Genomic DNA, 72,089 nt, shown 5'->3' with positions numbered 1-72,089 from the left:
ACCCATACCAGCTCACTGTCTGTCAACTGATTTAACTTGTAATATATGCTGGCTCCTTGCCTGTTTACATTTTTTTTACGGGGAACGTATACATTTCCCAAATTCTCCTGTAACGTACAGTATATATATGGAACCCATGTAAGTCCTTTACTATTGCCCTTCCAGCTCATTATCAGCTGTTGTCAAACATTTGTGGGTATGAAAAGACGATTCTCTTCCTCAATAGCATGCTACTGCTAATCTACTAGATGTAAAGCCAAAAAGATTGACATCCTGGCATTTAAAGTATAAGCCTACTCAATTTTAAACATTTCCCATACTAGAAAACTTTATATTTTTGCATACCCAAAATTACTACTATTAAGAATGCAAGTAAGGGTATTCAGACACAGCCACTGTGCTATTGCTCCCCTCACCCATAGCACCTTTATCGTTATGTTTAAAAATATATCCTGTTCCAAAAGCCTCCAGACTGCTCAGAGGGCTGCTCTGCTATGGAGATAAATCTGAATCTGTCAACAGATCAGAGGGAGGCCTTGTCCCATGACTAGTACCTAAAAAATATATTGTACAGTACTTTAGATGAAACAGATAAATCACTGCATCCACTTCTTCTATTAACTTCTGTATTTGATCCCAGGTAGAGACCCAGCGGCATGTGTCTGCCATGGTAACCGCCTGATTTATACCACAGTAGTCTGACATACACCACAGTAGTCTAAATCAGGCTGTTACCATGCCAGACACACACTGCTGGGTCCCAGTCCACTCTCAGCTCTCAGGTGTGAGCGAGAGATTTGCTGTCACTGCTGGGAAATGAGGCAGCGCCTCAATTTTACATTTGCTAGGCCGATTCTTTCAGGAACAGAGGACACTGAGCGTGCCTGGCCCTAGGAATTCTTTAATTGCATCATCAAAATCTTTTCAACCTCCTGATGTGCCCTCTTCACAACTGTGTGGGTGTGGACCATGTGTGGACAATTCCTTAGGTATGTGGACACAGAGGAACTTGACCCGCTCCCCATTCACCGTGGAACGGGGGCGTGCTCGCCCCTCCATGTCCTGTAGTCCCTGATCAGCTTCTTTGTGTTGCATACGTTGATGGAGAGGTTATTGTCCTGGCAACACACTGCCAGATCTCTGACCTTCCCCTTATAAGCTGCTTCATTGTCGTCAGTGATAGGTCCTACCACTGTCATGTCATCAGCAAACTTCATGATGGTGTTGGAGTTGTGCACGGCCATGCAGTCATGGTGAACAGGAAGAACAGAAGGGGACTAAGCACACACCCTGTGGCGTGGGGTGGTCCACTGGGGGTGGTCCGTCAGTAAGTCCAGGATCCAGTTTTAGTGGGAGGTGTTCAGTCCCAGGGTCCTGAGGTTGGTTATGAGCTTGGAGGGAACTATGGTGTTGAATGCTGAGCAGTAGTCAATGAACAGCATTCTTACACACTGTAGGTATTAATTTTGTCCAGGTGGTTGCTGGCAGTGAGGAGTACAATAGATATTGCGTCATCTGTGGATCTGTTGGGGCTGTATGCGAATTGGAGTGGTTCCAGGGTGTCTGGGATGATGGTGTTGATGTGAACCATGAGCATCCTTTCAAAGCATTTCATGGCTATAGAGTCCGTTCTACGGGGCGAAAGTCATTTAGGCAGGTTCCATTGACATTCTTGGGCACGGGGACTATGTTGGTCTGCTTGAAACAAGTTGGGATTACTGACCGGGTCAGGGAAAGGTTGAAAATATCAGTGAAGACACTTGCCAGCTCGTCGGGAAATGCTGTGAGTATGTGTCTTGGAACTTTATCTGGCCCCATGGCCTTGCGAATGTTGACCTGTTTAAAGGTCTTACTCACATCGGCTACGGAGAGCAAGATCATACAGTTGCCCAGAACAGCTGGTGCTTTCATGCATGGTTTAGTGTTGCTTGCCTCAAAGCGAGCATAGAAGGCATTTAGCTCATCTGGTAGGCTCAAGTCGCTGGGCAGCTCACGGCTGGGTCTCCCTTTGTAATCCATGATAGTTTGCAAGCCCTGCGATATCCATCGAGTGTCAGAGCCGCTATAGTAGGATTCAATCTTAGTCCTGTATTGACGCTTTGCCTGTTTGATGGCTCGTCGGAGGTCATATCAGGGTTTCTTAGTGTCCCACTCCTTGAAAGCGGCAGCTCTAGCCTTTAGCTAAGTGCGGATGTTGCCCGTAATCCATGGCTTCTGCTTGGGGTATGTACATACGGTCACTTTGGGGATGACGTCGTTGATGCACTTATTAATGAAGCTGGTGACTGATGTAGTAACCTCCTCAATGTTATCGGATGAATCCCAGAACATATTCCAGTCTGTGCTAGGGAAACAGTCCTGTAGCTTAGCAGCCTATTCATCGGACCACAACCGTATTTGGCATGTCACTGGTACTCCCTATTTGAGTTTTTGCTTGTACGCAGAAAGCAGCAGGATAGAGTTATGTTCTGATTGAGGGAGGGCTTTATGCATTTCTGTGTGTGGAGCAAAAGTGATCTAGAGTTTGTTGCCTCTAGTTCCACAGGTGACATGCTGGTAAATATGAGGTTCAACGGATTTCAGTTTCCCTACATGAAAATCGCCGTCCGTGATAAACATTGCCTCTGGATGTGCATTTTCTTGTTTACTTCTAGTCCTATACAGCCCTATATTGAGTGTTGTCTTAGTGCCAGCATCGGTTAGTGGTGGTAAATAGGCGAGCAAGACTTGAGACTCCCTTAACATTAGAGATTGCGCACCAGATGTTGTTAACAAAGAGACACACCTCTACTCCCTTTGTCTTACCAGAGTCTGCTGTCCGGTCTTGACGATGCATAGAAAAACTAGCAAGATGTACATCCATGTCCACAATCAGCCACGACTCTGAGAAACATAGGATATTACAGCTTTTCAGGTCCTATTGATAGGATAGTCTCGAACTAAGCTCATCCAGTTTGTTCTCCAGTGACTGCACGTTTGCCAATAGAACAGAGGGCAAATTTGCTCGCTGACAGAATTGGTCAGGAACCGTAAGACGGATGCTATCCAATACCTTATCGTTTTTTATAGAGATATTGAGATAAAGAGAAAGACCCCAGACAGGCACCTACATAGAGAGGGAAACAAAGCTTTTCATAGAGGGCAGAGAAGAGAGGAAGATAATGTCCCACAAAAGCCTCCTCAACAGTATGAAGCCTGGGTCCTGGGTACCTGACTGTCATCATGGCAGCTCTGCTCTGGGTGTACCATGGATGTTGATCCAGAAAGGCCAGGCAGCGAGCCCATACAGCCCAGTATGGATCCCTCTGAGTGAGCCTGGAGCAGCTGCTCTGTGCCCAGGGACTGGTCTGGGTCAGCTAGCTGAGTGGCGCTAATGCGTCTTGACTATTATCACAACCCCCACGGCCCCACAGCCAATGAGCCCAGAGATTGCTGTGCCTCTTTCACTCTAACAGTGTAGCATCTCAGGCTTCAGAATGGGAGCAAAGACAAATCTGCAACATAGCTGTTTCTTCAAGCCTGCTATCCCCTGATCTGTATTCAACACCAGCATACCAACACAAAGGATCCCGTCTCCAACTGCTGGAATATTCTATTCTTTCTGCCATCATCCCCTAGGTAAATCTGAAACAGATGTAAAAACCTATGAATTCAGTTTTCTGCATGGGCCATGTGTATTTAAATTTGTCACAGGTACACTCCCCTACGTATTTTACATTTGTCTCAACACTCCAGTATTTTGGATTTCAGATCAAATGTTTCATATGAGGCGACAGTATAGAATGTCAACTTTTATTTGAGGGGCACTTTACATATCCAGTCCTCCAATTTGAAGGTGTCATAAGTATTTGGACAAATTCCCTTATATGTGTATAAAAGTAGTCAAAGGTTAGTATTTGGTCCCATATTCCTAGCACGCAATGAATAAGTCAAGCTTGTGACTCAACAAACTTGTTGAATGCATTTGCAGTTTGTTTTGGTTGTGTTTCAGATTATATTCTGCCCAGTAGAAATTAATTGTAAATAATAAATTGTGTCACTTTGTAGTCACTTTTATTGTAATTAAGAATATAATATGTTTCTAAACACTTCTACATTACTAACGGATAATCATGAACGGATGGATCATGATTAAATGATGAGTGAGAAAGTTAGAGGCATTAATATCAGCATTAATATCAAACCCTTTTAAATGATAACCTCCCCTGTTATTGGTAATGGTGAGAGGTTATAATGTCTTGGGGATCTTTGTGCCTCTGCAACTTTCTCACGTATAATTATTCTCGATTCATTCATGATTATCCGTTATTGGGGTAGAAGTGTTCAGAAACATATTCTTATTTACAATAAAAGTGACTCCAAAATGACACAATATACACCGAACAAAACTATAAACGTAAAGTGTTGGTCCCATGTTTCATGAGCTGAAATAAAAAATCCCAGACATTTTCTATATGCACAAAAAGCTTATTTCTCTCAAATTTTGTGCACAAATTTCTTTAAATCCCTATTAGTGAGCATTTCTCCTTTGCCAAAATAATCCATTCACCTGACAGGTGTGGCATATCAAGAAGCTGATTAAACAGCATGATCATTACACAGGTGCACCTTGTGCTGGGGACAATAACACAATGCCACAGATGTCTCAAGTTTTGAGGAAGCATGCAATTGGCATACTGACTGCAGGAATGTCCTCCAGAGCAGATGCCAGATAATTAAATGTTTGTTTCTCTACCATAAACTGACTCCAACGTAATTTTAGAGAATTTGGCAGTACGTCCAACCGGCCTCACAACCATAGACCACGTGTAACCACACCAGCCTAGCAGACACAACCAAAACAAAATGCAAATGCATCCAACAAGTTTGTAGAGTCCCAAGCCTGATACAGTCGTTGCGTGCTAGGACTATGGGACCAAATAAAGTTTTACTACTTTAATACGCATAAGTGAATTTGTCCAAATATTTATGACACCTTCAAATTGGTATCTTTTATTTCAATTTTTTACAAATATTATGTGTCCCTATTTTTAATGTCATTGTCATTGGCGTTACCGCCTTCAAAATCCCTCATTACAAACATATACAAGGACCTTGAGCATTCGCTCCAAACTGTTATTGGGGGAGGTGTCTATTTTTTTTTTTATGAACTAAAATGATCAGACCTTTTTGTATGTCAGAAATGTGAGGATTTATCACTTATCCAGTAGTAGTAGAATGCTCTTTTCCTATGCCTATTCCATGACTAATGTTTTCTCATCATTTCCGTTTAGCAGACCTGAAAGGAAGGTAAAGTAGAGGCATAAGAGATTTTTGTGACTAAATTAACGCTTTACATTACGTTGCCCCTGTTACCATGTAACTACACAGTAATAACTGTAGTAACACAGTAGTTACATAGGCATTACTATGTAAGTACATGGTAATAAGGTTGCAGTTCTATCAGTAAGTACACATCCACTTGCTGAAGGTTATTCTGCAAATGTAATTATTGACATTATTACACATTTTCTTGTTATACTATGTTAGGAGTGTTTTTGTAATTACACGTTTGAAATTAACCTGTGAAATACTATGCTATTACTCTAACCAAAATCGGACTTTCTTACATGTAACTTGGTGCCACTACAATTGATTCCACGTGTAATACCAGGGATAATAAATAGGCCAGGACCTGGTGACAACAATTGTAACAAGGCACACCCTGTCATGAACTACCCGTCATTTTCATTTAGTTTATTTCTATATTATGACCTGACTCGAAGGCTATACCGAAAGAGGAGTAATGTAAGAACAATGTAGTTACTTAGGATGTACTTGTAATGACCATGTGCCTACCGACGAGCAAGCAACTTAATGTAAAGCCAGTAGGTTCAACTTTATAATTACTATATTGTGACAATGTAACAACATTTGCAGACAATAGGCTGACCAGGAGAAATTAGTAGACAGGAGAACATTAGGTATGACCCTTTAAGTTACATTGTTCTTACAATGTAACAGTCTTTAACAAAACATTAAGAGACAGAAATAGCATGTGGCTTCCATTTTGGCTGCAGAGGAGCATGTGAGAGGTGAGAGGTCGGTGTGATCTCATTTAATTCATTTGAATGTGCCAACATACAATTTTAGTCATCTAAAGAGTGAACAAAAACAGGTTAAAGTCCAGGTAGCAGATAATGGACCTTCATGTAGTTGGATAATATATTTTATTTGTAGAATGTATGCTCCTGTTAGCAGTTTATGTTATTCTTTAATAACACAGACCCCAAAGCAAATCAGGGGGAGGAAAATGGGTTTATTCAAATAGGACAAATCATGCTTGGAAGTAGATGGTCATTCTCCCCTGTCCTCAGTGATCCTCTCTCAGTTCTCTCTCCTGTGTTCTCTCCACAGAACAAAAGGACAGCATGTAGTTTTATAACCCAGCCCTAACCTGTGGTTGACCAATTAGAATGCCTTGCAATGAAACTGGGCCAATGGCCAAATACCAAGTATCCAATTTCAGACTCAATATATAGACTAATTCCTCCCATCTCTCTGCATTGATCCCGTAGTACAGAAAAAACACTATTTCCATTGATCTTATTACTCTATTGACCTCTCGTCCTCTGTCTCTGCGTGGTGTATTTATCTTCACAAATATTCTTATACTCCCCCTAGACCATTTTAAAAAGAGATATACTTCAAATGTATTTTTAGAAAACAATAGAAAACATGAAAAAATAGACAGTATAAAAAACATTAGCGGTAAGCATAAAATCATTTACATTAAACACCTTGCATTTCTATAAAACACAAAGCGCATATTGTACTTGCTGTTACAATAAGAAATACATTTCAAACAAAGTTATAGAAAATAAGTATTAACAGGTATAATGATGATGTCCCTTACGATTCCTACCACATCCTGTATTAGGAGGAAACTCACAAAAAAAAGTATTGTCTACAAGACAATAATATTCAATTGTCTGAATGGCAAGGTAATCATTCACCAAGTCCTTTAAAAGTGACCAGCTCCTCCTCACTGGTATCAGTCCCACATAGATAACTATTAGAAATGATGATCTGACATTCTGCCGGTAGTGAGGTTTTCTTCTTTCGTTCCACTGTTTGCACTTTTCTAACAAACACTTCACCGGTGATCTTCACCGGTATCATTTCAGGTACAGTCCTTGGGTCAAGAAATATTGCTTCAGCTTCAGACTGTAGATTCTCATAACCTGTAAGGAAGGAAACAAAAAAGTGAAAGTAACATTGTCGTAGCAGAATCATAATTAGTTAGGTAACATTGATAAATACAATGTTTTATTTACATAATAATGCTTATGTGAGATATTTGTCATTAGAATGTCTTCTTTTGGATAATACTGTTGGCAGTTGCATTTTCCTCTCTCTTCTCCAGGGAAAAGTCACTTGGAGCCCAGAGAGGGGAGAGGTCAGGATTGTCTTCATATGTGAGGGTATCTGTTAAACCATGTGAAGGGCTCCACAATGTATGTGTGCCAGTCACTCCCCTCTGTGAGTTTATCCATGAGGAGGTTATTTGAGATGGGAGTATCTAGAATTGACAATTGATATATGCCATTGGATGACGTAATGTTTTGGTACAATGTTGTACCAAGAACGAGATAAGAATCTTGGTTTAGGAGACCAAACTGAACAATAATTTACAGCTAATGCTATCTGGCTATGGGATACTCCTCTTTCAAGTAAAAGGCACTTTGTGAAGTTCCTAAGACCTGTGGTTCGTCATTGTGAGTTGAGAGGGGTGTGTCTTTGCTATAAAAGATCTCAGTTGCCATTATGTTGACTCTCTCAGAATTCATTTATAGGCACTGAATTGATCTGAGAGTCACAGGGCTATGGTGAAGCTCATTTAATTAAAATATGAAGTTTATGTATAACTCTGACTGGTGTGTCGTTTGTAACTCTCCTTATTTAGTAATACAGGAAATTTCCACGACAACATGTCCTGGTTTCAAGAGAAATGGATATTTCACGTATTTCCCTAAGAAAGCATGTCTACATTTTCAGAAAAAAGTTGGACATTTCACCTACATATCCCTAATATGATGACTGTGGTGTACAACATAGATGCTTATCAGGTTCTGATCATCTCACTATGCTTCTTCACCTGAAATTGGCCCCCAATTGCTAATCAATCAGTTCTTTATTCTGCAGGATCCGCTTTGTCATCAAAATGGACAACCTTGCATTGCTTGAACCGTCTGTGTATAAGATAAACTCAGGGTTTTCCAACGGATGACTCTTTGTGTCTTTGCTATAAAAGATGGCCATCAGAGAGCTGATCCAAAACCAACTCACAGTCGTGTTCAAGAAATGTGGTATCTGGAGGAAGCATCAGAGTAGCTGGATTACATGTTGTATGATGATGTTAGGAGCCTTCACTACTTTAGTAGCAGCCATAGCTTTCTTTGCTAATGGGATATTGTTCTGTGCAAGGTGGGGCTACACCTGTCAAGCACACTGGTTCCATATCCAAAGTTCCACACTAATTATTCTTCATAGTCCAAGTAGGATGGTTCTGAACTGTAGAGCCCTGCAGTTGTCTAATTGTCAGTTGTCACGTCACCTTCCCTTCAGAAATGATCAATCAAGTTCCAAATAACATCAAGGCTTAAAATAGGTTGTTCAAATGAGCCTATTCTCACCCCTGCATCAATCTTCATTGGACCAATATAAATTGATAATGGTTTGGTTTGTTTCATATCTGTCTTCCCCCCACTCCTGTTGCTCTCATCTTCTTGCCCATGTACTGAGGAGATATATGTTTTGCATACTGAGGACATATGTGTACTGAGGACATACTACATGTTTTGTATCTACTAAAAAATTGACTGCAAAGTTATTAACCATCATGTTCACATATTCCATCCGATGTCATTGTACACCAGCTGAGATGGGATGTAAGAAGGGGTCTATTAGTTTTCCTCCGGAGCATCCAGCAAACACTGCTGCTGAGTCGTGGAGAACTTCCAAAATGAATGCATCAGCATTGTATCATTGGGGTTGGCGTCCCGTTTCCATTTTCCTTAGACGGACCCTGCTTCTCCTGACAACTTCTCATAAAAACACATTTTCTTCGCCGACATTCTATTTGCCAGTCACCAGAAATCCCGCAATAAAGACATTGACCAGGTTTCTCTTCTACTGAACAAATAATGTTGTTGGTTTCACTCGGGAACCTGCAAAAACTATGATAACAGACGGTTTATTATGTTGATTGATGTCTCTGTCCAGTCGCGACAACCTGTTGATGATGTCGCTGTAGTTTTGTCTCTCCCATTCATTCGTTGAGGAAACAAAAGTTTTTCGCAAATCATCATGTATGGATTGCATCAACTGATGAGTGATTGAATCCCCCATTTTGGAGGAATTGAGTGTATCTTCATCTTCCATGTCAGGTAACCCTCTCCTGCTCTAAACCTTTCTTCAAATTCAACAAACGGTTCTTTCGGTTTTTGAACACATTTGGTTATCTCTCCCCAGTTGGTGGTTGTATTGGTCAGACCCTTAAGGAAAACGTGTATGGCCCTTCACCACCCACAGCTCTAGAAACCATTTCTTCAACTACACCATGTTCATGGTTGTTCACAACAAAGGCTAGTAACTGTAACCCATCATAAGGATATAGATTGTAGAGTTTCTTATAACGCTTCAAATGGTCCCATGCTTTCATACCCACTTCTCGCAGATGTTTCAACATTTTTGACGATTCATCCAATTGGAGATGCTGATTTATGTGTGATTACTGTCACCGGAGGTTTGTCTTTAATACCTTTTACAGTGTTCTGGTTGGCCTAAGACCTAATTTGTCACCACTGTTAGTATCTGTTGACTCAAAACCAGGCAATGCTAACCAGATGCTTGAAACCCGATCATCCTTGCGAAACTCAGCCTGGGGGTAGATTGAGAAAACAAATGGTCCACATGCTGGAGCCAAGTCTTTTTTTACGACCCTTTGCAATTGTTGAATATCTTCTTTCAAGGTTTGATCTGTTCACCAAGAGCTTTCAAACTTTCTTTATCTCTTTCAATGTCCTGTCATGATTTTCCAGAAATAATTTCTTATCCTGTTTTCTTACTTCAGCTTGAGCAGTTAAAGACTTTCTTGTTTTTGTCAAGGAATTAGACATCCCCTGTCATGCGTAGGTGTAATAGGTGGCAGGGAAGTCAGGCGCAGGAGAGTCAAATGGAGTGTAAAATGGAGTCTTTTAATAAAGTCCACGGAGTATGCTCCATAACACTAAATGTACATAAACATGGGTACGAGGACCCGACGCACACCTATACAACAATCACACTACACTGACAATAAAACAATCTCTGACAAAGACATGAGGGGAAACAGAGGGTTAAATACACAACAGGTAATGAATGGGATTGAAAACAGGTGTATGGGAAGACAAGACAAAACCAATGGAAAATGAAAAAAGGATCAATGATGGCTAGAAGACCGGTGACGTCGAACGCCGAGCACCGCCCGAACAAGGAGAGGCAACGACTTCGGCAGAAGTCGTGACAGTACCCCCCCCTGACGCGCGGCTCCAGCTGCGCGTCGACACCGGCCTCGGGGACGACCCGGAAGGCGAGGTGCAGGGCGATCCGGATGGAGACGGTGGAATTCTGATAACATGGAAGGATCTAACACGTCCTCCACCGGAACCCAGCATCTCTCCTCCGGCCCGTACCCCTCCCAGTCCACGAGGTACTGAAGGCCCCTCGCCCGACGTCTCGAATCCAAAATGGATCGAACAGAGTACGCCGGAACCCCCTCGATGTCTAGAGGAGGCGGAGGAACATTACGCACTTCAGCCTCCTGGAGCGGGCCAGCCACCATCGGCCCGAGGAGAGACACATGGAACGAGGGGTTAATACGGTAATGAGTGGGTAGTTGTAACCTATAACATACCTCGTTCACTCTCCTCAGGACTTTAAACGGCCCCACAAACCGCGGACCCAGCTTCCGGCAGAGAAGGCGAAGGGGCAGGTTTCGGGTCGAGAGCCAGACCCTGTCCCCTGGTGCGAACACTGGGGCCTCACTGCGGCGACGGTCTGCGCCAATTTTCTGGCGCCTTATGGCACGCTGAAGGTGGACGTGGGCTGCCTCCCAGGTCTCCTCAGCGTGCCGAAACCAATTGTCCACCGCAGGGGCCTCGGTCTGGCTCTGATGCCAAGGAGCCAGAACCGGCTGATATTCCTAATACACATTGAAAGGGAGTAAGGTTAGTGGAGGAGTGACGTAGCGAGTTCTGAGCCATCTCTGCCCAGGGCACGAACTTCACCCACTCCCCCGGCCGATCCTGGCAATAAGACCGCAGAAACCTACCCACATCCTGGTTAACTCTCTCCACCTGCCCATTACTCTCGGGGTGAAAACCTGAGGTAAGACTAACCGAGATCCCCAGACGCTCCATGAACGCCTTCCAGACCCTTGATGTGAACTGGGGACCCCGATCAGACACTATATCCTCAGGCACCCCATAGTGCCGGAAAACGTGTGTAAACAGGGCCTCTGCAGTTTGTAAGGCCGTAGGGAGACCGGGCAAAGGGAGGAGACGACAGGACTTAGAAAACCGATCCACAACGACCAGGATCGTGGTGTAACCCTGTGAAGGTGGAAGATCGGTCAAAAAATCCACCGACAGGTGTGACCACGGCCGTTGAGGAACGGGTAGAGGTTGTAGCTTACCTCTGGGCAGGTGTCTAGGAGCCTTGCACTGGGCGCACACCGAGCAGGAAGAAACATAAATCCTCACGTCCTTAGCTAAAGTGGGCCACCAGTATCTCCCGTCAAGACAGCGCATCGTCCGACCTATCCCAGGATGACCAGAGGAGGGTGACGTGTGAGCCCAATATATCAATCGGTCGCGGACAGCAGACGGAACGTACAGACGACCAGCTGGACACTCAGGGGGAGAAGGCTCTGCACGTGACGCCCGCTCAATGTCCGCGTCCAGCTCCCACACTACTGGCGCCACCAAACACGAAGCTGGGAGTATGGGAGTGGGATCCATGGACCGCTCCTCTGTGTCATACAGCCGAGACAATGCGTCTGCCTTAACGTTCTGGGAGCCTGGTCTGTAAGAAAGAGTAAACACAAAACGAGTGAAAAACATGGCCCACCTTGCCTGGCGAGGATTCAATCTCTTTGCCTGCCGGATATACTCCAGATTGCGGTGGTCAGTCCAGATGAGAAAAGGGTGTTTAGCCCCCTCAAGCCAATGCCTCCACACCTTCAAAGCTTCTACGACAGCTAACAGCTCCCGGTTCCCCACATCATAGTTTCGCTCCGCCGGGCTGAGCTTCTTAGAAAAGAAAGCACAGGGGCGAAGCTTCAGTGGCGTACCCGAACGCTGAGAGAGCACTGCTCCTATCCCAGCTTCGGATGCGTCCACCTCCACTATGAATGGCAAAGAGGGATCCGGATGAGCCAGCACAGGCACCGAAGTAAACAGAGTCTTCAGGTGCTCAAAAGCCCTGTTCGCCTCAGCCGACCACTGCAAGCGCACCGGGCCCCCCTTTAGCAGTGAGGTAATGGGAGCTGCCACCTGACCAAAACCCCGGATAAACCTCCGGTAGTAATTGGAAAACCCCAAAAAACGCTGCAACTCCTTTACCGTGGTTGGAGTCGGCCAATTACGCACGGCTGTAATGCGGTCGCTCTCCATCTCCACTCCTAAAGTGGAAATCCGATGCCCTAGGAAGGAGATGGATTGTTGGAAAAACAAGCATTTCTCAGACTTGACATATGCTTGACACATGCTCCAACAGGCGACCAAGCACCCTGCGCACCAGGGACACATGCTCGGCGCGTGTAGCAGAGTATATCAGAATATCATCGATATACACCACTACACCCTGCCCGTGCAGGTCCCTGAAGATCTCATCTACAAATGATTGGAAAACTGATGGAGCATTCATCAACCCATATGGCATGACCAGGTACTCATAATGACCTGAGGTGGTGCTAAATGCCGTCTTCCACTCATCACCCTTCTTAATACGCACCAGATTGTACGCACTCCTGAGATCCAATTTTGTGAAAAAACGTGCCCCGTGCATTAACTCAATAATCGTATTGATCAGAGGTAGCGGGTAACTATATTTCACTGTGATTTTATTAAGACCTCGATAATCAACGCACGCGTAAACCGCCATCCTTTTTTTTCACAAAAAAGAAACTTGAAGAGACGGGTGAAATGGATGGCTGAATGAACCCCTGATGCAGGGATTCAGAGATATATGTCTCCATAGCCTCCGTCTCCGCTTGCAACAGGGGATACACGTGACTCTTGGGATATGCAGCGTCTACCAGGAGATCTATCGCACAATCCCCCAGTCGATGGGGTGGTAATTGAGTCGCCTTCTTTTTACAGAAGGCGAGAGCCAAATCGGCATCTTCGGGGGGAATGCGCACGGTGGAGACCTGGTCTGGACTTTCCACCGTAGTGGCACCAACGGAAACCCCTAAACACCTACCTGAGCATTCTCGCGACCACCCTGTGAGAGCCCTCTGTGGCCAAGAAACAGTGGGGTTATGACAAACTAACCAGGGTAGGCCTAGCACCACAGAATACGCAGGAGAATCAATAAGGAAAAGACTAATCTTCTCCTTGTGACCCTCCTGCGTTATCATACACAAAGGTGCGGTTACCTCCCTGATAAACCCTGACCCTAATGGTCGACTATCTAAGGCATGAATAGGGAAAGGCATATCCACAGGAACAATAGGGATCCCTAAACTATGAGCTAGACTTTTATTAATGAAATTCCCAGCCGCACCCGAATCTACTAGCGCCTTATACTGGGAATGCAGTGAAAAATCAGGAAAAGAGACAGAGACAAACATTAGTGCAGCAGAGGGCTCTGGATGAGAATGGTGCCTACTCACCTGGGGTGACGCCAGAATGCCCTGCCTGCCCTCTCTATTCCCAGAGGAACCAACCCGGCACCGACCAGCAGTGTGCTCTCTGCGACCTTGAATGGTGCTCGAGCGGGAACCCCCTCCGGTCTCCCTGCGCACCATCCCTCCCAATTCCATAGGTTCGGGAGAGAGGGTGGGGAGGATGGAACAACCAGACCCCGATCTAGACGTCCACAAGTAGCCAGCATGTTGTCCAGCTTGATGGACATGTCCACCAGCTGGTCGAAGGTGAGGGTGGTGTCTCTACAGGCCAGCTCCCGACGGACGTCCTCGCGTAGACTACAACGGTAATGGTCGATCAGGGCCCTGTCGCTCCATCCAGCGCCGGCAGCCAAGGTCCTAAACTCCAAAGCAAAATCCTGTGCACTCCTCGTCTCCTGCCTCAGATGATAGAGAAGCTCACCCGCTGCTTTGCCTTCAGGTGGGTGATCGAATACTATCCGGAATTGGCGGGTGACCTCCTCAAAATGGTCCAGCGCCGCATCCTCCCTACTACACACAGCGCTGGCCCATTCCAGGGTGAGGCATGAGACGAGGGCGTAACTCTTCTCACGGTCAGATGGTACTGGGGAGGCCGTGGCTAGATACAAGTTCAGTTTAAGGAGGAAACCCTGGCAGCCGGCAGTATCTCCGTTGTATCCCGTAGGTAGGGATAAATGGATTCTCGATTCCGGAGAGGAAAAATCGTTCACGGGAGATTCCGGTTGTGGTGGTGGTGGCGCTGGAGAAACTCCCTGTCTCTCCCAGCGATCCATTTTCATGACAATGTGATCCATGACGGAGCTGATAACGTCAAGCTCCCTAGCTTGTTCCTGAACGCGTTCCTCCAGCTCCATGGGCATAGTGTCCTCTCCTGCTGACTTCATATATTGGTCAGAGATTCTGTCATGCGTAGGTGTAATAGGTGGCAGGGAAGACAGGCGCAGGAGAGTCAAATGGAGTGTAAAATGGAGTCTTTTAATAAAGTCCACGGAGTATGCTCCATAACACTAAATGTACATAAACATGGATACGAGGACCCGACGCACACCTATACAACAATCACACTACACTGACAATAAAACAATCTCTGACAAAGACATGAGGGGAAACAGAGGGTTAAATACACAACAGGTAATGAATGGGACTGAAAACAGGTGTATGGGAAGACAAGACAAAACCAATGGAAAATGAAAAAAGGATCAATGATGGCTAGAAGACCGGTGACGTCGAACGCCGAGCACCGCCCGAACAAGGAGAGGCAACGACTTCGGCAGAAGTCGTGACATCCCCTGTATTTTTCCCCAATCTTTTTGTATATCAGACAGATTCCATATTCCATCTTTGTCAACAATGATGGAATATATATTTATTATCTCTTGCCTTGTCACGCCCTGACCGTAGATTCCTTTGTATGTTTCTATTTTTTGGTTTGGTCAGGGTGTGATGTGGGTGGGCATTCTATGTTTGTATTTCTATGTTTTGGACGGGTATGGTTCTCAATCAGGGACAGCTGTCTTTCGTTGTCTCTGATTGAGAACCATAGTTAGGTAGCCTGTTTTCCCACTGTTAGTTGGGGGTGGTTATTTTCTGTTTAGTGTTGGTTGCACCTTACAGAACTGTTTCGGCTATTCTTTTGTTGTTTTGTAGTGTTCAGTATATTAAAGATGAACACGTACCCCGCTGCATTTTGGTCTGACGATTCCTCTTCTTCTTCCGATGAATGCCGTGACATGCCTACCCTTCTCTACTTTGAAATGGTTCTTCATATCACTTCGTAGACAGTGAATTTAAAATCTCTTTCATGCTCACATCCGGAGGAGCTGTTCTGCCCTTTTCCAGAGTGGTTTTCTCACTTATCAATGGCTATTCAAAAGTTATATAATATATATCTCCATGTTTATATATTTATTTAACCTCAAAATATAGCCCATTTTAAGGACTCAGCCCTCATCTAGAACACAAATAGTTTCTATAGGGCCTGGCTACCCATAAAACTTATGTTCACTTCAAAAAGCTTATTGAAGACTTGCATTAACCATACATGTAAAAATTGCAACTCACTTCTATGCAATAAGGTTTCAAAAAATAAAGGAATCTAACCTTTTAATAGAAGACTTAAACCCTATAATAGAGGACAAAGACCTCAAACCTTTTCATAGAGAATAAACCTGTGGCAGAGGACTAAAACAAAGGACTTGAACCCTTATACATCACAGATACATATCACTCATTACATGCACAATTTTTCACCTGATTTGGTTATTTTAAAATGATATTGGTCTAGACTCACGGAGCAATTGTGCCATCAATCAGGAGACTGGATCTTCTGGATCAACACAGTTTAGTTGTTCTTGTTCAGACCAATACATCCGGGTCATGGCACCAAGTGTTAGCAGTTGATGTTATTCTTTAATAACACAGACCCCAAAGGAAATCATGGGGAGGAAAATAGGTTAATTCAAAAAGGACAAATGTTGCTTGGAAGTAGATGGTCATTCTCCCCTGTCCTCAGTGATCCTCTCTCAGTTCTCTCTCCTGTGTTCTCTCCACAGAACAAAGGGTCATCATGTAGTTTTCTAACCCATCCCTAGCCTGTGGTTGACCAATTAGAATGCCTTGCAATGAAACTGGGCCATTGGCCCAATAGCAAGTATCCAATTTCAGACTCAATATATAGACTAATTCCTACCTTCTCCCTGCATTAATCCCCGATTACAGAAATACCACTATTTCCATTCATCTTTATTACTCTATTGACTTCTCGTCTTCAGTCTCTTTTAGTACTGTTTTCCTGCCTCATGATGTCATCTATTTTGAGATAGATGATGCTGCCTGGCTTTTTTCTGGCGGTTTTGGAACAGTGTCTTCTTCCTGGCTGAGTGGCCTTTCAGGTTATATCAATATAGGACTTGTTTTCCTGTGGATATAGATACTTTTTTACCTGTTTCCTCCAGCATCTTCATAAGGTCCTTTTTGTTGTTCTGGGATTGATTTGCACATTTCGCAAAGAACATTCATCTCTAGGAGACAGAACACATCTCCTTCCTAAGCGGTATGACTGCTGCGTGGTTCCATGGTGTTTATACTCGCATACTATTGTTTGTACATATGAACGTGGTACCTTTGGACATTTGGAAATTGCTCCCAAGGATAAATCAGACTTGTGGAGGTCAAAAAAAAAACAATTCTGAGGTTTTGGCTGATATCTTTTGATTTTCCCATGATATCCCAGCAAAGAGGCACTGAGTTTGAAGGTAGGCCTTGAAATATATCCACAGGTGCTCCTCCGATTGACTCAAATGATGTCAATTAGCCTATGAGAAGGTTCTAAAGCCATGACATAATTTAATGGAATTTTCCAAGCTGTTTAAAGGCACAGTCAACTTAGTGTATGTAAACCTCTGTCCCACTGGAATTGTGATACAGTGAATTATAAGTGAAATAATCTGTCTGTAAACAATTGTTGGAAAAATTACTTGTGTAGTGCACAAAGTAGATGTCCTGACCAACTAGCTAAAACTATAGTTTGTTGACAAGAAATTTGTGGAGTGGTTGAAAAACAAGTATACATGACTCCAACCTAAGTGTATGCAAACTTCCGATTAAACTGCACATTAAATTATTTGCAAAATGAATAGAAAATATAGTCAAGGCGTTGACAAGGTTATAAATAATGATTTTTAATTGAAATAATAATTGTGTCCTTCAAACTTTGCTTTTGTCAAAGAATCCTCCATTTGCAGCAATCACAACCTTGCAGACCTTTGGCATTCTTGTTGTCATTTTGTTGAGGTAATCTGAAGAGATTTCACCCCATGCTTCCTGATGTACCTCCCACAAATTGTATTGGCTTGATGGGTCAAGCTGCTTCCACAACATCTCAATAGGGTTGAGATCCGGTGATTGTGCTGGCTACTCTATTGTAGACAGAATACCAGCTGACTGCTTCTTCCATAAATAGTTATTGCATAGTTTGGAGCTGTGCTTTGGGTTATTGTCCTGTTGTATGAGGAAATTGGCTCCAATTAAACACTGTCCACAGGGTATGGCATGGCGTTGCAAAATGGAGTGATAGCCTTCCTTCTTCAAGATCCTTTGTACCATGTACAAATCTCCCACTTTACCACCACCAAAGCACCCCCATACCATCACATTGACTCAACCATGCTTGACACATGGCATCAGGCACTTCTCCAGCATCTTTACATCTTTCTGCGTCTAACGAATGTTCTTCTTTGTGAACCTCAAACTTAGATTTGTAAGTCCATAACACTTATTTTCCGACCTTCCTCTGTCCAGTGTCTGTGTTCTTTTGCCCATCTTAATCTTTTCTTTTTATTGTCCAGTCTGAGATATGGCTTTTTCTTTGCAACTGTGCCGAGAAGGCCAGCATCCCGGAGTCGCCTCTTCACTGTTGACGTTGAGATTGGTGTTTTGTGGGTACTATTTAAGATGAGATAAACTGTTTCCAAAACCGGAGAGAATTAACGAGGAGCGCGCTCCTGTTCACGCACACCAAAAGACTTGAGTCTATCAGAGTGACACATGGAGAGAATGGGACTACTTCTTATTAATTTCTCAAAAGAAAAACATTGAACAATTTCTAAAGACTGTTGACATCTAGTGGAAGCCATATGAACTGCAATCTGGGCACTAATAAATCAGGTTACCCATAGAAAAGCATTGGAAAACACAATGACCTAAAAAGAAAATCCCTGGATGGATTGTGCTCGGGGTTTCGCCTGCCAAATCAGTTCTGTTATACTCACAGACATTATTTTAATAGTTTTAGAAACTTTAGAGTGTATTCAATCCAATACTACCATGCATATGCTTGAGTAACAGGCAGTTAACTTTGGGCACGCTTTTCATCCGGACGTGAAAATACTGCCACGGAGCCCAAAGAGGTTTTAATCTAACTGCACTGTCCAATTTACAGTAGCTATTAGAGTGAAAGAATACCATGCTATTGTTTGAGAGTGCACAAATGTGTGCATAAACCAATTAGGCATATTTGGGCAGTCTTGATACAACATTTTGAATAGATATGCAAGATCTCTCTGGATCACTCTAAAGCATTGCACATACAGTCCTGTCGTCTAAATTGTGCCTGGGATAGAATAATTCATTATGCCCTTTCTCTTGCATTTCAAAGATGACGGTACAATTTTTATTTTTAACTGTTGATTTTTTCTTTATTATCTTTTACCAGATCTAATATGTTATATTCTCCTACATTCCTTTCACATTTCCACGCACTTTAAGTGTTTCCCTTCAAATTGTATCAAGAATCTGCATATCCTCATTTCAGAGCCTGAGTTACATTCAGTTAGATTTGGGTATGTCATTTCAGGCGAAAATTTAAAAAATGGCACTTCATGATGACGGAAGTGAGTGCTACGGGGCGGTCGTCATTTATCTCAGTTACTTTAACTTTCTTGGGAAAAGGAACAATGGTGGCCTTCTTGAAGCATGTGGGAACAGCAGACTGGGATAGGGATTAATTGATTATGTCCGTAAACACACCAGGCAGCTGGTCTGTGCATGCTCTGAGGACGCGGCTAGGGATGCCGTCTGGGCCGGCAGCCTTGCTATGGTTAACACGTTTAAATGTTTTCCTCACGTTGGCTGCGGTGAAGGAGAGCCCGCAGGTTTTGGTAACAGGCCGTGTCAGTGGCACTGTATTGTCCTCAAAGCAAGCAAATAAGTTGTTTAGTTTGTTTGGGAGCAAGACGTCGGTGTCCGCAACGGGGCTGGTTTTCTTTTTGTAATCTGTGATTGACTGTAGACCCTGCCACATATGTCTCGTGTCTGAGCTGTTGAATTGCGACTCTACTTTGTCTCTGTACTTTCTACTGACGCTTAGCTTGTTTGATTGCCTTGCGGGGGGAATAGCTACACTGTTTGTTTTCGGTCATGTTTCCAGTCGTCTTGCCCTGATTAAAAGCAGTGGTTCGCGCTTTCAGTTTTGAGCGAATGCTGCCATCAATCCACAGTTTCTGGTTAGGGAAGGTTTTAACAGTCACCGTGGGTACAACATCACCGATGCACTTGCTAATAAACTCACTCACTGAATCAGCTTATACATCAATGTTGTTGTCTGAGGCTATCCGGAACATTTCCCAGTCCACGTGAATGAAGCAATCTTGAAGCGTGGAATCAGATTGGTCGGACCAGCGTTGAACAGACCTGAGCAGGGGCATTTCCTGTTTTAGTTCCTGTCTATAGGCTGGGAGCAACTAAATATAGTCGTGGTAAGATATGCCGAGTGCTTTGTATGCGTCGCGGAAGTTAGAGTAGCAATAATCCAGAATTTTGCCAGCTCGGGTCGCGCATTCGATATGCTGATAAAATTAAGGGAGTTTTGTTTTCAGATTAGCCTTGTTAATATCCCCAGCTACAATAAATGCATCTTCGGGATATATGGTTTTCATTTGCTGTCGAGGTGTCTGCTTGGGGGTGGTGGGATATACACAGCTGTGATTATAATCGAAGAGAATTCTCTTGGTAGATAATGCGGTCGGTATTTCATTGTAAGGAATTCTAGGTCAGGTGAACAAAAGGACTTGAGTTCCTGTATGTTGTTATGATCACACCACGACTCGTTACTCACAATCTCTGATGTCTCTCTGGAAGGCAACCCTTGCTCGAATTTCGTCTACCTTGTTGTCAAGAGACTGGACATTGGCGAATAGTTTTGGGTCGCCTACTGGGATCTGATCCATTGTCCTGGGTGGTGGTCCAAACAGAGGATCCACTTCGGGAAAGTCGTATTCCTGGTCATAATCCTGGTCTTCCCTGCTGTATGTAATAAGACTTAAGATTTCCTGGGGTAACAGTGTAAGAAATAATACATAAGATAACAAAACAACGATGGTTGCTGATAATGGGCCTCTGTACGTCTATGTAGATATTACATGAAAAAATTTGCCGTTTCCAGCTACAATAGCCATTTACAACATTAACCGTGTCACACTGTATTTCTGATAATGTTATGTTATTTTAGAGGATTTTTTTTGGTGCTTTTCTTTCAACAACAAGGACATTTCTAAGCAACACCAAACGTTTGAATTGTAGTGTATCCTCCCTCTGCCATTTGTTTTTGTCGGTCTTTGTAAATGTTACTTGTTTTTCTGTGAGGAATCTCTGCTACTATTTCCTGAGTACTTTATATTTTGCACTTTGGGTTCGCCCTGTGCCTTTTTGTTTATGAAGATGATCTATGGTGCTTAAATAAATTCCGTAGTTCTAAACCTGCGACTGCCTCCTGCCTACTCCTCTCTACACCAGTGACAGGTCTAGATAAAACACAAGTAAAGACGCAAGCTGAAAGCACTGTAACTGGTAGCTTAGCAACATGAATCACATGTTTTCGGTTGCAGAGTTCCAACTGTAATTTTTTACTTTGGGGGTGTGCAACTTTTATTTTCTGTTAAATAAATTAAATAACATTTTCGCAAAGATTAGCCTACGTTTGCATCTTTCCAGAAAACTTGTTGTAATTGGAGCTCAGGATTTGCCTTGCAGCATTTTTAAACAAAAATAGCAGAGATGCAACTTGGATTAAATATGACGATGTTTGCCTTTCCGTGTCTTGTATTGCCTACTACTCAATAGGTGGAAAATGTATGCTCTGATATGTCCCTTCATGTAAAGAAGCACAATGATTTTCGCCACCAGAACAAATCTTTTCCGCTGAACATTTCACGAGTCGGATTTAGCCCAATTTAAATTGGACAGACGAGGGTGAAACATTAACATATCTATGACTCACATATCATGTAAAGATATCTATTGCGCTGGTAATTTGTTTAAAAATACGGATACATAATTGATCAGGTAATGACTACAGATAAGATACACTTCTGAATATAAAGGCTTAGATATGTCAGCATGTTGACACATACTCTTTCCGGAGATAGAATATTCGACAAATATGTAAGCGGGTGCACACGTATCTCATCCCAGATATGTCCATGGAGACAGGGAGATTTTGGAGGTCCGGATTGGTTGCATGTAGAAACTGTTCCATTACGGAGAGTATCTTAGCTCCTTCTATGAAATGAAGCCCGTGCATAACTGGAGCATGTATGGTTTTTATATCTAATAAAAATGTCAGATATCTGGAAAAAAATATATAGATCAAGATATCCCCTGATAATGACCATTTTTGCCTAGTGTAATAAGAAATGTCACTTTGCTTTACATTACAGTCGCTTGCTTCTGGGGAAGTACATTGTAAAAACATGTGTATCCCTTGTAGCAACATTGTAATTACAGAGTTGGTTGTTACATTGGAAGTACAATGTAACTAAAAGGGTTATACCTAGTACTGTTTTCCTGTCTCCTAATTTCTCTTGGTTAGCCAATTGTCTGCAAAGGTTGTTACATTGTAACCACATAGTCAAAATAAAAGTTATACCCTACTGGGTTTCACTTGACATTAAGTTCCTTGCTCGTCACTAGGTACATGGTCATTACAAGTACATCCTAAGTAACTACATTGCTCTAACATTAGATCAGATTTTTGGTGTGAGTTATTAACATTGTAATTCACAGGTGACTTTTCAACATGTATTTAGAAAAGATTACTTACAAAGTGGAACAAGAGAAAATGTATTATAACATCAAGTGGATTTGTAATTACACATTTCTTGTTCCAATTGTGTAATAACTGATAGCGCTACAACCTTATTACCATGTAATTACATAGTAACACCAAAATAACTACTATGTTGTTAATACAGTTACTACTGTGTAGTTACATAGTAACACCTAAATAGCTACTATGTTGTTAATACAGTTACTACTGTGTAGTTACATAGTAATAGACGCAACTTCATGTAAAGTGTTATCGTGACATCAAATGAATATCTACTACATACAGTGATGCCAGGAAGCACATACATCAAAGTGGTCTGGCTCTGGCAGGGTCAAGAGCTTGCAAGTCAATTTCACAACCCGTCATTAGAGACAGAGATTTGGATTGAACACCCTTCACAGGGCCAAACCTTCCTGATCATTCCACCACCCCTAAACCTGACTCTATCCCCTACACCATTTACATTGACATTTTAGTAATTTAGCAGATACCCTTATACAGAACGACTTACCGAAGCAATTAGGGTTAAGTACCTTGTTCAAGGTCACATGTTGGGTCAGTGACCATTCGGTTACTGGCTCAACGAGCTTAGCTGCTAGGCTACCTACTCCCCCTATAGTACATGAGGATTGGTTGCGATCCTTGATTTCTGTATGTTTACTTTGCAAGACTAGCAAACTTGCTTCCAGTGGTTTTATGGTACAGATGTGTGTCATGGCCAATCCTTCATACTTCACATTCCAAAGTACGGACAACTACTATGCCCCCCAAAAATCATAGCTGTAAACAGTAGCTTTACCTAGGGAAAACCCAAGGCATCCCACCGAACAAGAGGAGGCCCTAACTGATCCAGCCAAAATGACACATTCACCATAGAAGTGCAACAAACACACAGAAGTGACTGATCCTTCTACATCACAATGTTAACCAAGCAGCCTTGGAATTGGCGTCTAAAACCAACACACACAGACACAAACACAACACACAGAGCAAATCAGAGTGGATTTTCACTCAAACCCCAGTTTACTGGAGACTGGACATTTTGGATTTTGTAAGCACAATGCATATTTCAAAGGGTCTGCATTGGTGCGGCTGACTTCCGGGTTGGATGTGCGCTGTGTTAAAGAAGCAGCGGCTTGGTTGGTTGTGTATCGGAGGACGCATGACTTTCAACCTTCGTCTCTCCCGAGCCCGTACGGGAGTTGTAGCGATGAGACAAGATAGTAGCTACTACAACAATTGGATACTACGAAATTGGGGAGAAAAAGGGGTAAAAATTCAAAAAAAAAAAAAAAAAAAAAAAAAAAAAGAAGAGAGATGGAGAGAGAGAGAGAAAGAGGGTGTCACACCCTGACCATAGTTTGCTTTGTATGTTTCTATGTTTTGTTTGGTCAGGGTGTGATCTGAGTGGGCATTCTATGTTGGATGTCTTGTTTGTCTGTTTCTGTGTTTGGGCCTGATATGGTTCTCAATCAGAGGCAGGTGTTAGTCATTGTCTCTGATTGGGAACCATATTTAGGTAGCCTGTTTGGTGTTGGGTTTTGTGAGTGATTGTCTCCTGTGTCAGTGTTTGTGCCACACGGGACTGTTTCGGGTTTACACGTTTGTTGTTTTTGTAGTTTATACATGTATAGTTTTCTTGTTAAAAACAAACATGAATTTCAACCACGCTGCATTTTGGTCCTCCTCTCCTTCGACGGAAGAATCCCGTTACAGAGGGAGAGAGATGGAGAAAAAGATGAGAGAGAGGAGGAAAGGGAGAGAGAGGCAGAGATACAGATGTAGGATCTTAATTTGATCACCCTGTCGCAGGATAAATGTAAAAAGGTTTAAAAAGTCTTCTAAAGTTTGTAATTTCCACTTAGAAATGTCAGACTTGATTTCCCTTATGAGAGAGAGAGAGAGAGAGAGAGAGAGAGAGAGAGAGAGAGAGAGAGAGAGAGATGAAGGCATACATAATGTACATAGTACAGAGCAACCAGCTTACATCACACAGGGTTTTACATTTCAATCTGCGATTCGACACCGCCATGGAAACAGAGAGAGGAGGCTTTCCATCATACAGCTCTTTGGTCTTCTTCACTGGCTCCATTCAATGATTCCTCATTTGGTTAACAGCAGGCCACTATTTTACAGAAACTCAGGATGATGTGGTTGGGATAGTAAACAGGATGAACGTAAAGAAAATAGTTAGATGCTTTATATTGCTCTCCTACAATCAGGGGTGAAAGTAAGGAGGTCATGATCTGGTGTTTTAAATAGTTGACTACTTTAGCAATGTCATAGTATTTCCAGGCACTATAAAAATGTGCCTGGGTGACTGGGCTTATCACCACATTAGGGCACCACTATGGCGCAGCCAACAGACTTGAGAACGGCAGCTAGAGAACATTCATAACAATGGCATGACGCGACCGAGTGACGGAGTTGCAACCTATGACTAGGCTATTACACCACTATTACTGCATGTCAGCCGCATGAAAAATTTAAACATTTACTGGAAACCTGGTGCTATACGCTTCAAATTGAGTTGTGGTTCAACGAGAACACGTACACAACAGTGGATTCAATTCAGTCTTTAAGTGTACCGTAGGCCTAATGACAATCGCAGAATGTCATTAGAATTCACGTAGGTGTTTTCTAACAGATGTCTCTTTCCGTGCATCAAATTGCAGGTGCACAGTACACTGTTGGGGTTTGGGTGCTGAAATGATTTGTGGACGTGGGGTGCCTTTGTGAAGTGATTGTTTGACAACCATATGAAAACATCATGACTGGTTGTGTTCATGCCACATTAAAAGGCACAGGTGGCATGTCCATAAGGCTAGAGGAAGCTTTCCCTTTAAGTAAATTGAATTTAATAGCCCGAATGATATGCCCTAATTAGATTATTCCAATCTATACATAAATACATCAAATCATTCCAAATAGACTTCTACACCAGAAAACATCATTTGGCTACAGAGGATCATTAGGCTTCTTTTATTTGTTAAAATGTGGATTGTTCTAAATCTCACTTACTATAGTCGGAAAGGCCCTCAATTTGGGTAGCCAAATTGGTGATTGTTGAGTTGCAACTGTCAGAGAAAATCAGAGACCCAGCCAGGCATATTGCAATATTTTAAAATACAATTGCGAAAAAAATGATTGGAAAGCAAATGGCTATTGCTGTAAACAGATGACACTGAAAAGACTCAAATCTGTCTATTAGTTATCAAAATGCTCAACTTAATTGAGCGAACAGTAGCCTATCTTATTGGCACCGTCGGAGAACATCGGCCATAACCCCGGTGAGTGTGCATGTTCACTGTCTTTATCATTGGGTCAGTGCCACTTTTGTTTGTTTTTGAACAATGAGTTCTTCCTCCAGGTTAGATGGACGTCACATTATTGGCTATTTGTATCTCCCTTTTTCGTGGGCAGATTATTTGGATTAGAGAACATCGTTTTTATTGATCTGACAGTCAGTGTCAGCTGTCCAGATGCTGCTAATTCATACAAAGTGTAGTAGATTTGCATGAAATGTGTTTATAAAAGGCCAACAAGAAATGTCCACTGATAAGCCTATAGCCTAGGCCTACTCTACACCACTATGCGCTGCAGTGAAAAGTCTTTTTTTGTGACGAGTGATTGAGTTAGTTAGGACCCTATATTGCTCTTGACCCTCTCTACATTTTGTTACATTACAGCCTTATTCTAAAATAATTTCAGGTCTCTCCAGAGATGTTCGATTGGGTGCAAGTCCAGGCTCTGGCTGGGCCCCTCAAGGACATTCAGAGATTTGCGTTCTCTTGGCTGCGTTCTCTTGGCTGTGTGCTTAGGGTTGTTGTCCTGTTGGACGGGGAACCTTCGCCCCAAGTCTGAGGTCCTGAGCGCTCTGGAGCAGGTTTTTATCAAGGACTCTCTGTACCTCGATCCTGACTAGTCTCCCAGTCCCTGCCCCTGAAAAACATCCCCACAGCATGATGATGCCACCACCATGCTTCATTGTAAAGATGCTGCCAGGTTTCCTCCAGAGGTGACACTTGGCATTCAGGCCAAAGAATTCAATCTTGGATTCATCATCCCAGATAATCTTGTTTCTCATGGTCTAGCAGTCCTTTAGGTACCTTTTGGCAAACTCCAAGTGGGCTGTCATGTGCCTTTTACTGAGGGGTGGCTACCGTCTGGCCACTCTACCATAAAGACCTTATTGGACAGACAGATTACATTTTTTGTTGAGCAAGAGTAGTGGCAACCAGGGAAAATTGTGGCATGAAATAGAGGAAAAGGGTGTGTTACCCCATTTGGCGGTTTACCCCAAGCTATGTTATATTCACTGTGTTTTTGGGACATATAATTCATCAATAGGATGTTAACTAGTTAAAATATCCCATTTGGGTTCTAGCTAATGATTAGCCCAATAGGATAAATGCAGATAGGCCACCCCATACTTCAGCCTATAATTTTTCTAGAGCCATTATGCTGCTTCAGTTGGGCTACAGGTCATAATGTTTATTGCCAATAGCATACTTGATAATATGAACCATGCATAGGCTACATGCATAATTTAAACAAATAATTTTACCAATATGTTACTGGCTCATATCAGGACGTGGAAATTCTATTTGAAATGGTGTCAGCAACATTTTTAAAATGAATTTTGGACTGTCCTCTCATTAAAAAGTCACCAGAACTACGCTTCTCAGTCCTTCTACAGAACGAAAGGAATAAATTACTACACTAACTGATCACTAGCTCAATGGAGAAGTCAAGCCGTCTTTGCCAAGTAGAGGAAAAAGCACCCCTCAGAATCCTGGGCTGAGGGGCTTTGACAGTGAACGCTGGAAACCTGTCATCCCATGAAATGGGGGAGCGAAATGGTTAAGGTCCCCTTACCTTGTACAGAGTAGCAATGCCCTCTGGCGAGAAAACTGGAGCAGCACATACCCTAACTGGCTTTACTGTGATAGCTCTCGCCATATCAGTCAGAGGCAAAAGGCCATAGGCATGGGGAAAACAGGGCCACAGTGGATGGTGAAAGGCAGATTGCCATCCTGCTTCATGTGTTGCTGAGACCAGAGGGAGGGCTGACATGTTGACTTCTTAGCTTCCCTGAGGCAAGCTAGTACTGCAGGGAGCAGTTCCTTTAGCGGAGCTGAATGGGACTGCAGTCTCTTCCCATCGTATAGGTCCCTTGAAGGGCGCTGAACCCCTACAGAAGACGGCCACTCAATGTCAAATATTAGCTTGTGTAAATGGCTTACCAAAATATATAGTTAGGAGCCTTGTGGCTAACATCTACTGTAACAGTATTGAGCACTATATAACCCGATAGCAGTGAGGCTAGTGGGGCATTAGCTCACTAGCTAGAAGCTACCTCTTGGTGAAAGTATGCCATGGCTAGCCCAGTGCTGGCTTAAAGAAACCGAATGACTGAGTTAGCTTTCAGAAAGAGTGCTCCCGTGACAAACAGTGCTGTGAAGGAAGAGATGGTCTGTCTAGTTAACACAATAGGTGAAAGTACAGTATGTGGACACCCCTTCAAATTAGTGAATTCAGCTATTTTGCCACACTCGTGGCTGACAGGTGTATAATATTGAGCACACAGGCATGAAATCTCCATAGACAAACATTGACAGTAGAATGGCCCATACTGAAGAGCTCAGTGACATTTAACGTGGCACCATCATGGGATGCCACCTTTCCAACAAGTAAGTTCATCAAATTTCTGCCCTGTTAGAGCTGCCCTGATCAACTGTAAGTGCTGTTATTGTGAAGTGGAATGCAGACTGCGAGCCAGGCCTAATCGCCCAACATCAGTGCCCAACCTCACTAATGCTCTTGTGGCTGAATGGAAGCAAGTCCCCGCAGCAATGTTCCAACATCTAGTGGAAAGCCTTCCTAGAAGAGTGAAAGCTGTTGTAGCAGCAAAGGGGGGACCAACTCCATATTAATGCACATGATTTTGGAATGAGATGTTTGACAAGCAGGTGTCCACATACTTTTGTGTAGGTTAGCTAGACTAGAGAAGGGAGCTAACAATTCTACCATATTGCAGATAGGGTATGGTAGTGAGTTACTTCATTCTGTAGCTAGGAGACCCCTGATATCTCCAGAAGTGATAAGTATAATTTTTGTCTTTATCTGTTGTCTAGTATTGCATTTTTGCTAGCTGGGGCCCATCTTCTTTAAGTGCTGCCTGTCTTCCCAGTACATGGTGTGTGAACTGCTGACTGCTCATAACTTGCAGATGATTGCTGACACATCATACAAGGTTAAGGGGCAGGGCAATCTGCGACTTGTTTTGGTAATCAGTGGCTTAATTGGAGGGGGAGTGGTTTCTTCTCTCCTAGGAAATCAGCAATTAGTACAGTTAGTGCAGGCAATATGCCTAGCAGAGGTTTCTCAGTGACAGCCGTGTAAGCGGCAGTCGAGTTCTTCGAGTGAGGCCACTTGTCCCACTCACAAATAACTACCCTGCGCCTTGACCTCTTTCTCCCCTCTCTCCAGATGAAATCTTGCGACTAGTGAGGTCTAGCCGACTGTCAACCTACCCGCTCGGTTCCATCCCCTCCTCCCTTCTCCAGACCATCTCTGGAGACATTTTCCCATTCCTCACTTCCATCATTAACTCCTCTCTGACCACTCGCTGTGTCCCCTCTGACTTCAACATGGCCGGAGTCACTTTCCTCGTCAAGAAACCAACACTTGACTCATCTGACGTCAAAAACTATAGACCTGTATCCTTTTCTTTCCAAAACACTTGTGTGTGCTGTCTCTGATCAACTCTCTCGTTAACTCTCTCAGAACGATCTTCTTGACCCTAACCAGTCAGACTTCAAGACGGGTCACGCAGCCAAGACTGCTCTCTTCTCTATGTCACGGAGGCTCTCTGCACTGCCAAAGCTGACTCTCTCTCCTCTGTTCTCATCCTCCTACATCTATCCACTGCCTTCAACACCGTGAACCATCACATCCTCCTTTCTACCCTCTCAGGGCTGGGCGTCTCAGGCTGGGCGTCTCAGGCATCCTACCTGGCAGGTCTTTCCTACCAGGTGATGTGTAGAGGATCTGTGTCTGCACCATGTACTCTCACTACTGGTGTCCCCCAGGGCTTGGATCTTGGCTCTCTCCTCTTCTCTCTATATACCAAGTCACTCGGCTCCATCATATCCTCACATGGTCTCTCCTATCATTACTATCCGAATGACACTCAACTACTCCCCCCCCCCCCCCTTGTGACACCCAGGTGGTGACATGCATCTCTGCGTGCCTGGCAGATATCTCAGCTTGGATTTTCTCCCACCACCTCAAGCTCAACAAGATGGCATTACTCTTCTTCCCGGGGAAGGCCTGCCCGCTCAGAGCTCTCCATCCTGATTGACAACTCCAGTGTCACCCTCCCAGAATGCAAAGAACCTTGGCGTGACCCTGGACAACATCTTGTCATTCTCTGCAAACATCAAAGCAGTAACTCGCTCCTGAAGGTTCATGCTCTACAACCTCCGTAGTGTACAACCCTACCTCACACAGGAAGCGTCAGAGGTCCTAATCTGGTCTACTGCAACTCTCTGTTGGCAGAGCTAGGTTGTACTACCTAGCGATCTTAAGATGAATGCACTAACTGTAAGTTGCTCTGGATAAGAGCATCTGCTCAATGACTCAAATGTAAAAAAGTTTTGCAGGCCAACTAGGTCTCAATAGCTAGCAGTGACGCTAGCTACCAATGGAGACTGAGAAGTAGGAAAGGAATTTATACTCGAAAACAAAAGCCTTCCGGTTAGTACTCAACCTCTTGACAAGCTCTGAAGACCTACGCTCGACAGCGATATCCTTCACTATTAGATTAAGCAGACAAACAGGTATCTAGTCGATATGAGGAGAGCTAGAGTAGTGACTCTTTGTGAGGAAGAGAAGCGAGAATAACCAGAGGGTGGGAGAGTGGTTCCTGTCTCCAACAGACGCTTTTGATAGGTACTTCCGAGAGAGGAGGCAGTCCTAGCGAACCCCCACGTGAGATATCGAAAAAAAAATATTTGAAATAGAACCCTGCTCTGTATATTTCCATCTTGGATCAAAGCAGGTCTTACAATAAAATGTATCTCTGAAGGGTTATGAATAAACCCACAGTGTTAACTCGAGTCTGAATCAGCTCAAGTCGGAGGTCCACACCGCTCTCATCCTGCTGAAGCAGAACAGGGCTCACATCACCATCCATTGGCCAATGAAATCGTCACAAAAACAGCCCAGGACGACTAGCGCACAGTTACTGTTGTGATGCCCTCACAGCGCAGCAGGCCTAAAAGTAGACGCCACATCCACCCAGGAGGGCTGTAGAGTCCCAGGACCATGTGGTCCAGGCTGGGCCGGCGCTACAATGATGAAGGTAAGTAAACATAGAGAGAGAGAGAGCTTCATTAATAGGAATAAAATCTGAATCTGAATGCCCAGTGTTAAGCACACTCTGTCATCCCCAGCTGACTACACACTCAGGGGACCAGGCAGCTGTATACAAACACAACCACGCACACAAGGCCAAATGAGTTGTTCTGCATAAACACACGCGAACACAAACAATGTAATTGTTTGCATCACACCTTGAGTAACGTTCTCCACGACATTCCAATGAATAAAACAGATCAATAAGCAATTCTTTGTTCCCATTTCTATTTGCCCATCTACATTCTGTATGTGTCCGAGATGGAGAGAATGAGAGGAATTGAATATGTGAGCAGGGGTGAAGGGGGAATAGATAGACATGACAGGAGAGAAGCAGAGATATCTGCTCTGCTTGATGGTTAATTTGTTCCATGTGAGATACTTATTTGTGGTTCAGGTGTAGTTGTACCTGAAGGGGTTGTTAAATTGGACTAGACAGAATGAAGAACATCTAAGTGAACTTTCCATACTCTACCGAGCATTCTTAATAAAACCAAGAGCTTAGCAAAAAACGGAGAGGCACGCATTGTTTTTGGATTTCCGAGCAAAGTTTTAAGTCTCATATGACTCCAGGAGCACAATAGTTTATTGTTGACCTGTGCTACAAGATCCCTTTTATGCCAAATAAATTCACATCATATTCTTTAAGGTTAATGTACGCTGTCAAATATCAGTATATTCACTTCCATCTATACTTTAATGCATTAAGGGCAGGAAGTATAGCTCCACAATGGGCAACATTAAGGATCTCACTCTGATGGATGTCTTCGTCCCCCTACATGACCTCCATACCAAATACAGTACTAGCTACCACCCAGAGGGTGGCTGACCCTGCACTGGAAAGCCTCTGGGTATGAAGGCTTTTGCTCCAGCACCGCACAAAATAAGGTGTGTTAGAGCAGGGTTGGAGGAAGATCCTGCACGCCAGTAGCTCTCCAGGAGGAAGGTTGGAGGAAAGTTGTCCACCCCCTGCTAGTTAAGATGGAAAGAAACTTCCATTGGCCTCCCCATGTGTGGTTGTCTCCTCTCCCCCAGGCAGCGCAGCTTCACAGGACAACAGGCAGAGGGGAGGATTAGTATGAATTTCCTTTTGAATTACTCAGATTCAATTATGCAAGATAATGCAAATACAAGGCCTTTCAGGTCTGTTTTTCTTCTCAGAAATACGCCTCTTTAAATAGCATCCCCTGGATAACTGACACAGCTGCTCATCCTTTAGTCCCACACTTTTCTCTTTGTACTTCGTGTGACATGGAAACGAATGGGCTTCTCTGTGAAGTGTCTCACTAAAGGGGGGCTAGCATCTTAGGGGTATTACCGGTGCTAATGCTACATAATACAACGAATGTCTGGCACTGGCTTCTAACAGAACTCAATATCAAACATTCTGCTGCCATCAAGGCTCGTCCCACTGAATGTCCTGTTCAGATGAGTCCACTTCCCTGTGTATTGCTTCTGAGACTCAAGAGTGCCCCGAGATATGTTTCTGACTGTCAGCCCCTCTGAAGTCAGTAGAACCTCAGCTATTTCATGCAGTCAAGCTAGTAGCTGGGCCTTCAGATGTGGTGTACTGGCAATCAATCAGAAACATCTCCAAAACATGCAGGGTAAATTAAACAGACAGTGGAAAATGGAGGAGAGAGGACTGAGTTGAGAAGGGATCAAGAGACAGAAAGCTTACAGAGAGACAGACATTGATTGAGAAATGGAGACAGAGTGAAACAAATAGCATAAGCAAAGAGTAAAATAATACTGAGTAGAGAGAGAAAGAAAGATCTAGACGACAGTCTGCACTCTCTGGTCCCTGTATGGTATTGTTCAGTACATGAGGCTTTATGTCTAAGATTATTCCATGTTCCCACACATACTGTCATAAGAATTATAAAGTCTCTCACCTCCCTTAAGACCCTATCCACACGCTTAACCTCTGTCCAGGGAGACGAGTGTCAGGGTCAACTAGGATTATATCAGAGAGGAACGGAAAGTCTGTGTATTTAACATGTACAGTGCAATCGGAAAGTATTCAGACCCCTTGACTTTTTCCACATTTTGTTACGTTACAGCCTTATTCATATATATTTTTAAATTAATCGTATCAATATGCACACAATAACCCATAATGACAAAGCAAAAACAGATTTTTAGAAATGTTTGCTAATTTATTTTTAAAAAATATTGAAAAAATAATAACATTTACATAAGTACTCAGACCATTTACTCAACACTTTGTTGAAGCACCTTGCGCAGCGATTACAGGCTCAAGTTTTCTTGGGTATGATGCTACATGGAACATCTGCATTTGGGGAGTTTCTCCCATTTCTTCTCTGAAGATCCTCTCAAGCTCTGTCAGGATGGATAGGGAGTGTAGCTGCACAGCTATCTTGGCTGTGTCTTTGTCCTGTTGGAAGATGAACCTTCACCCCAGTCTGAGGTCCTGAGCACTCTGGAGCAGATTTTTATCAATGATCTCTCTGTACTTTGCTCCGTTCATCTTTTCCTCGATCCTGACTAGTCTCCCAGTCCCGGACTCATGACACCACCATGCTTCACCGTAGGGATGGTGCCAGGTTTCTTCCAGATGTGACGGTTGGCATTCAGGCCAAAGAGTTCAATCTTGGTTTCATCAGACCAGAGAATCTTATTTCTCGTGTTCTGAGAGTCTTTAGGTACCTTTTGGCAAACTACAAGTGGGCTGTTATGTGCCTTTTACTGAGGAGTGACTTCAGTCTGCCCATTCTACTATAAAGGCCTGATTGGTGGAGTGCTACAGAGATTGTTGTCCTTCTGGAAGGTTCTCCAATCTCCACAAAGGATCTCTAGAGTGATGTCAGAGTGACCATCAGGTTCTTGATGACCTCCCTGACCAAGGCCCTTCTTCCCCGAGTGTGTGTGTTTGTGCATTGATGACGGTCATGGGAAAGTGTACATTTTCCCCTGGTTCCTAGAGTGTGTACTTCTGCGTCAGTGTTTTGTCTTCTTCATTTGGTGTTTTCGGCCTGTGAGAGAAAAGGCAGGTAGCACCACTGATGAGGAGGCTGCTGCGTGTGTGAAGGCACAAATTAGAAACTCAAGTCTTCCAGTGTAAGATCAAATCTAGAGCGTGTCTCTCTACCTGTTCACCGGTATATTGAGGCACATATGGTCAGTGCTTTAGTGCTCTCGCCACCTGGTGGCCATTCTGCCCAATTGAAAACCACTAAGAGAGAGATGAACGGAGAATAACGGGCTGATTGGGAGAGACAGGAGAGAGGATGATTTTCCTTTCTCCCCCCCCTCCCCATCCTCCCAGCAGGATCTCGATGCTCATTGAGGGAATTAACATCAATCCAATTAGCCTCTGGGTAAAACCAGAGACAGAAGAGGAAGCGAGACATCTCACTCGCTCCTTTTTTTCTGGTTCATATACGGTCACTGAACTAACCAGACCAGACCCCGCTGCAATCACATTGGTGTCTATGGTAAACAGCCTGAGTAAGACATCTTCATTTATCTGCCATCTTTGGTAATACTACCTCTCCATTCATATTCATCCACGTTTTCTACACTTAAGTATCCAGCATCCATCACTTCTGACAGTGATTACATTTGAATTGAGAATAGATCTCTCTCTTGCCTGCCTGGAATTCAAACACAATAATGAGCTATGAAAAAAAAGAGAACACATGGAACTCCTGTCTATCCCTTCCATTGACATACTGTCGCCATCGAGACGTTGCACTCCATGATCTCACATTGGCCTCGTACATTAAGTCAAGGTAGTTGTGCTGCATGGCTACATTTTCACAGCTTATGTTGCCATGTCTTGTCAGGTTCAGACATAATCATGAGTATTTGTCTGTCAGGTTACCAGATATTCAAATAATTCCCAGAAGGCTTCCTTTAGCATTTTGTTGGTTTAAGAGAATGGGGTATTAACACATACCAGCATATGTCTCGATTAAACAGCTGCCAGTCAAGCAGAAGCACAACTGTCAATAGGTGGTGCTTTGTTAAGTATAAAATGCTTGTTTCTATTGTGTAACTCACTCGGTCTGTGTACAGTCGAAGTCAGCTCTGTGAGTCTGTCAGGGTGAATGAACACACACAGAGACGGCGAGTGAGAAGAGAAGCATCACACACGCACACTGCCAAAAAAAACAGAGTCATGGCCTCATAGGGGTGAGAAAATAAGGATAAACAAGATAGAATACAGTCATGCATACGGTCTCTTCTTCACACAAATACCAATATCAAGTTCTATTACATATATTTTTTTAAAGTGTCTGCCTCCTGAGGCTAAGCACATCAGTATGGTAATGGCAGAATGCATACACAAGTATTTCTCAAAAAATACATGAGAAAGATAGTAGTATACTGAAAGTAGCAACTTTTTATTTGAGTTACAATTCTGTAGCCAAAGAATGTCCTCAAAACCAGTACAAACATTTTTTGCCTTGCAGTTGTCTTTTTTTATACATTTTTTGTTTTTACTTCAAATGACAACTGAGAAATGTTGTATAAAATAAAAATTTCAGCTTCAGAAAAGTATTCTAACATCCATTAACCACTATTTACAGATGTTTTTATTTACATTCTGAAATTCCATTCACGACCAGATTTGCAAATCAACTGGCAAAAAACATGTCTGTTCAACTACAGCTCTACAAATCAGAGGAAAATTACATGAAACGGCTATCAGTATAGCTGTCAGTCAAGCACTATCTTCTTGGAGGACAAGGACTAGTTATAGTATAGCTGGAAGGATGTTAAGGGGATTCACCGCTCAGAGTAGGAAGGTCAGGTCCAACTAGACATAAGACACAAAGCCAACCACTGCCACCACTTGTGTAGAGCTGAAAGGATATGCATAAAAAGATATGGTAGCAACTTCACTTTTCCCTCTGTTAGGCTAGGTAGAATTTTACCATCCAGTCCTCTCAGACCTCCACAAGTACCTAGGGGGTTGGGGCTAGGACAGGGGTCACCAACACAGGGTACTAGGTATATAGGCTTGCAATCCAGCCTTGTAGTAACAATTGATTAGATTTGATCTTTATTATATATATTAATCAGGTGTGTTATTGCAGGACTGGATGGACCCTGCAGCTCTCCAGGACCAGAGGTGAACCCTGGGCTAGGTGTTCGTTCCGGATAGGCACTACTTGAAGTGGTTAGATACAATGCCCACAGAACAAATGTTACAATATAACAGGCAAAGAACAATCCTTTACAGTGAGGATTATGCCAGTTTGCTGAGGTTTGGTTATTATTAATGTCAGGCCGGTTTACCAAGGACTCTCTGAGTCTAATAAAACCGTATATACAGCAGTTATTATACCCAGCCACTTCAAGTGACATGTTCGGTGGAACATGTAAAACGTAAAGAAGTGCACAGAGACTTGAAACATCTTAAGCAGCATCAGATCTGGATCATTAATGGTAAAATAAATACATGAAAACCACAATCATTAAAATCATCTGAACTGCTATTTTAAAAACAAACAAAACTCAATTTATTTACTGTAAAGTCAAATTGGGAAAGGCAGGAAGGAAAACAATGCCAAGTGCCATTATTTAAAAACAAAGATTTAAATAACATTAACAGTCATCCAGAGCTGCTGAGCTCTTTTAAATCTATTTAGATTGTTAAATGACATGCCATTCTAAGAACTTAAACAAGCATGATGCACTGAAGGAAAAAAATATTTCAACAGAGGTGAATTTCAACATGACAGTAAGCTTATACAGATAATGGACATATTCAGAGCTGAAGCTTAGAGAGAACTACAGGGGTCTTCCACAATGACCTTCCCTTTTCTACAACCGTCAGAGGCAAACATGTAAATGGCTACACTGATCTTTTGCATTCAACCCTTCCACACAACTTAACAGACATTGTTGACACGTGTCCATGAGTGCTATTTTCAAGCTAATCAATGATTACATCCTTGATTCAATATATATATATATATATATATATAAAAAATACAAAAACTCACTCCACATGCCAGCAGTCTCAAGCTGTCCTCTGCAACTAGGAATCTTACCAGTAGTTGGATGGTGTGAAGATTTAAAACAGCATTGATTCAAATCAATGGTACATGTTTACGTGGCTTTGGTTCAGAAAGTGCTGAGTTTGTGTGTCTTGCTCTTCAGAATGAGGACGCAGGTTGAAGCGTTGCCGGGGAACACTGTTGACCTCTGGTGGATTCTCTGTACAGCCCCTCCTGCTGGGGTTGCCAGATCTAGCAGGACCCGTTATGTGCAGGCAGAGTGCAAAGAAGGATTAGCTAACAGTGCTCCAGGTAGTCTATGACACGAGAGATGGATTTATGCCCTGTGGTTCCAAATGCACACTGTTGAAAAAGAGAGGGTGGAAAGCAAGTTAGCTTGTATTGTGTTTGTGTGTCTGGTATATATTGTTTTACGTCATGTGAGACGCTAGGCCATTATCAAAAAGACATTTCCCACTTACAGTGAGGTTCATGAAATTCAAGAACTTCTTCAGCATTTCCGTCATGATGGAGAAATCTCCCTTGGGTAGGTTCCCCCGCACATTAATCACATTAACCTGAGGAGAGATGAGCAAATACACATCAAGTGGCAATCTGCAACATTTTCCTCTCGCTGAAAATATATGTGCAACCAGCTACAAAACCTGAGCAATAACAAGTTTGGTTTTTGAGTCCGGAGAGCTCTTGGTCAACTCTGCACCGATGTAGGTGGACCAGAATATCAGTGTCACAATGAGATGTTTAGGGGAGTAGGATACTAGCTTTTCCCACAGATTTCAATTTAGCAATAGGCTACAACGAGACACTTAAGCTTCAAACTAGTTTTTTTTCTTAAATTTCAAAAACAGGTTGTTTTAATGTGAATGTATTGTTTCATTATGTTCTGTTTAATAGCTAACTATTAACACAAGTGAATTCTGATACAGCATTATGCATCAGTGATCAGGTTCACTTTTATTTTGTAATGTTTCCTTCTAAAGTCCCACTCCTCTTGTACTTGTTCATTGGACAGGACAGAGGTAAAGAGGAAAGAGAGAGTTGCTGAAATAAGTGGTCCGGATCCGAACACATGCTGCAGCGGTATATGGAAGCAGCGTCTTAGACCACGATCATGTCCTCTTTAATTCACCATGAACAAAGTACCGCACTGCAGCTGCCTTACCTTTTCACTTATTTGTTAATATGTATACTTTATTTATTTTGTAACTAATATTGTAATAGCCTTTCGCTACACCCGCAATAACATCTGCTAAACACGTGGACGTATGTGACCAATACATTTGATTTGACAAGCTTCAACTTCACGCACAAGTGTGAAGCACACTAAGAGATCTGTGATCAAGACAGAAGAATGGCACTGGTTTGCAGAAGCCTATACTTCAATCAAGCAAGCTCAGAAATCAAGCCCTTAATTGATTCATGTGTGTGGGTGCTGAGATGGAACAAAAGCCTGCACCCCCAATGGCAGGATCGAGGAACAGGGTTATAGCTAATTTGCCAGAAGCTTACCTGACTGCCCTGACACAGACAGCCCAGGAGCAGAGCTGTGTAGGAGGCCACGATGCTGTCCTCCATGTGCTTCCCAGCATGCTGTAGAGCTACAACACCACAGAGCGAGAACAACACTCAACATGGAGCAATGATAGCATTGAAAATTGCTGTTGCAAAAATAGGATTTTACACACATCTTTACCTTTGTTGAGGTCCAGCTCTTCCTCTTCCTCCTCTTTCTTTGTGTCCTTCTCCTTGTCATTTTCACTGTTCGTTTCCGTGGCGACCCACTGGATCTCACCCGACGTCTCCTGCCACTCCCCGCTCTGGTCCTGGGGTTTTGGCGCCTCACTGATGAGGTCATCAGTCTGCGCCTCGGCCAATATGGCCGCTCGCTCCCGCTCCAGGAAGAACTGTGGACAGAGGAAAAGACAGACACAAAATCACAAGAGTAACTCAATTTCCTGTGTTATTTGGCCTCATTTCTCTGTAAGTTATTCTGAAGTCGTGATGTAGTTATAACAAAACTCTTACCTGCACCAGAGCAGCCAGGGCACCCGAGGAAGAGTCCTTGGTCTTCTCCTCAGCACCCTCTGAAGGGGCAGCTGTAGGTGGCTCTGCCCCGTTCTCGATCTCTGTAGAGGCTGGGACTGGTTCAGGGGTCTGGGTCTCATCTCCTCCTGCCTCTCCCTGGCTGCATTCAGGGCTGGTTGTGTTGAACTCCATGTCCACCAGACTGTGGCGGTTCTTTGCACTGTACTCCACCAGGTTAATCAGCAGCCCCAAGCCCTGTACCAGCACACACACCGGACGAGAGATGCTGTTAAAAAAAGCACTCAAGGACATACACTTCAATAAGATCCATAACAAAACATTGTGAGTACAAACAACCCTGAAATTACTACATTGAAGCTTCGGTTTTAATAACTACTTAGTCATTCATTAAGATTAGAGGACTTACAAAATATTTTGGCATTCAAGCTATTGTCAGCGTTCAAGGTCTCCTCAACCTGTGGGCACTTCAAATAAAGTGGGTACAAAGGACCCACATTTTTCAGAGATCGTACAGGTAATTGGATTTGTGTAATCATTTACATAAAGGCCTCTCACACACACACGCTCACCAGGACTCGGATGTCAAAGCGTTGTTCCTGAGGTATGTAGCGTGGGACCCGTAGAACGCAGTTGAGTGCTGTGATGATGAGCTGGTCCTGCTCTCCAGTCTTAGTGCTTCCCCACTCTAAAAACCACAGTACAGTCCATAGTTACCACACTCCCTCCACCCTGCAGTAGTCAGCTGTGGCCTGAGACCAGTACTACAGCCCGAAAACACCAAGGTGGTGTGTGTTATGGGGACTCTAAGCACAGCTGTGATGAGGTCCGTGGGACAACGGAGAGCAGAGAGCACAAGGCACTAGCTAGGGACCGCAATGCGCTAGCTACAGTGTTGCCGAATGTAGAAGTCGTGCTGATGCAGTGATATTACCATTGTCGTGGGTGAGGTTGAGCTGAACCCCTATGACAGCCCTCATGCAGTCCTCCACGGCCTTGCCCACGTTGCTAAAGCTGGAGTGGGGCAGCGCCGTGCCTGACGAACACAAAGAGCTGTTCACCTCCCGGCTGTAGCGCTGGATCATGTCCACACAGTACCGCAAACCTCTGAGTGAGAGAGAGAAATGAGATTAGATCATACAAATTAAATGGGACTTCCTTGGCCACCTAAGGGTGTCAAAGCCTCTGAGTCCCAGAAAAACTGAGGGCACAGGGATTTAACACAGGGTCCTTTACAGGGACTGGTCTCTATACTAGTATACTAGAGGTGGGGACTGGGCAGAGCGAGAAGAGGTGGAGTGAAAGATCAGGGCTCAGTCACCAAAAGATGAGCATGTGTTCCAGTCGCTCTCACCTGGCAGAGGACATTATGAGCTGAGAGTCCTTGTAGGCGATCAGGTAGCCCTGGTTCTCTGGGTTCTGGACAGTCACCTGCAATGGAAGGACAGGAAGACATTGAAATGCCTTTTAAAATGGTCAAATAAAAAGTGGTTAGATGAGGCTGAGAGTGCAGTTCATTTACTTTCCCATTTTGCACTCAATGAATGGATTTAAAACATCTGAGCCTACTAACACTCCTTGATGTTGTACTTACACTCTCTAGTACTCTTAGACACCTCTCTGCCCCCCATAGCGACGACACCAGCTTCTCCTTGTCATCCTCTTGGCTCAGGTTCTGGACACATTCTTTTACTGCAGGAGACACACACAATTAATGAATGACTGAATGAATGAACATACATACAGTTGAAGTCGGAAGTTTACATACACTTAGGTTTGAGTCATTATTAATGGAGTCAGATTATTTCACTTATAATTCACTGCATCACAATTCCGGTGGGTCAGAAGTTGACTGTGCCTTTAAACAGCTTGGAAAATTCCAGAAAATAATGTAATGGCTTTAGAAGCTTCTGATAGGCTAATTGACATAATTTGAGTCAATTGGAAGTGTACCTGTGGATGTATTTCAAGGCCTAACTTCAAACTCAGTGTCTATGCTTGACATCATCGGAAAATCAAATTAAATCAGCCAAGACCTCAGAAAATAAATGTAGACCTTCACAAGTCTGGTTCATCCTTGGGAGAAATTTCCAAACGCCCGAAGATACCACGTTCATCTGTACAAACAATAGTATGCAAGTATAAACACCATGGCACCACACAGCCGTCATACCGCTCAGGAAGGAGACGCGGTCTGTCTCCTGGAGATAATAACGTAATTTGGTGCGAAAAGTGCAAATCAATCCCAGAACAACAGCAAAGGACCTTGTGAAGATGTTGGAGGAAATGGGTACAAAAGTACCTATATCCACAGTAAATCAAGTCCTACATTGACATAACCTGAAAGGCTGCTCAGCAAGGAAGAAGCCACTGTTCCAAAACGGCCATAAAAATGCCAGACTACGGTTTGCAATTGCACATTTGGAGAAATGTCCTCTGGTCTGATGAAACAAAAATAGAACTGCTTGGCCAAATGACCATCGTTGTGTTTGGGGGAAAAAGGGAGAGCCTTGCAAGCCGAAGAACACCATCCAATCATGAAGCATGATGTAAAATTCTGACCCATTTGGAATGTGATGAAAGTAATAAAAGCCTAAATAAATCACTCATTACTATTATTCTGATATTTCACATTAAAATAAAGTGGTTTTTACTAGGATCAAATGTCAGAAATTGTGAAACTGAATTGATATGTATTCGGCTAAGGTGTATGTAAACTTCCGACTTCAAATCAAATGTTATTTGTCACATACACATGGTTAGCAGATGTTAATGCGAGTGTAGCGAAATGCTTGTGCTTCTAGTTCCGACAATGCAGTAATAACCAACAAGTAATCTAGCTAACAATTCCAAAACTACTACCTTATAGACACAAGTGTAAGGGGATAAAGAATATGTACATAAAGATATATGAATGAGTGATGGTACAGAGCGGCATAGGCAAGATACAGTAGATGGTATTGAGTGCAGTATATACATATGAGATGAGTATGTAAACAAAGTGGCATAGTTAAAGTGGCTAGTGATACATGTATTACATAAAGATGCAGTAGATGATAGAGTACAGTATATACGTATACATATGAGATGAATAATGTAGGGTATGTAAACATTATATTAAGTAGCATTGTTTAAAGTGGCTAGTGATATATTTTACATCAATTCCCATATTAAAGTGGCTGGAGTTGAGTCAGTGTGTTGGCAGCAGCCACTCAATGTTAGTGGTGGCTGTTTAACAGTCTGATGGCCTTGAGATAGAAGCAGTTTTCCAGTCTCTCGGTCCCAGCTTTGATGCACCTGTACTGACCTCGCCTTCTGGATGATAGCGGGGTGAACAGGCAGTGGCTCGGGTGGTTGTTGTCCTTGATGATCTTTATGGCCTTCCTGTGACTTCGGGTGTTGTAGGTGTCCTGGAGGGCAGGTAGTTTGCCCCTGGTGATGCGTTGTGCAGACCTCACTACCCTCTGGAGAGCCTTACGGTTGTGGGCGGAGCAGTTGCCGTACCAGGCGGTGATACAGCCCGACAGGATGCTCTCGATTGTGCATCTGTAGAAGTTTGTGAGTGCTTTTGGTGACAAGCCGAATTTCTTCAGCCTCCTGAGGTTGAAGAGGCGCTGCTGCGCCTTCTTCACAATGCTGTCTGTGTGGGTGGACCAATTCAGTTTGTCTGTGATGTGTACGCCGAGGAACTTAAAACTTACTACCCTCTCCACTACTGTTCCATCGATGTGGATAGGGGGGTGTTCCCTCTGCTGTTTCCTGAAGTCCACAATCATCTCCTTAGTTTTGTTGACGTTGAGTGTGAGGTTATTTTCCTGACACCACACTCCGAGGGCCCTCACCTCCTCCCTGTAGGCCGTCTCGTCGTTGTTGGTAATCAAGCCTACCACTGTTGTGTCGTCCGCAAACTTGATGATTGAGTTGGAGGCGTGCGTGAACAGGGAGTACAGGAGAGGGCTCAGAACGCACCCTTGTGGGGCCCCAGTGTTGAGGATCAGCGGGGTGGAGATGTTGTTGCCTACCCTCACCACCTGGGGGCGGCCCGTCAGGAAGTCCAGTACCCAGTTGCACAGGGCGGGGTCGAGACCCAGGGTCTCGAGCTTGATGACGAGCTTGGAGGGCACTATGGTGTTAAATGCCGAGCTGTAGTCGATGAACAACATTCTCATTCTCCTCTTGTCCAGATGGGTTAGGGCAGTGTGCAGTGTGGTTGAGATTGCATCGTCTGTGGACCTATTTGGGCGGTAAGCAAATTGGAGTGGGTCTAGGGTGTCAGGTAGGGTGGAGGTGATATGGTCCTTGACTAGTCTCTCAAAGCACTTCATGATGACGGAAGTGAGTGCTACGGGGTGGTAGTCGTTTAGCTCAGTTACCTTAGCTTTCTTGGGAACAGGAACAATGGTGGCCCTCTTGAAACATGTGGGAACAACAGACTGGGATAGGGATTGATTGAATATGTCCGTAAACACACCAGCCAGCTGGTCTGCGCATGCTCTGAGGGCGCGGCTGGGGATGCCGTCTGGGCCTGCAGCCTTGCGAGGGTTGACACGTTTAAATGTTTTCCTCACGTTGGCTGCAGTAAAGGAGAGTCCGCATGTTTTAGTTGCGGGCCGTGTCAGTGGCACTGCATTGTCCTCAAAGCGGGCCAAAAAGTGATTTAGTCTGCCTGGGAGCAAGACATCCTGGTCTGTGACGGGGCTGGTTTTCTTTTTGTAATTCGTGATTGACTGTAGACCCTGCCACATACCTCTTGTGTCTGAGCCGTTGAATTGAGATTCTACTTTGTCTCTATACTGACGCTTAGCTTGTTTGATTGCCTTGCGGAGGGAATAGTTACACTGTTTGTATTCGGTCATGTTTCCGGTCACCTTGCTCTGATTAAAAGCAGTGGTTCGCGCTTTCAGTTTCACGTGAATGCTGCCATCAATCCACGGTTTCTGGTTTGGGAATGTTTTAATCGTTGCTATGGGAACGACATCTTCAACACACGTTCTAATGAACTCGCTCACCGAATCAGCGTATTCGTCAATGTTGTTGTCTGACGCAATACGAAACATATCCCAGTCCACGTGATGGAAGCAGTCTTGGAGTGTGGAATCAGACTGGTCGGACCAGCGTTGAACAGAACTCAGCGCGGGAGCTTCTTGTTTTAGTTTCTGTCTGTAGGCAGCGATCAACAAAATGGAGTCGTGGTCAGCTTTTCCGAAAGGAGAGCGGGGCAGGGCCTTATATGCGTAGCGGAAGTTATAATAGCAATGATCCAAGGTTTTTCCAGCCCTGGTTGCGCAATCGATATGCTAATACAATTTAGGGAGTCTTGTTTTCAGATTAGCCTTGTTAAAATCCCCAGCTACAATGAATGCAGCCTCCGGATATATGGATTCCAGTTTGCAAAGAGTCAAATAAAGTTCGTTCAGAGCCATCGATGTGTCTGCTTGGGGGGGAATATATACGGCTGTGATTATAATCGAAGAGAATTCCCTTGGTAGATAATGCGGTCGACATTTATTGTGAGGAATTCTAAATCAGGTGAACAGAAGGACTTGAGTTCCTGTATGTTGTTGTGGCCACACCACGTCACGTTAACCATGAAGCATACCCCCCCTGCCCCTCTTCTTACCAGAAAGATGTTTGTTTCTGTCGGCGCGATGCGTGGAGAAACCAGCTGGCTGCACCGACTCCGATAGCGTCTCTCCAGTGAGCCATGTTTCCGTGAAGCAAAGAACGTTACAGTCTCTGATGTCCCTCTGGAATGCTACCCTTGCTCGGATTTCATCAACCTTGTTGTCAAGAGACTGGACATTGGCGAGAAGAATGCTAGGGAGTGGTGCACGATGTGCCCGTCTCTGGAGTCTGACTTCAACTGTATGTATGTCAGAATAATAGTAGAGAGAGTGATTTATTTCAGCTTTCATTTCTTTAAACACATTCCCAGTGGGTCAGAAGTTTATATTCACTCAATTAGTATTTGGTAGCATTGCCTTTAAATTGTTTAACTTGGGTAAAATCTTTCAAGTAGCCTTCCACAAAAAGTTAGGTGAATTATGGCCCATCCCTCCTGACAGATCTGGTGTAACTGAGTCAGGTTAGTAGGCCTCCTTGCTCGCACATGTTTTTCCAGTTAAGCCCACACATTCTCTATAGGATTGAGGTAAGGGCTTTGTGATGGCCACTCCAATACCTTGACTTTGTTGTCCTTAAGCCAACTTGCCACAACTTTGGAAGTATGCTTGGGGTCATTGTCCATTTGGAAGACCCATTTGCGACCAAGCTTTACCTTCCTGACTGATGTCTTGAGATGTTGCTTCAATATATCCACATCATTTTCATTCCCCATGATGCCATCTATTTTGTGAAGTGCACCAGTCCCTCCTGCAGCAAAGCACCCCCACAACATGATGCTGCCACCCCCATGCTTCACAGTTGGGATGGTGTTCTTTGGCTTGCAAGCCTCCCCGTTTTCCCCCAAAACATAACAATGGTCATTTGGCCAAGCAGTTCTATTTTTGTTTCGTCAGACCAGAGGACATTTCTACAAAAAGTACAAACTTGTTTTACAGTGGATTTAGATACTTTTGTACCCGTTTCCTCCAGCATCTTCACAAGGTTCTTTGCTGTTGTTCTGGGATTGATTTGCACTTTTCACACCAAAGTACGTTCATCTCCAGGAGACAGAACGCGTCTCCTTCCTGAGCAGTATGACAGCTAAGTGGTCCCATGGTGTTTATACTTGCATACTATTGTTTGTACAGACGAACGTGGTACCTTCAGGCACTTGGAAATTGATCCCACGGATGAACCAGACAACTGGAGGTGATAAAAAAAAATCTTGGCTGATTTCTTTTGATTTTCCCATGATGTCAAGCAAAGAGGCGCAGAGTTGGAAGGTAGGCCTTGAAATACATCCACAGGTACACCTCTAATTGACTCAAATGATGTCAATTAGCCTATCAGAAGCTTCTAAAGCCATGACATAATTTTCTGTAATTTTCCAAACTGTTTAAAGGCACAGTCAACTTAATGTATGTAAACTTCTGACCCACTGGAATTGTCTGTAAACAATTGTTGGAAAAATTACTTTTGTCATGTACAAAGTAGATGTCCTAACTGACTTCCCAACTCTATAGTTTGTTAACAAGACATTTGCGGAGTGGTTGAAAAACAAGTTTTAATGACTCCAACCTAAGTGTATGTAAACTTCCGACTTCAACTGTACATATACACACACCTACTCCTACAAGGATTTTTCTTTAGTTTTACTATTTTCTACATTGTAGAATAATAGTGAAGACATCAAAACTATGAAATAACACATATGGAATCATGTAGTAGACAAAAAAAGTGTTATACAAATCAAAATATATTTGAGATTCTTCAAATAGCCACCCTTTGCCACTCTTGGCATTCTCTCAAACAGCTTCACCTGGAATGCTTTTCCAACAGTCTTGAAGGAGTTCCCACATATGCTGAGCACTTCTTGGCTGCTTTTTAAAATTATAAACTTGGATTAGCTAACACAACATGCCATTGGCACCATCACAGGCATGATGGTTGCTGATAATGGGCCTCTGTACGCCTATGTAGATATTTCATACATTTATAAAAGTAATCTACCGTTTCCAGCTACAATAGTCATTTACAACATTAACAATGTATACATTGTATTTCTGATCAATTTTATGTTATTTTAATGGACAAAAAAAAAATGATTTTCTTTCAAAACAAGGACATTTCTAAGTGACCCTAAACTTTTGAACGGTAGTGTATATGCCAATGAATATAGCCTAACAAAGTGAGTTGAACTTGATAAGATGCAACTGTCAAATAAAGGAACTAGGACAACTAAAAAAAAGTATGCTTCTGGCGCAGAAAGCTGCTCCGACAGTTCAACAGAACATGCACGCACACAAACACCCACCTTTGTCTACAATGTGGTCCAAGCCTCCCAGTAAGCGCAGCTCCTCTTTGAACCAGTCGCCGGCTCTCTTTGAGGTCAGCGACAACAGGGTCTCCATGGCCAAGTGACACGACTGCAAAACAAACAAAATAAAGTGCTGTAGAACTCCAACCCACAATCATCATCAATATAAATATTAAACAATCATTATTCTGATTGTCCCTGCATACCGTGATGTTCTCCAGGTCCAGGTGCTTGTTGTGGACCGTCTCACACAACTTGCGAATCTTCTCCTTGACCTTGGTTATCTCCTTGGCAGTCAGCTGGTCCTGGTGGTGGCCCGAGTGATCATGCTCCAGCTCCAACAGTCTGATCATCAACTCCAGACTGGCCCGGTCCAGGTCCATGTTCAACCGGTCTCTGCTTAGGATGTACATTAGAGAGGCCGTACACAGGGCAAGGTTCTGGAGACGAGTGAAGGGAGAGCGGGTAGGGGCAACAATGAATTCAGAAGCAACTGGTGGCAGGGGAAGTCCTTGAATCTTTCCCTTATATATTCAAATAGCGAACTTTTAAGTATCTACAAGACAAATAGTAGGTCATGCTGCCACCACAAATAAGCAGAGTGAGGTTAATTGTAACCCTACTGAAGCCCTTTATTTTGGGTCAATTGTGGTTGTAGATTAGAACAGATTCCTACCGGATGCTGCGGGGCATCATTCAACATCTTGAAGACCTGAGCCACCTTCCCTCTGGCCCGTAGGTGCATCCGGAAACTGGGCATTGCACACCTTGCAGCTAGACTGATTATACTACACAGAGAGCAAGAGAGGGGGAGGTTGTTTAAAGAAGTTCAGAGGAGAAGAGTACATAGAAGATTAAGTGGACAAGTATACATAATATTAAATCTGCTCATGTCTTCTAGACTTGTATTGAACGGATGTTAAATCAGGTAAGATCCTTCCCCGAGGTGGACAATTTTGAGTGGATTTGTCTTACCTAAGGCACCGTGTGTTGAGTGGCTGGCTGCTCTTCAGGCCAGTCTCCAGGTACTCAAAGTCGTCAGTAAACTCCTGGTTCTCACCAAACTCTACCACATCGTTGAAGTGCTTCACATTATGCACAACCGTGTACAGCTGCAAGGGGGAGCAATAATGACATGATGAGTGACATTTACACAAGCAAATGGTACCGAGCATAGAGCAACAATAACCGCCTATTTATTTCTTTCGGTCGGCAACGCCCCCCTCATGCCTTCTGCCACGTCCAACCACCTAAGACTCGTTTTGATCCAGAAAAAATATATATATTTAAAATAGAAGGAATATTATCAAATGCAAGTTACAAAATGTTTCTCTGTGTATTCATGTGTGTCCAGAGAAGGAAAGAAAAGTCACCCAGCATGCAAAGCAGCTCCACTCCATCAGTTCTATTAGCTGACTGGGATAATACCCCCTCATCAAGAACACCGCTGGGAGTGGAAGTGTCTGATCAGCTGTGTGTGTTTGCTTGCTAGAGATTAGACCATGTCTGTGTTTACTGGCTAGTGATTGGACCTAGGCACGCGATTGTGTGTGTGGCCAAGGAACTGCCCAACGAGATAGCTTAGCTTCAGTCCCAATTGGCAAGGGGGATGTGCAGCTAACCGTCTGGTCAAGAACCAGAAGGCAGTATCTGCTAGCTATAGCTAGGCCTTAAAGGGGGGCTGAACTTCCCGATTCGGCTTGGTTATTAAGAAATGCAGCCGCTTGATGAATACTTAGGTGATGCCAGCTGTGATCAGGATTGAAATAAACCCAACCCAAGGAAAACTGTTACAGTACCCTTCATTTCGTGACATAACATTTTTTTCCTATTATCTCGCAAATCTTTGTTTAGGACGAGATTGACTTCATGACCAAAGTTATCCTATTTACACTTTGTCGTACACTCATAACGATGCCACATAGGCCATTTTTTAAACGAGAAGTTTCTTTGTAGGGGCAGTGGTGCTTTAATAAAACAAGATGCTCCTCAGGCCATGACCAGCCCATGCTGTGTTTTAAATGAACAAAGACAAGCTTTACACTGCGCTCCAAATGGACATTAACAGGCTAAACTGTGTCTGAAATGAATAATGAGACTAATAAATCTCTAACAGCATGCAAACAAGTTGTGAAAATAGCAGATGAGTGTTTGGGGGATGTTTACAGTGAAAAGATAATGTTGACTGCCTTGAGGGCGTGAAGTATCCCCCAGCATGGCTGGCTCACCTCCTTGTGTTCTTTTCTGCATTTGAGGGCCGTGACGATGTCCTGGTAAGGCTGAGTGGGGATGGTCACAGATTTGATGACTTTGGGCGGTGGGGGAGGAGCTTTGAACAGACCGTCATCCTTGTGGGAGTTGGTGTCCTTGCTGCTTCCGCTCAATACGCTGGCCTGGAGAGTCAAAAAGCAGAAAACATTTGAAAAAGTTAAAAAGCCAAACAACTTTCATTCCAGTTGCCATTATCTGAATTGTTTTCAGGTCTTGACTAAACAGAATATGGTTAATATTGATTTAGATTTCCTCCTCTGAAATTCAATTTAGGTGAGGCTGCTATTGGGTTAATGTAGGGCTGCACGATTATTCCAATTTTAATAAACATTGCGATATTGACATGTGCAATATCCATATCGCAAGAGGCTGTGATATTTTGAAGGGAGTGGCTCCTAATCCGTGAACAGATTTTAGACACATGAGCATGCAAATTCTCGCAGTATCTCGTGGGAATTTGGGACTTCAAAATGAGATGCAAGGTTCTAATAAGTGCCATTGTGTAGAAATAGCAAAGAAAATACTGTTTGATGAGCTAAGTTAGCTAGCAAGTTTTACCAGTTATCAAAGAGGTTCTAGCTAGCTTTGCATGCATGGCAGGACCAGCGTTGTCGAAGAAGTTAGACCATCTCTGGTGTCATGTCAACATTACAACTAGAGGTCGACCAATTATGATTTTTCAACGCTGATACCGATACCGATACCGATTATTGGAGGACCAAAAAAGCCGATAACTATTAATTGGCCGATTTTTATTTATTTATTTGTAATAATGACAATTACAACAATACTGAATGAACACTTATTTTAACTTCATATAATACATCAATAAAATCAATTTAGCCTCAAGTAGATAATGAAACGTTCAATTTGGTTTAAATAATACAAAAACAAAGTGTTAGAGAAGAAAGTAAAAGTGCAATATGTGCTATGTAAGAAAGCTAACGTTTCAGTTCCTTGCTCAGAACATGAGAACATATGAAAGCTGGTGGTTCCTATTAACATGAGTCTTCAATATTCCCAGGTAAGAAGTTTTAGGTTGTAGTTATTATAGGAATTATAGGACTATTTCCCTCAAAACCATTTGTATTTCATTAACCTTTGACTATTGGATGTTCTTATATGCACTTTAGTACTGCCAGTGTAACAGTATAGCTTCCGTCCCTCCCCTCGCTCCTCAGTGGGCTCGAACCAGCAACACAACGACAACAGTCACCATCGAAGCAGCGTTACCCATGTAGAGCAAGGGGAACAACTACTAGAAGGCTCAGAGCGAGTGATGTTTGAAACGCTATTAGCGCGTGCTAACTAGCTAGCCATTTCACTTCGGTTACACCAGCCTCATCTCGGGAGTTGATAGGCTTGAAGTCACAAACAGCGCAATGCTTGTTGCACAACGAAGAGCTGCTGGCAAAACGCACGAAAGTGCTGCTTGACTGAATGTTTACGCGCCTGCTTCTGCCTACCACCGCTCAGTCAGATACTTGTATGCTCAATCAGATTATATGCAACGCAGGACACGTTACATAATATCTAGTAAGATCATCAACCATGTGTAGTTAACTAGTGATTATGATTGATTGTTTTTTATAAGATAAGTTTAATGCTAGCAAGCAACTTACCTTGGCTTACTGCATTCGCGTAACAGGCAGTCTCCTTGTGGAGTGCAACGAGAGAGAGGCAGGTCGTTATTGCGTTGGACTAGTTAACTAAGGCTGCAAGATTGAATCCCCCGAGCTGACAAGGTGAAAATCGGTCGTTCTGCCCCTAAACGAGGCAGTTAACCCACCGTTCCTAGGCCGTCATTGAAAAAAAGAATGTGTTCTTAACTGACTTGCCTAGTTAAATAAAAGGTATAAAAAATAAATATATATATTTTTTTTACATATATATATATATATATATTTTTAAATCGGCAAATCGGCGTCCAAAAATACAGATTTCCGATTGTTATGAAAACTTTGGCCCGAATTAAGTCGACCTCTAATTACAACCAGGACGGACTGTCCAATGGGAAGCTAAAACGCCGGCACAGACACAGCTCTCATGCAATGCAAAGACCTTTTATTATCTGTAGTTAATAATAGTCAGTACACTTAAATTCACATAGCCATGAGCTAGCATGTCGTAAACTGTAAAGTAGCTAGCTAGATGTCATCTCCATTAGCTATACATCTAGCCATCACATAAAAAAATGCATACAACAATATGTCTCAATACACAGCATTTTTTGTCCACAATCTCTCAGACATTTGGCTCGTAGTGGACAGTTTTCAGGGGCCTACCAGAACACAACAAACAGTAAACAGCGTGGGTAGATAAAAATGGTTAGGGAGAAATCAACCATACGACCACTACAAAGTGTCATCGTATACCCACAGATCAAATTGATTTTAACAGTATTGATAAGAGTCCACTAGTTTACTGCACTGGTGTAACATGTCACTATTGCATATGACTTGTAAATATTAACATATCTGGGAAATCTATGAATCTGTTAGACAGAGACAGACATTCTCTGTAAACTGATTTGCATTTCTGGGGTGAGGTGGGGCTAACATAAGAAATGGCAATCCAGTAGATATTGAAATAGAACATACTTTGTGAAATCAAATGTCTTCTTACACGAAGATGGGAGAATGCAACCCATCTTACATAAAACCAGTCATTAAAAAAATTATCTGAAGTAACTGCTAAAATTAAGAAGATACCCCAAAATAGATTGAATGGGCATGTCATTTACACAGTACTGATGAAAAATCTAGAACATTGACCTAAATATGGGTATACGAGAACAACTAGTGGTCACCGGGTTTTTCATCCTTGGTCACTAGCCATCATAAATGTGTATCCCCTCTTCACAAACTTGATGTTGGATGGGTCCCCTTTCCTATGCCCCAAAAAAACCAACTAGAGATTTTATGCACTAGCATGCAATGAGATATAGTTGAAGCGGGTATTTACTTTGCAACATGTTTGTCATTGACAAACAAAATATAATTGTATGAGCTAATTGTATGAGCTATCTGTGTACTGCCGTTTTTGTACCCCTCTACTAACTAGCTAGATGGGGAGGTCCAGTTCCAGAGGCTGTCCGTTCTGCATGCCTTCTTGATTTCGATACAATGTGTCGTCATACGTTTGTGCATGCACACTGGTAGCCTAACTGTCATAGCCATCTTTCTAACCAACTTAGCTCATCAACAAGTATTTTCTTTGCTATTTCTGCACGATGGCACTTATTAAAGCCTTGAATCTCATATGGACCTCACTGTCACCACTGGCCATCTAGCTAGCCACGTAGCCAGCAGGGTTGCATCAGTTTCCATTGGAGTAGAGCTTGCTAGACTGGCTAGCTAACCGAGCTGATGATCATGTAGAAGCCTATGATGACTAGCTAGCTAATGTCTATCTATATACCATAGTCATGGATTTGCAAAATCAAGAAAATGGTACTGAACACATGTCAAAATCAAGTTTCTTGCTTAGTGACATTGTGAATATCATATTTTTGGCATTTAACTACCGGTATGTATCTAATCCGATTTGGGCATGAGGAAATGAGTCCATTTCCAAATTCCCACTAGATACTGCAATAATTTGCACACTTGGATACATTTTACAATTTGATATATCACATGCCTTACTATTATTTTCCTGCATAAGAAAAAAAAAATGGATTATGCCTCTACTGCCATTCATTCCAATTAGACTGGTTGGGATTTATCCCTGAACTTTTAAGGTTTATGACATAGTCCCTCTAGTAATTTAATAGACCACATCAGAATATTTTTTAACAAAGCCGTTCTGGTAGTTTCGGGTTCCGCGTGTCAAAGCATAGGAAATCATATGCAGACCACCGCCGGACTAGCTAGATTATCTAATGCATAATGAATCTAGTCAGTTTTCTAGCATTTATATACAATCATCAACACTACTCTTGTTATCAAGTGTCCATTTTTCTGGAGGTCAGCCAGATAGCTTGTTTGCTTCGTTCATGGAGGAAATGCTAGCTAGCTACATTGCGGCTGACCTGTATGCTAGCCAGGGACATGTATTTATATGCATACATTTTATAAATAATAAATAAACAAACACATAGCCAGCCAGCTAGCTCTAATTACAATGTTGGATAGCTAAAATCGGTTCCATCTATCTCACCATATTTTAACTTACCCAATCTTCAGCCACTGGCACTTTGCAGCATCCATTACTCAAAAACAGTAACGTTAGCTAGTTAATGTTAGCTAGCCCATCTGTAGCCCTCAACTACCTAGCTAGTTAGCTAGCTAGCCGAGTTCCAGTTATTGTCGTTATTTTTCAGCCATCTTGTTGGAACACCGACTGACCTCAAGCTGCCTGCCAGTGGGTGCAGTAGCTAGCTAGTCCTGCCTTGCCATTGCATTGGCTATCTTGCCAGCACGCATGGATGAATGCAGATGTTAGTCATGTAAAGTTAGCAAGCAAAGACAACCCTCGTTTTCAATTAATAAGATGGCTTGGTAGCTACATCAGCACACAAATATATCCTTACCCAGTGTCGATGATGGTTCCATAGCCTGCCATTCGCTGAGCTGGGGCTACGAGGTTATCCTAGCCTACATGTTGACCTATAATCATTGCAATTTGACTGTTTTGCTCTGCTAGCCATCTAGCTACCAGGTTTGGACTAGTTGCCTGCTTAATTGCTAGTAACTGAATGTTATACATAGCCTCTGTTTAAAATATTATTATTTCTTGACTGTAATATCCATCTATGAATGAGTGAACAGGAAGGCTACCATTGTTCGTTGTTTATTGAAAACAAACCGGTTTTGGCCTTAGTCAACTAATGTGAGGCTGTGTGTCCCGAGTGGCACAGTGGTCTAAGGCACTGCATTTCAGCGCTTGAGGCGTCACAACAGACCCTGGTTCGATGTGATTGGAGTTCCATAGGGCGGTGCACAATTGACCCTGCGTCGTCTGGGTTAGGGTTTGGCCGAGGTAGTCAGTCATTGTAAAATAAGAATTTGTTCTTAACTGACTTGCCTAGTTAAATAAAGGTTCAATAAATAACTATCTGCTTGATCATTTCAAGATTACACCATGAAATAGCACTGTGACATTGCAATAACATAATCCATTGTCAAGTCGGTTTTGCCGGCTCCTTACCTACGTGATTACTGATTTGTAAATACAGAGCACAACCATACAGAGAATCATGCACAGAATGCAACTTTCTCCACGCGGAACTACATCCGTTGTGAGACATTGTGATCTCTCATATAGGATCTCTATGGTTACAACCTTCTCCTCCATTAGTTTTTTTATTTGTTGTAATGCCAAAACAAAAACAGCATTCCAAGTGCACACTTGTCCAACCACACAATTTGAATGACCATTCTATTTCAGCTTACTCAAGCTGTTTTGATCTAAAATTGCAAGTAAAAATGTAATTACCTTCCAATATCGTGCAGCCCTAGGTCAATGCATTATTCTTGGACAACACATTGTTAGTCAACACATGGTTATCTTCGTGCTAGAGATAGCAAATTCAATAGAGAGAGGGAGAGAGAGAGAATGTGTGTGCCTTGCTAGTGTCCTAGAGTAGTACTCACCGGAGCAGTGTGCGCGCGGGCCAGGGGTGGCATGGGCATCTCTTCAGGCTCGGGCTGGTTCCAGTGGCGAGCATTGTACACAGCTTTAGCAGGGGACTGCACACAACAAAAACAACCACAGATCCAGGGTAAGTACAGTAGCAGTAGGAATGATGACAGAGGTTTCAGTAGCAGTGGATATAATTCAACATGAAGGCCTAAAACCAAAGACATACTTGACCTGTGTCCTCAGTTTTGGGAACAGTGAGCAAGACACACATCTGACGTGTTGTTATTATTAGCATCATAATCACCATACGAGCGGAATGGTGGAGACTGCTGAACGCAACTTCATAACGTCTACACTTATGACCCTGCATGGCTCGTTTCATCAACAAGTTGCTTTCAGAATCAGACTCCAGGTCAAAAATGGTCAACTAGACCTAGGACACTTCTTTAAACATTTACCAGAAACTAGACGACTTCCAAAATAAATACATACATCCCCTACATTTCCACTCTGAGACATTTATGTTCATCCTATCTTATCATTCTAGCCTATCCAGGTCTGAGGAAGCTCACTTCGTCATTATCAAAACATTAGATCTGATAGAGTGGTGAATGGTGATGGAAGGAATACAAAAATCAGAGATAATTTAGACATAAAAGTATCTTAATTTCCTAGGTAGACCTTTCAGTATGTTCTAACATTGCATTCTAATGAAAAACCATACATTTTTTGAAGTAGTCCAGAGCATGTCCTGAATAGGAAATGGCCTATATTGAGAGGATGTTATGATTATATAACCCATAAACCATGCTTCTATCCAACAATGTGAGTTAAGCACATGTCAGAAACTCATGACAGGCCTGAAGGAAACAGCAAATATCTGTAAACTTCCCAAATGTCGACAAAACAAAACACACTACACAGGGGTGGATAATATTTAGTCTGTTAAATAGATAATGTGACAAATAACATTGAAAATGCTTTTTTGCGCAATTGTTGGTAAAATAACATAGGGTCGGGACAATACCAGTATTGCGATACTAATATCGTGGCAAGGAAACAAAACATGAAGCAGATTTAACTTTTTGGGAAAACAGCCCTAATGTTTGAAACAAACATCTGTTGTCATTCAGATTCACATTTATTTATTTATTTTCCAAGCTATAGCACAATATTTTGCATACAGCAGGTTTTTAAAGAACCAAATAGTTTGGTGAGCTTCATTTTTCCATGGTAAAAATATTGCGATACTGGTATCGACCCGGCCCTAGAACAACCCTAATGTCGAAGTAAACTACAGTCACACAATGCTATGTTGTGTGGTCCACTATGACATGGAAAAGCATGCACAGTTTATTATTTAGGCTACATATGAAATAAATGGATGTTGAACTTAACAGGATGGTGAAAGTGCACAGCAATGAACTTGGTGCTCATTTCCCAGAAATATAATTATGTATAAAAGTCTTAATTTGTATAATGGTGACATGATTATCGGTGCTTGTCTGCCAAATAAAATTATTGCTCTCTGATCCATAGTCTCATCATGTACAGTTGAAGTCGGAAGTTCACAGACACTTTAGCCAAATACATTTAAACTCAGTTTTTTACAATTCCTGACATTTAATCATTGTAAACATTCCCTGTCTTAGGTCAGTTAGGATCACCGCTTTATTTTAAGAATAAGAAATGTCAGAATAATAGTTGAGAGTAGAGGTTGACCGATTATGATTTTAAAGCCGATACCGATTATTGGAGGACCAAAAAAAAGCGGATACCGATTAATCGGACGATTTTTTAAAATTTGTAATAATGACAATTACAACAATACTGAATGAACACTTACTTTAACTTAAAATAATACACCAATAAAATCAATTTAGCCTCAAATAAATAATGAAACATGTTCAATTTGGTTAAAAAAATGCAAAAACAAAGTGTTGGAGAAGAAAGTAAAAGTGCAATATGTACAATGTAAGAAAGCTAACGTTTCAGTACCTTGCTCAGAACATGAGAACATATGAAAGCTGGTGGTTCCTTTTAACATGAGTCTTCAATATTCCCAGGTAAGAAGTTTTAGGTTGTAGTTATTATAGGAATTATAGGACTATTTCTATACCATTTGTATTTCATTAACCTTTGACTATTGGATGTTCTTATAGGCACTTTAGTATTGCCAGTGTAACAGTAAAGCTTCCGTCCCTCTCCTCGCTCCTACCTGGGCTCGAACCAGGAACACATCGACAACAGCCACCCTCGAAGCAGCGTTACCCCTCGCACCACAAAAGCCGTAGCCCTTGCAGGGCAAGGGGAACAACTACTCCAAGTCGCGGAGCGAGTGACTTTTGAAACGCTATTAGCGCACACCCCGCTAATTAGCTAGCAATTTCACATCGGTTACACGAGCGTAATCTCGGGAGTTGAGAGGCTTAAAGTCATAAACAGCTGCTGGCAAACGCACAAAAGTGCTGTTTGAATGAATGCTTACGAGCCTGTTGGTGCCTACCATCGCTCAGTCAGACTGCTCTATCAAATCATAGACTTAGTTATAACATGATAGCACACAGAAATACGAGCAATAGGTCATTAATATGGTTGAATCCGGAAACTATCATCTCGAAAACAAGACGTTTATTCTTTCAGTGAAATACGGAACCGTTCCGTATTTTATCTAACGGGTGGCATCCTTAAGTCTAAAATATTCCTGTTTCATTGCACAACCTTCAATGTTATGTCATAATTATGTAAAATTCTGGCAAATTAGGCAGCCCAAACTGTTGCATATACACTGACTCTGCGTGAAATGAACGCAAGAGAAGTGACAATTTCACCTGGTTAATTTAAGGTACACATTGGAGCAACCATACGCACCGCATCGATTATATGCAACGCAGGACACGCTAGATAAACTAGTAATATCATCAACCATGTGTAGTTAACTAGTGATTATGATTGATTGTTTTTTATAAGATAAGTTTAATGCTAGCCAGCAACTTACCATGGCTTACTGCATTCGCGTAACAGGCAGTCTCCTCGTGGAGTGCAATGAGAGGCAGGTGGTTAGAGCTTTGGCCTAGTTAACTGTAAGATTGCAAGATTGAATCCCCCGAGCTGACAAGGTAAAAATCTGTCGTTCTGCCCCTGAACGAGGCAATTAACCCACCTTTCCTAGGCCGTCATTGAAAATAAGAATGTGTTAACTGACTTGCCTGGTTAAATAAAGATTCAATAAAAAGGTGTAAAAAAATTTAATTAAAAAAAATTTAAAATCCGCCAAATCGGTGTCCAAAAATACAGATTTAGATTGTTATGAAAACTTGAAATCTGCCCTAATTAATCGGTCGACCTTTCGTAGAGAGAATGATTTATTTAATATTTTACTTATTTCATCACATTCCCAGTGGGTCAGAAGTTTACATACACTCAATTAGTATTTGGTAGCCTTCCATGAGCTTCCCACAATAAATTGGGTGAATTTTGGCCCATTCCTCCTGACATAGCTGGTGTAACTGAGTCAGGTTTGTAGGCCTCCTTGCTCGCACAAGCCTTTTCAGGTCTGCCCACAAATTTTCTATGGGATTGAGGTAAGGGCTTTGTGATGGCCACTCCAATACCATGACTTTGTTGTCCTTAGGCCGTTTTGCCACAACTTTGTATGCTTGGGGTCATTGTCCATTTGCAAGACCCACCAAGCTTTACCTTCCTGACTGATGTCTTGAGATGTTGCTTCAATATATCCACATCATTTTCCTTCCTCATGAAGCCATCTATTTTGTGAAGTGCACCAGTCCCTCCTGCAGCAAAGTACCCCCACAACATGATACTGCCACCCCCATGCTTCACGGTTGGGATGGTGTTCTTCGGCTTGCAAGCCTACCCCATATTCCTCCAAACATAACGATGGTCAATATGGCCAAGCAGTTCTATTTTTGTTTCATCAGATAAGAGGACATTTCTCCAAAAAGTACAATCTTTGTCCCCATATGCAGATGCAAACCGTAGTCTGGGTTTTTGATGGAGGTTAGGGAGCAGTGGCTTCTTCCTTGCTGAGCGGCCTTTCAGGTTAGGTCGATATAGGACTTGTTTTACTGTGGATATAGATACTTTTGTACCTGTTTCCTCCAGCATCTTCACAAGGTCCTTTGATGTTGTTCTGGGATTGATTTGCACCTTTCACACCAAAGTTCGTTCATCTCCAGGAGACAGAACGCGTCTCCTTCCTGAGCGGTATGACGGCTACGTGGTCCCATGGTGTTTATACTTGCATACTATTGTTTTTACAGATGAACGTGGTACCTTCAAAAATTGCTCCCAAGGATGATGAACCAGACTTCTGGAGGGCTTGGCTGATTTCTTTTGATTTTCCTATGATGTCAAGCAAAGAGGCACTGAGTTTGAAGGTAGGCCTTGACATCATTTTCTGGAATTTTCCAAACTGTTTAAAGGCACAGTCAACTTAGTGTATGTAAACTTCTGACCCACTGTTATTGTGATACAGTGAATTCTAACTGAAATAATCTGTCTGTAAACAATTGTTGGAAAAATTACTTGTGTCATGCAGAAAGTAGATGTCCTAACCGACTTGCCAAAACTATAGTTTGTTAACAAGAAATTTGTGGAGTGGTTGAAAAACGAGTTTTAATGACTCCATCCTAAGTGTATGTAAACTTCCGACTTCAACTGTAGCCCATCTCTACACTGCATCTGCAAGCTGTTGGCTAGAGCGCACTGCCAAGACCAGAGTGGACACATTTACTGTGTTTGTGTGTGCCAAAACCATTGTTCCTGAAAAACTCAGCTACTGTGGGGAGTGCAGTTAATACTTATTATTGGAATTAAAACAAATCTAGTGGTCCTCTTTCAAGGCTTAAAAATCACTAGTTTTGATGGTCAATCTAGACATGTGTGCTATGACAATAGTGTGACTTTGCGCTTGATTTGGTCAAATGCTTGAGTTGAGGCGAGAGGTTCTTGTGATGTTTCTGAAGATGCATGTAATTAGGCCTATCCCATTCATCTGCTTTGCAAAAAAAAAAAGAAGTGTTCTATATCCAGAGACGCAAAGCAGAAGGAATCAATAACAATATCACAGCACAGAAATCCCTTTATTGGGAACGTTCTCCCACTGCTCACCCGCGACTGCTTGAAACATTATTGAACATGTACTCACTCCCCTTAGTGACAGCAATTCTATCTGGGTTACCTCATGAGCACCGCTACAAATACACTGTGAATCAAACTCCTCTTTCCATACACACACTCCATCTCACACACACATAAAAAAAAAAATCTGACTTCATAGATCCCTCACCTTTTTGGGCCCACTGAAGATCTTCCTGCCAGCCTCCATGGATTTGTCCCCCTGTTTTCCTGAGCGACCCTTCTGCCCTTCAGACCCACCAGGGATCGAGTCATCAGAAAACTCCAGAATATCTGAGAGGGGGACAAGAAGGTGGAATCAACATGATGGAAATACATGTACAATAGAAATCCTGTTACATGTTGAAGGAAAACTGACTAAGTAACGCATCCTATTTAGACTGTATATGACATAGCTTATCAAATCACCTGTGTTTTTCATAGAGCTAAACTCTTTATTGCCTTTAGACAAACACAAACATCAACAGTATATGTCACCTGTACTGCTGCTGCCCTGGCTGTCCTGAGAGTCGCTGGGCTGGGGGCTGTCCACAATAGCTGCCATTGCAGCTGCTGCAGCCTTCTTGGCCTTCCTCTTCTCTTTGGCCTGGGAGCCCTCCTCTTCATCACTGTCGCTCTCGCTGAGGTCGTCAAAGCCAAAGTACTTGATCTTGTAGCTGCTGCTTCCGCCGGCCGCGTGGTCCGCTCCCTCCTCCCCCTCCTGGTCACCTTTATCCTCGAAGCCAAAGAACTCCAGCTTGGTCTCCTTCTTGGTCTTACTCTGGGTGGTTCGGGACCTGACGGTTACAAGAGGAGAATCGATTAATTTCAAATCAGCAGCTGACATTAAAAACACGAAAACAATAGTCAAAGGTTAATTGTCTTCTTAAACAGAACAGGTGCTTAAATCGAGAAAACAGATTCATCTAGGTTTAGGTATAGTGGAAACATTTGGTAAACCACATATGAGGGTGAGCTGAGTGTGTATAAGAAGGGACGTTATGCGCTTACCTGTAAATATACAGTTGTACAATATTAAGCAGTATCAAGCATGTCATGAAGGACCAGTGGGAGGCAACTACGGCAAGAGTCTTGAGTGTACGGTCTGGGCCACAGCCAGTGGAGTCGTTTACCTGGTGGGTTTGGCTGGAGGTATGTCTGCCTTCTTCCTCAGCCGTCCCGCCTCCCCCAGGTCAGCAGGGGGTGCGCTGGTGATGAGCTCGTCCATACTGCGCTCTATAGAGTCCTGGATGGTGACGTTACACACCGACAGGCAGGATGGGTGCAGCACCGTATAGTCCCGTACCCGACCCCTGCCAGCAGGTTTAGTCGCCGGTTTGGCCACTGTTGTGATAGCATTAGTGCAACCCCTGGCAGTGGACACACTTTTGGGAATCAGTGCAGCCGGACTGCTGGTGGCTACGGGCAGTTTGCTGTCGCTAGTAGCAGAAGCATCTAGAACATCGGAGACCTTGTTTGGCTTGGGCCGGATGTATTTCCTAGTATTGGACAGCCTGAGGAGGAACGGGGAGGGAGGGATGTTGTCAACAACCGGCTCGGCCAGAGACTCGTGTTCAGCACTTTTCATCCCACCTGAGGAGAGCCCATCCTTGGAAGATGAGGACTGGGAGTCCCCACTAAACCCTGGTGCCTCAGCTGAGTCTTTTTCCTGGAGATGATCCATGCTAGGGGAGGAGGTAGAAAACTCCTGGGTTCCTATTAGGCTCCATTCCACATAGGGGTCCTTGGGCACAGTCTTTGAAACAGAGGACTGAGCAATAGGCTTCTGGTTACTCTCTGATTTATTTCTGAACAAGGACTGTCTACTCTTTTCTGCACCCTCATTGGACAATGTTTGCTTGCCTGTGAGCACAAGAGAGACAAAAAGAGCATGTTAACAAAAAGGAAGCATTATAAGACAAGCATTATATTGTAAATTACTGTTTCAGATTTTGTTCAACACGGTTGTTTGGTTTGTGTCATTTCTAATCAGTAATCTAATTCTAAATGAAAGGGGTACAGGCCTATTGAGACGATGGCGTTGCAGTAAAGCCCGATTTATCTTTAGTGAGCCGTCAGGGACAGATAGAGACGAGATAAGCTGACACAGAAGCTGGCAGCAGAGACTAAAAGCCCACAGGGGAGCCCATCACTTTATCTTCTCCAGAAACATCTACACACCACAGCTATCATCCCCATTATCACAGACACACAGTTTTCCTTCCATAATATATATATATTTTTTAATCGCAATAAATAAAGTGAAATACAAGAGACAGGCAGGTGTTCTTTAGCTACTGTATACACACACACACACACACACACACACACACACACACAATGATTCTACAAGCACCAGTGGAAACAAAACCAGGTTTCCATCCAACCTTTTAATTCAAGTATAGTACATGTCGGATAATTATGTTGTTTTCTTCACAACAGGCCTGATGGAAACACCAAATTTGTCAGTAAACTGATCATCGCTAGACTTCCATGTTCAGGTATTACCATACAAGTCAAAACTAACTCGGCCACTCAGGAACGTTCATTGTCTTCTTGGTGAGCAACTCTAGTATAGATTTGGCCTTGTTTTAGAAGGTTATTGTCCTTCTGAAAGGTGAATTAATCTCCCAGTGTCTGGTGGAAAACAGGCTAAACCCAAGATTTCCTCTAGTATTTTGCCTGTGCTTAGCTCCTTATGTTTCTTTTTTATCCTGAAAAATTCCCCAGTCCTTAATGATTATAAGCATATCCATAACATGATGCAGCCACCACTACGCTTGAAAATATTGAGAGTGGTACTCAGGGACAGAGTACCACTCAGTAGTGTGTTGTATTTGCCACAAACATAACACTTTGTATTCAAGACAAAAAGTGAACTGCTTTGACAAATTTTTGGCAGTATGATTTAAATGCCTTGTTGAAAACAGGATGCATGTTATGGAATATTTTTATTCTGTACAGGCTTCCTTCTTTTCACTCGTTCAATTTTTTGAATGACTACCTCATCTCTGTACCCCACACACAATTATCGGTCGAATAATGAATCTCAAACAGATTCAACCACAAAGACCAGGGAGGTTTTCCAATGCCTCGGAAAGAAGGGCACCTATTGGTAGATGGGTAAAAAAGAAGACATTGAATATCCCTGCACATGATGAAGTTATTAATTACACTTATTGTGGAGAAACTAGAATGTTGTCAATTCATCCTGTTTTCTACCACAGCAATTCAACTATGTAACTGTTTAAGTCACTATTGGCCTCATGGTGAAATCCCTGAATACACCTGTATCTTTGTAGTGACTGCAGGTATTGATACACCATCCAAAGTGTAATTAATAACTGCAGGGTTTTTCATGCTCAACAGTTTCCCCTGTGTATCATGAATGGCCCACCATCCAAAGGACATCCAGACAATTTGACAACTGTGTGAAGCATTGGATTCAACATTGGCCAGCATCGCTGTGGAACTCTTTTGACACCTTGTAGAGTTCATGCCCTGACGAATTGAGGCTGTTCTGAAGTGGGGACAAGTCAATATTAGGTAGGTGTTTCTAATGTTTGGTATACTCAGTATTTATTGGGACTATATGAATTCTAGCTACTTCTGAAGCACATGTGCCCTAGAAACTAATATGTAACACTGTAAAAGACATTTGTTTATTATAAAATCTAAAATGTTGATACGAATACCTGTCATTGAAATTACAAAGTAATTTGTGGGAAATTTGGTGTCCACATTGTGTTAAAAAAAAAGATTAAAAAATGTAATAAATAAAAAAAGCACAATTTTCCTATTGCGATGCATTACATTTAAAATTGTAGTCTCTTTAAAAACGTCATGTTTGTAGTGACGACATGCAAGAGATCTGTCATTCATTCATTGCTATGATCATTGATCTCCTGAAGAAGCTATCCTTTCTATTTTATTTTTGTGCCCCCAAATGCTTGGATATAATGGTAAGGTTACCAGGTTGCCAGCTAGCTAGCCAATGAGGTAATGTGATCAAAGTGTAAACAAATGGTTAACGACACACAAGTCGTTTTAGAACAGCCCACGACATGGTTAAGATTTTTTTTTTAAGTAAGCAATTTTTGCTCTAGTAATGGTGCAAACATGACGCTATTAAATATGCACTCACTTTTTTTTCTAAAAACAACAGTACAGCGAAGCCTTATCAGCACAACAATTATTACCTGGGAGATATTTTTCCTAGTCGCTCAGTGCTCCCAAAATAAAACTCCTGATCGCACAGCAAAATATTTTGTTGCATATGCAACCACATTGGTCACACTTTAGAGCCCTGTAAAAAAGCAACATTTTTTTTGTAACAAAACCCCTCAGTAGAGCTGAAAAAGCAATGGAAACCCATTTTATGTGCACTACGGCATCAAGCACATCCTTTTATCCACAACAACTCAATTTGATGGAAACATCTCTGGAAAAGCCACATATTGTTTTTATTCAGATTTTAGAATGTTCTCATGAAACTCTGTTGCTAATTGGATGGAAATCCAGCTCGTGACAAAGTGCACACAACATCTCATTCTAAACTTCCGAGAGCATCCTCTCGAATGAACATATCCAACATGTTTATGGCCAACAGTCAGAGTTATCTGCCATCCAGTTCTTACCTGTAGATGTGCTGTTGAAGTTCCTACTGGTATCCACTGGTACTGTGGCTGTAGCAGAAGGCAGTTTACTGGCCTCACCCTCAGCCGGTTTAGACTGGGGCACACCGAAGGAGGTGACAGGCTTGGACTCATCATCGCTGTCAAAACCAAAAGGATCTTCTGAGCTGTCATCATCCTCAATCCGGGGCCTCTTGAGTAACTCGACTACTTCAGGCTTCAGAGTGGGCCGCTTAGAGCCCAGTTGGGCCTTGTAAGTGGTCTCTCCCCATTTGGTGCTAAGTGTGGCCTTGTTGGAGAAGACCTCTTCAAATTTGGAGTTTGCCTCCCCTCCCTTACGGCTGTAGGTTTTACCAAATCTGGATGTCATGGTGATTGATGTATGTTACATATTCTCTGTAACACCAGAAAACAATATTAGTTTATCAATATTTATCTCACACAAAGCTGGGGGAGGGTGTGTAGGTCTACAGGCAAAATAGGTTGAATGTTTTTCCCTGACTATTTGTGATCAGACAATTAGCATACCTACAGATAGCTAATAAACTGGAGGGGGTCACATACTGCATTTATCTAGCCAACAGATCCGACCCGCTTGCATACAACTGCACTAGGGTCAGAACGCCTTCTAGTGTAGATTAAGGCACAGCGGAGCCGATGAAAAATGCTAAATAGTCTACCTACCTACAACTGAAAAAAAAAAGCTATCATGATTGTGCTGCTCAGTCTCCTCTCACTCACGTGACTCTGCTGCCCACTGCACTGCTCTCTCAACACACACACCCTATGCCCCCCCCCCCCCCCCCACCACTCACGCAACAGCCTGCTTCGCTGCCTGAGTCAGCAACAGCAGGTAAAAGTAAAATACGAAACAAATATTAATCTTGAGAAAGGCACATTATCCTTAGTGTTAAACCAAGAAGATGGAAGAACGTCTGCTAGTTTTTCTCAGAAACTGCCATTTTAGTCCTCATGTTAGCTAGCAGTATACACAGCAGCCATCATGAAATGGCACCAAGTTGAACAACAAAGGAGCTGGTTGGCTGACACTGCCATTCCAAAATGGCTGCTGTGACTTCCATAACCTAGCATAAGGACGAAAAGGACAATTTCAGGTCATGTGAGTGAGAGGAGACAGAGCAGCAAGCGTGCACATCGTGACAGCTTTTTACCAGTTGTAAGTAGGTAGGCTAATTAGCTTGTCATTAGAGATGCCCATGTCCAATGGTCAGTGCCATCCGGGATCCTAGGGACGCCTCTACCCTAAACTGGAGGTCGACCGATTAATCGGAATGGCCGATTAATTAGGGGCGATTTCAAGTTTATGACAATCGGTAATCTGCATTTTTGGACACCGATTGTGGTCGATTAAAAAATATATATATAAAAAAAAAATGTAAACCTTTTATTTAACCAGGCAAGTCAGTTCAGAACACATTCTTATTTTCAATGATGGCCTAGGAACGGTGGGTTAACTGCCTTGTTCAGGGGCAGAACGACAGATTTTTACCTTGTCAGTGCTGAGATTTGATCTTGCAACCTTCAAGTTACTAGTCCAACGCTCTAACCACCTGCCTTACATTGCACTCCCCGAGGAGCCTGCGTGGCAGGCTGACTACCTGTTACGCGAGTGCAGCAAGAAGCCAAGGAAAGTTGCTAGCTAGCATTAAACTTACCTTATAAAAAAATTATCAATATTAACATAATCACTAGTTAACTACACATGGTTGATGATATTACTAGTTTATCTAGCTTGTCCTGCGTTGCATATAATCCATGCGGTACCTGTTAATTTCTCATCTAATCACAGCCTACTTCGCCAAACAGGTGATGTTCGTGAAAAAAGCACTGTCGTTGTACCAATGTGTACCTAACTATAACATCAATGCCTTTCTTTAAAATCAATACACAAGTGTATATTTTTAAACCTGCATATTTAGTTAATATTGCCTGCTAACATAACATTAATTTTAACTAGGGAAATTAGGTCACTTCTCTTGCGTTCCGTGCAAGAAGCCAGGGTATATGCAGCAGTTTGGGTCGCCTGGCTCGTTGCGAACTGTGTGAAGACCATTTATTCCTAACAAAGACCGTAATTAATTTGCCAGAACTGTACATAATTATGACATAACATTGAAGGTTGTACAATTTAAGAGCAATATTTAGACTTTGGGATGCCACCCGTTAGATAAAATACAGAATGGTTCCGTATTTCACTGAGAGAATAAATGTTTTGTTTTAGAAATTATAGTTTCCCGATTTGACCATATTAATGACCTAAGGCTCGTATTTCTGTGTGTTATTATGTTGTAATTAAGTCTATGATTTGATAGAGCAGTCTGACTGAGCGGTGGTAGGCAGCAGCAGGCTCGTAAGCATTCATTCAAACATCACTTTCGTGTGTTTTCCAGCAGCTCTTCGCTGTGCTTCAAGCATTGAGCTGTTTATGACTTCAAGCCTATCAACTCCCGAGATTAGGCTGGTGTAAACGATGTGAAATGGCTAGCTAGTTAGCGGGGTGACGTCACTCGCTGAGACCTTGAAGTAATTGTTCCCCTTGCTCTGCAAGGGCCGCGGCTTTTGTGGAGCAATGGGTAACGATGCTTCGAGAGTGGCTGTTGTCGATATGTGTTCCTGGTTCGAGCCCTGGAAGCTATACTGTTACACTGGCAATACTAAAGTGCCTATAAAAACATCCAATAGTCAAAGGTATATGAAATACAAATGGTATAGAGAGAAATAGTCCTATAATAACTACAACCTAAAACTTCTTGCCTGGGAATATTGAAGACTCATGTTAAAAAGGAACCACCAGCTTTCACATGTTCTCATGTTCTGAGCAAGGAACTTAAACGTTAGCTTTTTTACATGGCACATATTGCACTTTTACTTTCTTCTCCAACACTTTGTTTTAGCATTATTTAAACCAAATTGAACATGTTTCATTATTTATTTGAGGCTAAATTGATTTTTATGTATTATATGAAGTTAAAATAAGTGTTCATCCAGTATTGTTGTAATTGTCATTATTACAAATAAAAATAAAATAAAAAAAAATGTAAAATAAAATGAGTTCGATTAATCGGTATCGGCTTTTTTTGGTCCTCCAATAATCGGTATCGGTGCTGAAAAAAAACCATAATCGGTAGACCTCTAATGTAGACCAATCAGGGGCTAGTCTAACTGAATCTAGCTAAGCAAACCATCAAAGTTGAATTACAATCATAAACCCACTTTTGTCATTTCATTGGCATAGGCTACTGACAAGTCAATCCAGCAAACAGGACATTTACAACAATTTGTACTTTGTAGTCTCAACATCTGGCACATAATAACGGCACAATTACCAGAAAACAGCAGGCGGGAGCGACACTGTGTGCTAGCTAGTTAACTAGCACGCTAGCTAGCATATGGTGTCCATAACTAGCTAACATGGGAGGACTCCGGGAGGCAGAGGCAGAAAAAAAGTTGGATAATACTTTTATTTCCCTTTTGAACCACATTCAAAAGTGTCACAAGCATGAGGATGCCATGCTCGAGGAGAGGGGTGGTTCATGCAGGAACCAATAGGGTGCACCCCAAATTGCACACTATTGGGTCCTTGGGATATACATTTGTGCTAGACCTGGCAACCCTGCTCTACAGTGTCTTTAATCTACACACCCACTTAAGCTTCATGTCCACCAGACTCGTCAAATTCTTTGCATTCTGGCAGAAGTCATTCAGTGTCAATGGAGCTACGTTTGGGATGCCACATTAGGCTGTGGTGTACTCAATATTTTCAACTCATGCGCTGCATTTCCATGCGGTGGTACAAACAGAAGTTCATAAAAGTTCCATGATCGGGATGGAACCATACAGAGGCCAAATGATGATGACTATGGGTAGTTAGAGAGGAGAAGATACATACACTGGCTGAATGACTGGAAATGTGTCTCTGGTAAGAATGACACAATTCAACATTACTACACTTGGGTAGTGTGCCCTGTTGGCTAGTTTTCACAAAGCCATCCAGCAGAATGGTGTGCAAAATGAATATGCACAGAACTGTTCTGTGTGTAATTTAGCATGCCATCATGCAGGGCAAGCTAGTGATTTGAAAAAAATCTGTACTATCTTTGGGAACAACCAGTTTAATGTATTGATGTTGCTAGAGATGAGTGACAGAATAGAAACAAACTAAATTAATTGATGTAAATGTGCCCTTATGCACGCCGTCTGTTTGTAGCTCTGTCAGCCTATGAAACCAGTAGGTCGATAGGAAAATAACTTGATCTTTTACATGCTGCATGCAACCCGTTCTGCATCAAGTACGGGAAACACGGTCTAGACATCCAGCAAAAACATAAGGCTGTTCGACCCTAATGCAGCTGTAAGCAAACGGGTCGGATCTGCTGGCTACATACTTAACGGTGTTAGTTAGCTAACGTTAGCCTTTTAACACTATATTTAGCATTTATCACTAACAGTTATAGCTATGTAGCTAGTTCTAAATGTAACTGAGCAGTAACGGCGTTATTTTCCTCATTGATGTAGCATAGCCAGCTAACTGGCTAGTTAGCTAACTACACAACTTTGACTGAGTTAGTAATTGCAAACCATGGCACGACTGGCTGGTTGATTGGGCCATTGCAAGGATAAGCTAGGCAGTTGTGAAGAGCGACAGAACAGCCATTAGCAAGATGGTTTAGAAACGCTGTCATTAGTTAGTTAACGTTAGTTAGCCATGTTTACATTTTAGCCTAGTTAGCTACATTTTCTAACGTTAGCTAGCCAGTAAACGCAGCCTTGAAGATGATTGCTTATTTTCTGTAACAAAACGTGTGGAAATGTATTTCTCAACATTAGCAATGTTACACGTTAAAACAAGACATGGTGCGATATCGCTAACACCGGAAAAACACTCAACTCAGACAGTGGGACCGCTTCTTCCGCACCCGGCTAGGCCTCTTCTTAGACTTCGGCGTAATCACACAAAACAAGCGTTAACTCCGTGCAAAGATAGCCACAGTTTACAAACACGATACAGAATGTACCAATGGGAAAAACTGCGCTTATAGCGGTACATAGATGACCGGCATTGTTTTAAATTCTTTCCGGATTCTGGACTTTATTTATTTTGTAGTGCCAATGACTCCCATTCTTCTGCTTCTTCTTCGTGTGGTTCTCCAGCAGACTAGACGCTTTCTTCTTCGATGAGGTTTAACTGCAGTTGGCATCCAATAAATGTTGCATTACAGCCACCTATTAGACTGGAGTACAACTCCCTTATACTTTGCTTGAATAAAGAAATACCCTACCATCAAACACGACACTCACAAAAAAGTAATAATGATTCAAAATAACACCACCCTACTCCACTATTTAAATCTATTTAGTACTACTTCAGGCCAACAGCCTGAAAGGATGGGAAGTACAGGTGATAACCATTCCTATAAATGCAAAAAATCCAATCTTACTGAAACATACAATACCAGTCATTCAAGGGTTTTTATTTATTTTTACTATGTTCTACATTGTAGAATAATAGTGAAGACATAAAACTATGAAATAACACATGTAGTAACCAAAAAAGTGTTAAACATATATTTGAGATTCTTCAAAGTAGCCACCTTTTGCCTTGATGTCAGCTTTGCACACTCTTGGCATTCTCTCAACCAGCTTCACGTGGAATGCTTTTCCAACAGTCTTGAACGAGTTCCCACATATGCTGAGCACTTGTTGGCTGCTTTTCCTTCAATCTGTGGTCCAACTCATCCCAAACCATCTCAATTGGGTTGAGGTCGGGTGATTGTGGAGGCCAGGTCATCTGATGCAGCACTCCATCACTCTCCTTCTTGGTCAAATAGCCCTTACACAGCCTGGAGGTGTGTTGGGTCATTGTCCTGTTGAAAAACAAATGATAGTCCCACTAAGCACAAACCAGATAAGATGGTGTGTCGATGCAGAATGCTGTGGTAGCCATGTCATGCTGGTTAAGTGTGCCTTGAATTCTAAATAAATCACCAACAGTGTTACCAGCTAAGAACCATCACACCTCCTGCTCCATGCTTCACGGTGGTAACCACACATGCAGAGATCATCCGTTCACCTACTCTGCATCTCACAAAGACACGGCGGTTGAAAGCAAAATTCTCACATTTGGACTCATCAGACCAAAGGACAGATTTCCGCCAGTCTAATGTCCATTGCTCATGTTTTTTGGCCCAAGCAAGTCTCTTCTTATTATTGGTGTTTTTTAGTAGTGGTTTCTTTGCAGCAATTCGATAATGAAGGCCTGATTCACGCAGTCTCCTCTGAACAGTTGATGTTGAGATGTGTCTGTTACTTGAACTCTGTGAAGCATTTATTTGGGCTGCAATTTCTGAGGCTGGTATCTGTAACTCTAATGAACTTTTTCTCTGCAGCAGAGGTAACTCTGGGTTTTCCTTTTCTGTGGCGGTTCTCATGAGAGCCAGTTTCATCATAGCGCTTGATTGTTTGTTCAAGTGCAGTCACAAAAACCTTCAAAGTTCTTGAAATTTTCCAGATTGACTGACCATCATGTCTTAAAGTAATGATGGACTGTCTCTTTGCTTATTTGAGCTGTTCTTGCCATAATATGGACTTGGCTTTTTACCAAATAGGGCTATCTTCTGTATACCACCCCTACCTTGTCACAACACAACTGATTGACTCAAACGCATTAAAAAGGAAAGAAATTCCACAAATGAACTTTTAACATGGCACACCTGTTAATTGAAATGCATTCCAGGGGACTACCTCATGAAGCTGGTTGAGAGAATGCCAAGAGTGTGCAAAGCTGCCATCAAGGAAAACGGTGGCTACTTTGAAGAATCTCAAATTTTAAATATATTTTGATTTGTTACAATTAACACATACCAATACTTTCCCCAATGCTACACATTCCTTTGTCTCATGCTCTTCTGCACACTTCTCACACCTAGGAACCTCCCTCCCACACACTGCTGCCACATGCCCATAAGCTCGACACCTGTAACAAAAGCTTGTACATGATAACTTATATATCCTAACATCACTTGGTCGGGCAAACACTCAACATCAAAACTCAAAAGAACAGACAACGACGCTTCTGTTTCACCACTCATGCCACCCTGTCTGTGTCACACTAAACGACGAGCATCACAAACACCGGGAATCTTCCCCTTCAGCTGGTCAACTTTTACATTTATCGCTACCCCAGTAATCACTCCTTTCAATAGCGCCTGTTTCTTTAGAGCAAAACAATTCACATCTCTTGCACCCACTTGTTAACATGGGGGGCCTGCTCCCTCTGATCAGCAGAAACACAAACAATTATCACAAGACTACTTCTGGTTACCCTCACCGATTCCACAGCACCCAACTCTGTTTTCACACACCCTGAAACTACAAATGGATCAGTCAAAAGGCAAGGGTCCACTTTTTCCAAAAACTTCACTCCTAGGGCTCCCGAGTGGCACAGCGATCTAAGGCATTGCATCTCAGTGCTAGAGGCATCAGTACAGACCCTGGTTCAATTCCAGGCGGAATCACAACCGGCTGT

At 42.7% G+C, this 72,089-nt stretch overlaps 1 protein-coding gene across 1 annotated transcript; it reads right to left on the bottom strand.

Moving 5' to 3' along the window:
* Window positions 1-37,001: 37,001 nt before the first annotated feature.
* On the bottom strand, window positions 37,002-69,695 carry LOC139381884 (wings apart-like protein homolog). The gene is made up of 20 exons (XM_071125719.1): window positions 69,453-69,695; window positions 64,547-64,939; window positions 61,043-61,772; window positions 60,408-60,706; window positions 60,082-60,203; window positions 54,782-54,877; window positions 49,142-49,306; window positions 47,889-48,025; window positions 47,590-47,701; window positions 47,120-47,353; window positions 46,911-47,022; window positions 40,587-40,684; window positions 40,347-40,423; window positions 39,927-40,099; window positions 39,565-39,680; window positions 38,975-39,229; window positions 38,643-38,853; window positions 38,459-38,547; window positions 37,411-37,506; window positions 37,002-37,291 (listed from the first exon to the last, which is right to left on the bottom strand). Exons 2-20 carry the CDS (start codon window positions 64,911-64,913, stop codon window positions 37,226-37,228), a joined length of 3,555 nt encoding a protein of 1,184 aa, XP_070981820.1. The 5' UTR covers window positions 64,914-64,939; window positions 69,453-69,695; the 3' UTR covers window positions 37,002-37,225.
* Between the last annotated feature and the right edge of the window lie 2,394 nt (window positions 69,696-72,089).

This window comes from Oncorhynchus clarkii, chromosome 23, assembly GCF_045791955.1.
Source record: "Oncorhynchus clarkii lewisi isolate Uvic-CL-2024 chromosome 23, UVic_Ocla_1.0, whole genome shotgun sequence".
In the NCBI taxonomy this organism is placed as follows: domain Eukaryota; kingdom Metazoa; phylum Chordata; class Actinopteri; order Salmoniformes; family Salmonidae; genus Oncorhynchus; species Oncorhynchus clarkii.
This window is presented reverse-complemented; position numbering and strand designations above follow the sequence as displayed.

What these genes read in the sequence shown, in the direction of transcription:
- LOC139381884 (XM_071125719.1), bottom strand. Translation starts at nt 64,913, where the DNA reads ATGACATCCAGATTTGGTAAAACCTACAGCCGTAAGGGAGGGGAGGCA. An exon ending in GTCTAAGAGTACTAGAGAGT is followed by an intron (nt 40,424 to 40,586) that starts GTAAGTACAACA and finishes CTTCCATTGCAG; the next exon opens with GTGACTGTCCAGAACCCAGA. An exon ending in TGAATTTCATGAACCTCACT is followed by an intron (nt 37,292 to 37,410) that starts GTAAGTGGGAAA and finishes CTTTTTCAACAG; the next exon opens with TGTGCATTTGGAACCACAGG.